The sequence below is a fragment of the Ornithodoros turicata genome, chromosome 1 (genome assembly GCF_037126465.1).
Source record: "Ornithodoros turicata isolate Travis chromosome 1, ASM3712646v1, whole genome shotgun sequence".
Classification (NCBI taxonomy): Eukaryota; Metazoa; Arthropoda; class Arachnida; order Ixodida; family Argasidae; genus Ornithodoros; species Ornithodoros turicata.
Window position 1 is genome coordinate 79,149,978 of NC_088201.1, and position 72,089 is coordinate 79,222,066.

A 72,089-nucleotide genomic window follows, 5' to 3' on the forward strand; every position below is an offset into this window, starting at 1 on the left:
GTTCGAAGTGTTGGCCGCACAGACATCTTTTGGCCACGGCACGAAGCTATTTCGTGTCCTCAAGGAATAGTTGGCCAGCCACTGTGCGCGTTAGAAAACGCTGGATAAGTATTTACCAGTGCTGCACCTGCAGTGTACCTCCTGTAAACTGACTCTAACTAAAAAAATTTTTTCTCTTGTATACGAAAAAACACCCTCGAGATTTTTGTATATGTTGTACAAGAAAGCTCGATCTATAAAACCACATTGGTTTCACACGTCCCTTCTGACCTCTTCATTGCGTATTTTACGCTTGATTGTAGCGAATTTTGCAAAATGCGCATACTTCCTCTATTTTTCCTGCATTAAATACGAAAGTTACGTGTCTTGCGATTTTTCCTGTTGAAGTATTCCATGAGACCTTTGAACAAAAAAATATTCATTAAAATTTAATTGTTTGATTTTCCACAGAAAAATCGTGAAATAGGAGGAAAATTGCGAAACTTCAGACCTGTGTACACCAGCACCTATTATAGCGTCACAACCGGGATTTGGAAACTGTGTAGACCATGGCTTCCTCTATACGCTAAAGAAAACCGCACACTTCTAGCTGCTTTCTATGAGCCGCAGCTGCCGTTCACGCGAGGCACGGTTTTCGCCATCGCCGCGACCTTCGCGTGTGTCTAGCACCCGCCACATTGAGATCTGGGAAGAAACGTTTCGTGGTATGTCGAATCGCACTATTAGGAACTGCCAAAAAAATATTCGTAAAAATCCGTTATGATTTTCTGAGGGCCGAGCAGGTCAGTTGGATCGTTTCGCGTGGAATCGCCCAAGTATATCATATATATAGTATATAATATATCAGATAACAAGTATATAATAATATAAGCATAGTAATAGTACTTAATCTTAAATACATTTTAAGATTGGGTATTTAGTACTCTACTCACTTACTTTATTCGCCCGGTACTCAGTAAGTTAATGTGAGTACTTTTTGTGAGTATATTGTACAAGCATGTATTGGTCTCCTTAAAGGGACTATCGCATCCGTCCCGGCCGATTCTGAAACTGTAGTGCTGTTTTACTCCGCGTTCATCACTGATAATAACGCCGAAAACCCGACGCGAATTGGCAGCGTTGTTCCTGTGTAGTTTGATATAAAACTTCGCAAGAGCAGACGACGCATTCCGGGATTCCCTTTCTGGAAACGTCACACGGACGAGGCCAATCACTGCGCGCCCTTTAACATGGAGAATACCAATCACGGAGCGGCTGGAGGGACCTTGGTAGCCTTGGCAACCGACCGACAGGCGGGCGGGCGAGCGAGGCGGAATGCTAGGGAACGGCGTCTTCTCTGTTACCCGCTCGCGGAATGTTGTTTCTGGTTAGTGTCGAACGTGTTCGTACAGTCAGGAGCGTAGCGTGGTGTTTCACGTAACATGGTTACGTCTGCACTCACACTGGTAAGCGAAAGTCAGCGTATTTACTGAGGGCTTTTCACTTAGTATAGTGCGATGCGAACGCCAAGCAGACGATCTCAGAGACAATTGCCTGCGCTGTGCTCCCATTCGTGTGCCTGGCTTACGTCATCATCGTGTTGGCTGCAGACCTTTAAAACTCGTTTACTTAATATGCAAGCTGTTTTCGGAAGAGAAATTTGGCAAAGTTGACTCAGAAACGGTGACGAATATTATCCTATCGATATCATACATACGTTCCCGGATGCGATAGTCCCTTTAAACGATCTGCTGCTATGATTGGACAAATCGTATGCGGAGACCAATGACAGCCTCTATTTGTCGGCCTTCTTCAGAAGAACACTGAGATGGAACCGTTAAGTGCTCTTTCGTTCATAAATCACGACCGACGCAACGGGTCGCTCCCGTTCCGTTTGTGTTGGTATCAAGGTAATGGTATCTTTCACTCCGCAAGGAAAACTTTAGTTGCCCTTCACGCGGAAGTTTAACATACACACCTTGGGCAAATGCATATTCCACGTTCCGCATTATGTGTTGCGCATTCGTTGCTGATGTTGGATAACGCACGGCAACAGAACCGCAAAGTCAGAAGTATATAATAATAATAATAATAATAATAATAATAATAATAATAATAATAATAATGGTTTTTTTTTTTCAAGAATGTGAATATATATCTTGAAAAGGAGAGAAGCAAAACGCCGTAAAAGCAGCTTGGCAACGCTCATCTCCCTCGAACAGCACAGCGTTCATGAACAGAACACTAACTAACTTACAGTTTCGAAAATACAATGACTCAGAGAAACACAAGCAACATTTAGAGGCTTAAGTAATCTGTAACATCATTTTTTACATAGTACCCATCAATATTCGCTGCTGCTGCTTTATTCAGGAGCAGAAGTAAAGTATAACCCAATAGTTGTTTGCTATATTCGGTTTGCTACCTGGGAAGAGCCCACCGAAATCCTCGACGAAAAGGATACTACTGCGCCGGTCGTGCTAGTTGATATAATTCTAAAAATGCTCTATTGTTCTGATTGCTGCACGATAAGTCACAGCTAGTGTATAGTTGTAAACTTTCCATATATTAAATATTTTATATTTTTCAAAAAGTCATTTTGTAGTGTGACAGTACTGGAGATCTTCCATTATGCGCAACATTCTTTTTCGTGCAATAAGCAGGCTTAGTAGCACAGTAATGAAATTGCGACTGTTACGTTACACACAATACACACAATACGTTACACACAATTCCAATAGTTTTCCTATTTTCTTTTTTCGTTTGAGGAAACTGGTGCCTACACCTGTGCAGTCCACCAATCCCTCTGGATACGTTAGAGTTTTCTCGTATTTGTTCAATACGATAAGACCGGCACATCGAGTGTGTAAAGTACATGCATAAGGATTTTACCATATTGCATAATTCGATTTCATTGTTACCAATTTTAATACTGGAAGTTAATACAACATATTTGTTATTCGGCTTAAACAATACCGCTCTAGTTTTACTGGCGTCGATCTTTAAATAATTTTATTCTGCCCATTGGCTTATTTTTCGAAGAATGAAGTTGGTTTTTTCTACCAAAGGATCACCTTGGGCGCCAGAGAGAAGGATATTGGTGTCGTCCGCATAGATGATAAATTCAGCATCAAATCTTAAGTTAACTATGTCATTTATATACAGACTGAATAAAAGAGGACCCAGTATACTTCCCTGGTACCCCGCACTGAATCTTCATAGGGCTAGGAATAGTAGTGCTCATTGTGACACATTGATAACGATTATTTCTCGTGTACTATAATGTGTTTTTTTTTAAAGCAAAACTATTTCTGTCGAACATTGCTTTGTAAAACCAAATTGTGAATCTGTAATAACAGCACGAAGATTAAGAAAAGATAAAAGCCGGTCGTGTATTAATTTGTCGAAACCTTTGGATAACACAGGAAGAACAGATGTGGGCAAGTAATTTGATGGATGATTTATGTCGCCGCCTTTATACAAAAGTGTCACTTCAGCTATTTGAAGTTTCCTTGGCATCGGTTAATTATGCTTGTCAAAGGGCTTACTTTATCGCGAAGAACACGCTTTACAGGAATTACCCGCATGTTAAACACATCTAAACTTCTCGTATTGTTAAGGTTAAAAGAAGACATTTCATTCTGATACACCAGAGTGAGGAACATTGTGTCACGCAGATTTTCAGGTAGAATATGGAACTGCGAATTTCTCCTTGGGTTCCCGCTACAGGCATTCACAAAATTGGTATTAAAATAATCGGAGAAGGCAGTACCATCCAATGTTTTATCTTGTACACAAATACTATCTCACAACGGGCTGTTTTTTTCTTCCCTATTAAGTACACTATTTAGACTACTCCATACTAATTTAGGGTTATCTCTCGCAAACAAATTTTTGTAGTAAACCGCCTTGGTGTTTTTCAAATTACCTGTCATTCTATTTCGTAAATTATTATAGGCTACCAAGTTGTCAGCACGTCTCGAGGTTAAGAAGGTTTTATATAGATTGTTTTTCTTTCGTACAAATGTAAGCAGATCATTCATCATTCAAGGTTTTGGACTACTGTTTGATAAGCTAAGCAATCGCATCGGAAAGTAGAGTTCATATATTTTCGAAAAATGATCAAAAATGCGTTATATGCTTCATCACAATCATCATAACTTAAAACTCCAACTTCTGTGATACTCTTCTCACTTCTCTCTCTAGCTTGCCACCTTCTGACATTACCGACGATTGATTGGTAATTATGAGGTCTAACAATGTGGACGACGATGACGTTATGTGGGTTGGAGAGCAAATCACATTTTGAAAATTATAGTCCTGTAGCATAACACCAAATTCCTTTGATACAGAAGAACCTGACAACATGTCGATGTTAAAATCCCCACATATTATGGTTGGGCGCTTATCGGCGCTAGCGAAACTCAAGTATTCTTCAAGGAAATGAAAACAATCAGCGTATTAGAACCAGGGGGTCTGCATACAACAGTGGGTGATCCCTTCTCAGCTCAGGCAAGGTCGTCCGGGCACCATCAGTAATTTTTATTGAAAAATATATATGTTGTAGCCTGGCTCAAATTGAGAAAAGAACAGCAAGTATTTTCCCTCTAGTTTCCTTAGTTCCCGGCGAAAAACATCCGGAAGAATATGGGAGGTCCTGCGCACTTTCAGGCATAGCGATTTTGGCGTTCAATATCTTTCCAACGAACGCGTTCACGGCTTTGAATTGTTTTCCACGTACTGTCAGCTATGTTGGCTTCTAGTGCGTCGTATCACTTCCGGTTGGGTTTTTGCTATTTTGCAGCTAAAAATACTCAAAGTTAGCAACGACGACGAAAATCGCTCATAGTCTTACGTTCATTGCAGCGCTTGTATACACGCCACTGAAACAAGAAAGGTAACGCCATGTAGCGGAGACTGAGCTCTATAATTTGGTACTAAATTTAGGAGTCAAGCCCACGTTTTTGTCACGGACGGAGGCGTCTACCACACGCGACAATTTAAAAAATCAGGTTTTTGAGCGCTATCTAAAAAAGCCCACCTCGAATAGTTATTCTTCAAACTTTGTAGTCACATGCTTTCGTACATGATATTTCAGTTCACAGAAAGTCAAATGCTTTTTCCATGCACAATGAAAGTTAGAGCGCGCCATAGTTTCAGTGTCCGACTGTGGTACGTGTCGTGACCATGGAAGCGCTGCGAGAAGTTAACTAGCCGATATTCACGGTTTCTCTTGTGACAGCCGCCCGTGCTGTTATTTGACAACCCAAAGAGTCGAATATTTTCCCCTGAACGTTGAAAGCGGCACGACGGCTTCGCAAGGACACTATAGAGAAATGTAGATTGAGTGCATGTGTCACTGCTTGTGCGGCACGTGCATGAAAATTCCATATTTACATCCAGCTCTCTAGACCATGCCAGTAAAGAAGAATCACTATTTATTTACATTACGACATTTTTTACATTTACATTAGCAGTTGTGGCAAAGATAACCCGATTCACGCACGCTACAATACTGTTCAGTCGCCAGAACGGTTCTCATCAACGCATCGTCGAGCGAAGATACGCGGGCCAAGTTCCTTTGAATATAGATCTTCTGTCTGTGCCCGTTCATGTAGCTCGCGCAATAGACACGGTCTTTACTTAATTGCATATTCATGGCGGCAAAGCAGCGGCGAGTCGAAACAGTGTTACAACACACAAACGAAATCACTACTGGCAACAGCTAGAAGAACCACTCACTCTCGCAGTGACTCCAAACTAACATGGGTTTTGTACCTGAAGCCGGATAAGGCTCCAGTGCGGGTGGCGCTAACCTTGTTACTCTCCTCGCTGTTCATTAGCAGCGGCGGCGGCTCCTGACACGGCAAACTACTCGCCGACGGACACAGAAATCGTTGTCTATGCTTCCATGCTAACTGAAGGACGTCTCCTTGGGTAGACTACAAGTACCACGGTCCGCTGTCTCAAGGAAAACGCGAATATTGACCAGTGAACTTCTCGCAGCACTTCCATGGTTATTACACGCACCACAGTCCTACACTGACACTTTGGCGCGCTCTACCTTTTATTGTGCATGGAAAAAGCATTTGACTTTCTGTGAACTCAAATATTATGTACGAAAGCATGTGCTTACAAAGTTTGAAGAATATTCGAGGTGGGCTTTTTTAGATATAGCGCTCAAAAACCGCATTTTTTTAATTGTCGCGTGTGGTAGACGCCTCCGTCCGTGACAGAAACGTGGCCTAGACTCGTAAATTTAGTACCAAATTATAGAGCTCAGTTTCCGCTACATGACGATACCTTACCTTTCTTGTTTCAGTGGCATGTATACAAGTGCTGCAAAATAGCAAAAACCCCACCAGAAGTGCTTCGACGCACTAGAAGCCAACATAGCTGACAGTGCGTGGAAAAAAATTCAAAGCGGTGAACGCGTTCGTTGGAAAGATATTGAACGCCAACATCGCTATGCATGAAAGTGCACTGGGCCTGCTATATTCTTGGGGGATTTTTTTTTCTCGGAAACTACGGAAACTAGAGGGAAAATACTTGCTGTTCCCTTCTCAATCTGAGCCAGGCTACAACATGTATTTTTTCAATAAAAATTACTGATGGTGCCTGGATCACCTTGCCTGAGTTGAGATTTAATCACCCCAGTATAAATATAACAGTCAGACGTGACAGTATCAACTTCATAGTCTACATTAAGCTGTGGTAACTGTGACAGAATACTACAACTCTGTTTTTTTTTACCAGAATGCTATGGTTTAAAAAATATGTTTGATATCCCTTTAAACAGAAAATAAGCTGTGCATTCTAACACCAAGTTTCTGCTGTAAACATAGCTATATACATTACAGCAATAACCCATGTCGTGGAAAAGCATTTCAATTTTTTATATAAAGAACGGAACGTGCGTTAATGTAGAGAACAGCAAGGTTCTTGTGCGTCACCAGTTTTCTAATGCATTCGGTAAAATAAATTTGTTAGTCATCGACATAATTGCCAATGTCGTAGAAATAAAAGATACACAGAAACAGCAAAATGTTCGCTTGATCTCATCAAGATCAGGAGGGGATTCTAACCGAACACCTCTATCTCCATCTTTCTTCATAACATAAGATACACCAGATTTCAGCCATACAAACTGGTATCCCATCTCTTTCGCCTTTCGTCTAATTTGGTAATGCAAGTGCTTATTCACCACAGTAAGATTTTCATTAAAGTAAATTTGTTTGTTTTCAAAGTTCATACGAAATAACTTGGCCATCCAAGTGTCTCTCGTCCTCCTATTTACAAATTTCACAAGAATTGGCACAATCTTGTCTGGCTTCGCAGCAAAAAAAAAAAAAAAAATGCAGCAACGTGGCAGTTAGCAGCTCTCACCTGCGTTAACAGGGAAGATACATGTTAGGAATTTTCCAAACGTTTGCAGCTGGCTGCCAAGATAGTCGGGGTAACAGCCGTTGCTATAGAGTCTTCATGCAGTCCTCTTATCAGCACGCTGCTGCAGGCGTGTCCGTGTAAATTCGCTGCGGTACTGTATCAAATGTACTACGTCTCGTAAAAAGTCAGAATTTCAAAGTAGGCCAGCAGTACAAGACTATTTCGAGCCTGCGTTAGCAGAGAAGATGCATCTTAGCAGTTTTCCAAATGTTTGCTGCTGACGATTTTTGTACAAATCTTCTGGAAAAACTTGTGATTTCCGTTGGAATAGTGTGCTATGGCCATTGGCTTCCGAATTCATAAAGAAATACGTTACCTTTGCTTGGCTAATTTTCGAGTTCAATTAGCAAAATTAGCTTAATTCATGTGTGACGCGAATGCAAACGGCCTGAATCTGTGGCAAAAGTGTGTGTGTGTGTATTCCAAGTAGTTTCATAATTTTCTGAAGTTAAACCTATTTTTAGAAATTTAATGACACTTCCTCACCAGACACACTGTATATCGTGTATTTATTACCTTTAAACTCAACTTTCTAGCTTTAATTACCTCTAATTACCTTCAATTACTCTCAGCTATTTAGGGGTCCACGTCTCGGCAGTAAGCGCCGTCTGCCCGACGGCAGCGCTGAGTGCCGAAACATCGACTCCTAAATGTAACTGTAAATCTACTTCTAGTACTTCCCATTTAGTGTTCTTCTTATAAACGTAAGAAAATTAACAACTGTTTCGATCCCTATACGGATTGGACTGTATTAGATTGGATACGGCTTCCTAAGTCTTTATCTTGTAGTCTATATCTTTTTCGCGTCCATCTGTACTAAGTTATCCATACATTCGTGCGTGTCGTTGAAATGCCATGATTTAATTATTTCAGTTGGCGGCGGCGTTGCTGCACTGGAGCCCGCAGTTCGAGCATGTCCTGACAGAAGGCGTATAGACGTACGTATGAGTGGATAATTCTTTTTCCCTACGTTTGAAGCACTAACATGCTATTTCCCGCGCTTTCGAGTGCGGCGGTACTGGTTGAATGGTCCCGCTTGCACAATCGTATTTTTAACACATAGTGGATCAACTCATGCTCATGTTCATTCAGTTCATGCAGCAATCCCGTGTTGCCCTTGTCGTAGTTCTTCATTGAGTATATTGCGAATGAAGTAGCTTTATCTCCTAGCTCTCTTTAGCTCGATTAGAGTGAAGTCGCGGTCCATAACCTCCGGTGGATGGGGCCAGTCTTGGTGTGTTTTAGCCGTCAAGCTCTGGACAAAACTGCTGCCTACCGCAGTCGTCGAGGCAGCCGCCGCTGTCGTTAGTACGACGGAGAAATCTGTCGCTAGCGTGGGTTCGTCTACACCCTTAACGATAGCCAATGCCGAGAGACAATTCTTTTGTCGGGGTGTATCCTTCAGTGCTCAAATTGTCCTCCAGGTCCTTGTGGCTGGGCTGAAAGGAATGACAAAACTTACGCCAACGCTTCTTTTTTAAGTTCTCGTGTTGCTTAAGCTTTCATCCGGCGGTATGCTGCAATGTCAGGAAGTTGCCCTGTTCAACGAGCCGTTCTTTCTGCTCTGCGATGTAATGACCCAAGGTGATTAATTGCTGGAGAACGACCGACGTGACCAGTTACCCTTTTAGACAGGACCACCGCGTCCTGAAAGGCGCAACGAATGGCTTGAAAGAGGGCCTCTTGGGACAGACCGGTGTGCACAGATGTTTCGAGTCTCCAGTTCGTGAAAGTGATCAGTCCAGTAGTAGGTGACAGAGACAGTGTGTCGTGCGAAACACAGGGAGTCCCAGAAAACGTGTCATTGAATTATAATAAAAAAACTACGCCACCTAGAATCATGCGGTCAAGAGCATTTGTTCTTATTAGGTTTTTGCCACCTCCTAATGTGAATGCCATGTACTGCAAGTTTAATTAGGTAAATATTTGCGAACTGAACTCAGAAATTTGCCAAGTAAAGGTCACTTTTTTACCCCACCAATATGAACAGCGTGTCAAATTCACTCAAATTCATGATAATTCACAATGATATTCACGAGCTATCCCATAGGAAAAAATAGTCGAATATCATGCTTTTCGGAGCACCGGACCATAGCGCGCGATGACTTTTTGAGCGATATCGCTCTCAGTGGGACGAAAGGAGGTTCCGAAGCCAGCCCACAGAATGATAGTAGAAAAAGTAACAGTTCCTAAAATTGGGAGAGGGAAAGCATTATCCCAGCGAAAGTCGGACGTGATAAGCCGTGCATGTTTTATCTCTTTCTGCGATGTCGGGGAGGGCTGGGTTTCCAACCTCCTTTCGTCGGACTGACAAAGATTGCGCTGAAAAATTCATCATGCGCTATTCTGTGCGACCTCCGTAGAGCATGATGTTCGGCTATTGTTTCCGATGGGATAGCTTCTGAATATCCCTGCCAATTATCATTAATTTGACTAAATTAGACACGCTCTTCACATTGGTGGGGTAAAAAAGTGACCTTTGCTAGGCAAATTTCCGACTTAAGATCGCAAAAATTTACATAATTAAACTTACGTTACACGACATTCACATGAGGAGGTGGCAAAAACCCAATAAGAACAAATGCCATTGACCGCATGACTCTAGGTGGTGTAGTTTGTTTATTATAATTCAATGACACGTTTTCTGGGACACCCTGTATATAACATGCTGCGTAATACTGCGTACGAAGCTAGTTTCCGTCATACAATCAGTTGCAAAACTATAGTGTGACCGTGTTAATAGCATACACATTTACAACTATGTTTTCCAGCTTTACTGTTCGGAGCAGATAAACAAAGCGTCGTTTCTTTTGGAACAGGATTACGAAAATATACTGAAAACACAATGAGATATCGCTATAGCCATTCATTGTTTTTGGAACTACGTCTCTTGTTGTTGTTAGCATTTACCGCCCACCTGCTTCAGATGTTTCTTGTATGGATCGTCTCAATGATTATTTGGCTTTGAACATATAGCCGTCTCAGAATGTTGTAATAAAAGGCGACTTTAACTTACCCGGGATTAATTGGAGCGCCTTATCATGTGGTGTACCGGAACGGAAAAGTTCTCAGCGTTTACTAGATCTTTGTATACTGCATGGTTTGACACAACTAGTTGATAAACCAACTAGAATATCCGATGATAAACATTCAATTCTTGATCTCATATTTGTCACCAGAGCTTTGGCTGATTCAATCTGCTCCGTCGAAAAGGGTATATCCGACCATGAGATGGTGGTACTTCAGACAACTATGAATTTTCGAGAAAGAATAATACCAGGAAAAGTGGTATCCGTGCTTAAGTTCAGTCATGCACCATATAACCAGATATTGCACTTCCTTGAAGATAACTTTGATTCATTTCAGCAGAGCTGTGTATCGTTAGAAGAATCGGCTGACAACGTGTGGCGACAATTTAAACGGCATTGTGCTCCAATGTCTTTAAAAAATTCCCAGGCATCGCAAACGAATTAACAAACGTAACCCTTGGATAAATAGAAAAAAAATATACAGTTAAAACGTAGTATTTCACGTTATCGTGAAAGGTTCGTGGAATCAACTGTACTGAACTGTTGTACTGAACTGTACAACTGTAAGTCTGAGGTCTAAATTGAGCACCCTCTGCAGGCAATTAAAAATCGAACTCAGAAATGCAAAAAGAGAGTTCTTTACCACAACTTTAACAAATTTCATGAGAAGCGAACCCTCTAAATTTTGGAGGCAGGTAATGGGAAAGAGTCGAGCAGAAATTAAGCTACGCTCAGAAAACGAAATAATTGGCGACGCAAGCAGAGTGGCTTGCATCTTCAATAGTTATTTCCATAGTGTTTTCACGAAGGAGAATCCCGGCGTCGGGAACTTGGCGCCCCCGTCGCCCGGCAGCAGCCGCAGTAGCCCCCTCCTGCACTCACGGGTGGGTCGCCGCAGGAGGCAGACCCCCACGTATAGCTGCGCGTGGCTGTCCCGTGTCTTGGGAAAGGGGGATCCTGGTGGTTGAGTGGACACAGAGGTTGTTTTGGACCCTTCGGGGCCCCTCTGGGAAAGCAATACACCACTTTGGCCCCTGCTTCCTATGGACGGGTGGTCCTGGAAGGCCCGGCCAGGACTATTCAGCTTAGTCGCCATCTCCCACGCTCATTGCTTTCTCCTTTGTCTTCTTCTCTTGCTTCTCATCCTTCCGTTTCACCTTCTTTGGCGGCGAGGGTCAACCTTGTGCGGTCTTTTCTCTCTTCTGAAACCTGCACTAGGGTATAGTGCAGAGGTACGTGTTAGCGTGCTGGACACGTTCCCATGGTTGGGCTCGGTGGTGGGCGACACCCCTACTGCACTGAATCTTGATACTCTTTTATGGAAACGTCACAATCAAATAAATCTGATCGCCCCCTGAAAAGGAGCCGCTCCGAACGACAAACACGGAATATCACTGACTTATCCCCAGGACCCTGGTTCCCAAAGTTTTTGATTGTTCAGCCAAATGATGAAAACACGTCTTTGGCAAAAGCGTCGCCATTTCTTGTAGCAAAAGCTCTTGAACAGGTAATAGGCAAATCATATCAAGCAAAGAAATTGAGCTCAGGTTCCATCCAAGTGGAAGTACATACAAAGCAGCAAAGCATATCACTTCAGTCACTGAAAGAGATAGGAGACACACCAGTAACAATCAGTGCACATCGTACACTCAATATTGTAAAGGGTGTAATATCAGAAGAGGAACTGCTTTCCCGTTCGGAATCAGAAATTGAAGAGGGCATGAAAGATCAGGGAGTTGTGACAGCAAAAAGAATAGTCATAAGGAGAGATGGCAAAGAGATCCAAACTAAACACATTGTACTCTCATTCAAGCTTCATTCACTACCCTCAAGTGTCAAAGCCGGTTATCTTAACTGTAACGTGAGACCGTACGTTCCAAACCCAATGCACTGCTTTAAATGTCAGCGCTTTGGGCACAGTTCACAAGTCTGCCGTGGGAATCTTGTTTGCCCAAAATGCGCCGGAAAAGACCATACTCCGGAAAGCTGTAGTAATGAGTTCCATTGTGCAAACTGTGAGGGAAACCATCCGGTGTACTCAAGATCATGTCCCCGTTGGAAAGACGAGAAACAGATAATTCGAATCAAGACCGAATAGAATCTCACATACAAAGCTGCAAAGGCACAACTTGACTTTGAAAGAAGGGTAGTTTTTCTGACGTGGTGCGCAGTGGGGTGGCACCACCGAGGAGGTCTGTGGAGACTCAGACCTGTTTTCAGGAAACTGAGACCCCACTCCACATCCCCCAGCAGGATGTGGGAGACACGCAAGTGCCTCCCACGTTGCCAGTGGCCAATCAAGAGACTGGCCACGACAAAGGAGCCACGACCTCGTCCAAGGTCGATGGCGCACAGCCTGTCTGGGACGGGAACTTAAAGGTCCGTTCCCAAATATCTCATAGTATGGACGTCGATGAGGATGACTGCATGTCGCAGAAGTCTTCATCGAGTGTATCCAGCTTGCCTGGAAAAGAAAAAAGAGAGAGAAGAGATAAAGGGAGAGGTAGGGGCTCTAAGCCTAACGCCCCTTCCAATGAGCAGTGAAGGCCTGTCCCCCAAAGGGTGCTGCCACCTTAAACATAAGTTATGCTTCAGGTAGTAACTCTTAAGTTGTTAGTCCCTTTAGTTACCATTCACAGTCTCATTATGGGGCAAGTATTCCTTCAGTGGAACTGTCGAGGCCTTCACACTAACATAGATGACATACATGACCTGTTTGAAAGGTACAGTGCCGTCTGCTTCTGCTTACAAGAAACATACTTACACGAAGAAAATTATAATCCTTTCCGCAGACATAATATTTTTAGGAAGGACCGTACAACTGGGGCTCGTGCATCTGGCGGAGTGGCTGTGGTCCTCCCGCAGAGTATAGCTGCAAGACAACTTCCGCGTGTCACAGACTTGGAGGCAGTTGCCGTTCAAGTCTGCCTTGACACTGTCTTGACAGTGTGTTCATTATACTTGCCACCATCATCATTAATAGAACATAGAGAACTTGAAAAGCTATGCGATCAACTTCCTCAGCCCTACATCATCTCAGGCGACTTGAACGCTCACAGTCCCTTGTGGGGCAGCTCAAAAGTAGATAGACGAGGGAAAATGTTGGAGAGAGTTCTTCTCTCAAGGCCAATATGTCTCCTAAATTCAGGGTTACCAACATACAAAAATTCTTCAACGCAAAGTTTCTCTTCTTTATACCTTTCGCTGTGCAGTCCTACACTTTTTTCACGTCTGGAGTGGACAGTTGAGCAAAACCCTCGTGGTAGTGACCATTTTCCTATCGTTATAAAATTTCGTGGTCCAACAAATTCTCTAAGGTCACGACCTCCACGATGGAAACTTTCTGAAGCAGACTGGAACTTGTTTCAGAAAGACGCCAACCTTGTGTCATTATCTTTTGAGGACACTAGCATTGAAGAAGCGAATAATGTTATCACGAATACAATAATAAATGCTGCTTTGAAATCCGTACCACAAACATCTGGCGGTCTCCCTAAGCGTCCCAAACCTTGGTGGACAAACGATTGTGGGAAAATACGCAAAGAACAGAACAGAGCTTGGGGTATCTTTCGCAGATACCCCACTTCAGAGAACCTCCTTGCATTTAAAAGAGCACGTGCGAAAGCCAAATGGACGAGAAAGCGGGCAAAGCGCTCTTCGTGGTGCAGTTTATCTCCTCCTTAACACACAACACTCCATCAAAGGTCGTTTGGGATAGACTTCGGAAAATTAAAGAAGATTATACAGGCTTTTCTATCCCCTTACTTCAAGTAAATGGGGCCCCATGTCAGAACTTGGGCGAGCAGGCTGCCCTACTCGGTCAGCATTTTCACAACATATCGAGTTCTTCTCATTATAACAAGAATTTCCTCTCCATAAAGCAACAAGGCGAAAAACAAGCCATTCCAGTCACAGGTGGAGAGAACCTTCAATATAACAAGCCCTTTACCATGGTAGAGCTCCTGAGAGCACTGTCGTCAGTAAAGGTCAGTGCCCCGGGGCCAGACCGCATTGCATATTCTATGCTCACTCACCTGTCAAGCGAATCTAAAGAATGTTTGCTCAAGTTTTTTAATAATGTCTGGGAAAAGGGCCAAATGCCATCAACATGGAAGGTAGCAACGGTCATCCCCTTCCTGAAGCCTGGGAAGGATGCTTCAAACCCAACCAGTTACCGACCGATTGCACTGACAAGCTGCCTGGGAAAAACTTTCGAGAGCATAGTTAACAACCGGCTGATGCACTATCTTGAGGTTAATAACTGTCTTAATAATAACCAGTGTGGTTTTCGAAATGCACGTTCGACAGCAGGCCACCTCATCCGATTGGAATCCACAATTCGAGAGGCTTTTGTCAGAGGAAATCACTGCGCGTCTGTTTTCTTTGACTTAGAAAAAGCGTATGATACGGCTTGGCGGTATGGTTTTGTCCGAGACGTCTACTCATTAGGAGTACGGGGCCGACTTCTCAGTTGCGTAACCACCTTTTTACAAGGTAGGACATTCAGAGTTCGACTGGGGACAGCGCTGTCGCGGCCTTTTATTCAAGAAAATGGAGTTCCACAAGGTTCAGTGCTGAGCGTAACACTGTTTATAGTTAAAATGAACTCAATAGCAAGCGTTATTCCCCCTTCTATTTCATACTCTTTGTATGTGGATGATGTACAGATTTCTTATTCGTCCGCAAATTTGAGTACTTGTGAGAGGCAGCTGCAACTCGCAATTAACAAACTGCTGAAATGGGCCGATCAAAATGGTTTCAAATTCTCTTCGGAAAAAACTGTTTGTGTCCTGTTTTCCAGGAGAAGGGGGCTGTACCCAGACCCCACACTGACTATCGATGGTCACAATCTAGCAGTACATGAGGAACACAAATTCCTTGGCGTCATCTTTGATAAAAAGCTCACTTTCGTGCCGCACATCAAGATCTTGAAAGCGAAATGCCTGAAATCTTTAAATATTCTTAAAATCATTTCACACCGTTCCTCGGGTGCGGACAGAGAGACTCTTCGCCGCATATACAGTTCTGTTGTTCGTTCTAAACTAGACTATTGATGTGTTGCATATGGATCAGCACTCTTATCAGTCCTGAAAGCTCTCGACCCAGTGCATCGCCTTGGCTTGCGGCTGGTACTTGGTGCTTTTAGAACCACACCGGTTCAAAGCTTGTATGTTGAGTAAAACGAGTGGTCCTTGGAAAGGCGACGCTTTTACCTTGCAGTGTCTTATGGGCTGAGAGTAAGGAGCTATCCACATCATCCTGCACACTCCACTGTAACGAGCACTCGTTTCCAACGGCTCTTTATTAAGAAGCCAAATGCTGTGGCTCCATTTAGTATTCGTGTCCAGCGGGATGTAGAGCGTTAAAATTTTACAAGCTATAATCTACCACCCTTGCTGTGCAGTAAGCTGGTATCTCCTTGGTATCCACCTGTACAACATGATACAACTCTTCTGAAATTTGACAAACAGAAATGCCCAGCTTTGCAAATACAACAAGAATTTGAAGCCCTCAAGCAACACTTTGGCGACCATGTGGAGATATACACTGATGCTTTGAAAACAAATACAGGAGTATCATGTGCCATGGTATCTGGTGTATACACTAAGTCACACCGTTTAAGCAATATTTTGTCAATTTTTAGTGCTGAGGTTTATGGCATAATTGTTGCGCTCAACCATATCTTGCAAACACACACATCATCATCGGTTATATACACAGACTCTCTTAGTGCAGTGCATGCCATATGTGGTCTCCACATGCACAAAAACCTGCTGGTAAGACGAGCACAGTATCTTGCGAGTCTTATACAAGGAAAGGGCCACAGTTTGTGCATTTGTTGGGTGCCCAGCCATGTAGGCTTAAAGGGAAATGAGAGCGCGGATCGTGCTGCCGCTGCTGCTCAGGATACCGACATTACGGCATTTGAGATTCCTCTCAGTGATCTCCTGAGAGACCTCAGACATCTTATCAACAAAGAATGGCAAAGCTCTTGGGACACGCAAACTCTGAACAAATTGCACACTATCAAACTACGGATAAAATAGTGTGCACAACATTTCGAAAATCGGTTAAATGAAGTTCTATTCAGCTGTCTGAGAGCTGGACACACCTTCTTAACACACGGGTATCTTCTCCGAGGCGAGGAGATACCACAGTGCGAGCGTTGCGGGACAGCCTTGTCCGTTATGCATATACTCATAGTTTGCACCCATCACGAACGCCATCGTCAACAACACTTCTCACTGTTTTACAAGTATAGGATTCCTCTTCACCCAGCGCTTTTGCTGGGGGACGAGCCTCTCATCAGTTTTAACCATGTGTACAACTTTTTAAGAGACATAGGTTACCTGAACGACCTGTGAACATGGAAATAATTTCACTGCTTTTTACCTTTCGTGTTTTGACTCTAAATGAAATCGATTATTTTTAACTAGCTTTGATTCATACCATTGTCGTGGCGCTCTATGGCCAAAGTTGCCTTTGCGCCATTAAAATCCTAATCATCATCATCAACGAAGGAGATTAATCAGAGTACTAGCACAGTTGTGTCCGTGCAGAGTTGTATCTTGGATCCTTTATTTTCGGTGAAAAGTATTTTGAACCTATTATTAAAACTCAGTATAAAAAAGAGCTATGGTCCAGATAACATACCTAACGAATTTTTGAGCCGTTATTCAGTTTGGTGTGCCAGATATCTGCAGCTAATTTTTCAAAAGTCTTTTGAAACTGGTCAAATTCCGTTTGCGTGGAAAATTAGCAAAGTAGTCCCAATTTTTAAAACTGGAGATCCATTGCTGCCTTGTAATTATCGTCCTGTAGCATTAACAAGCAATCCCCGCAGGGGGCACCGGCTTCGGCTGGTGTTTGGTGAGTGGCGCCACCACAGACCCCAGCCCCCAGTCCTAAGGTGTTATCCGTACTGTGCCGAGGGGATGAAAGGCGAAGGGTAGAAGCCTTGAACGGTGGCGGTCGGGGTCTTGGTCAAACCCCGGCCGATGGGTTTTCCTTAAAACTCCGGGACCTTCCCACATGCATGAATGCGAAGATGAATGTGAAGTATGGGTGACTAATGGGAACATTCATTTCCTTAACCTCTTATGGTAAAACATTCTTCTCCTCCCTCGATCGCGGGCGGCAAGCGCCCGCGGACCGAAGTCTTCAAACAGGTGTTTGACACCTTTCAAACTAAATACATTGTCGTTAGTAGTGTGAGCGCAGAGACTGAAAAAAAGCACTCCACTCGGGAAAATGTCGCCATTCTTCATTGAGAAGGCGGTGGCGTCTCAATCAAAGAATGTGTCTGAAATTAAGCGCCTTAGATCAGGTGACTTACTATTGAAATGCACCTCTGAAGCTGATTGTGAGCTCATACTGAACGCACAGCAGATGCTTGGAATCAAAATAACATCAAGCTTGCACAGGACTCTTAATACCTGCCGTGGTGTCGTGTCGTTAGCTGAACTCATTGATGTTCCTTCGGAAGAGATTCTTGAAAACCTAAAAAGCCAAAAGGTGACTGATGTAAGGAAAATAAAAATCAGGAAGAACAATGAGTACATAACGACACGGAACACAATTCTCACATTCGACTGCCCGACTCTACCAGAAAGACTGAAGGTAGGATATCTGACTGCAGAAGTGCGGCCATATATTCCTAACCCACTTAGATGTTTTACATGTAACCGCTTTGGCCATCCTTCCGATGCGTGCAGAGGGTCTGCATGCTGTGCTCGCTGCAGCAAGCAGGACCACAACTCCAAAGAGTGCGGAGGGCCTGATCACTGCGTTAACTGCTCAGGTGACCACCCTTCGTACTCTAGGTCTTGCCCAAAGTGGAAGTTTGAGAAAGAGGTTATGCACATCAAAGTTACACAGAAACTAAGTTATGCGGAAGCCAGGAAGAAGGCATCTCCCTTCCTGTTCCAGAAATCCTTTTCATCTGTCGTTAAAGAGAAACCAAGGTTGATTTCATGTGCAACACAGACAGAAAAGCCAACACAAAGTGAAGAAACACATACACCTCTTTCTCAAACACCACCTCCCGTAACAGTAACAAAAATTTCGCAATCCTCTTCCGTGGCGTCATTTTCACAGACGCCACCGTCATCATCGCAAACTGTGGAGGCAAGCTCCATGGAATGCGATGATGACACGAGCTCGCAAGGCTCATTCACGAGCGTGAGCTCACAATCCCAGAGGAAGCCTAAGAGAGATGTTTCACGGAGTGGCCCACTTCCTGATATATCTCCAAAAGAACTAGCGGCTGCTCGGAAGAAAACTCTGAGACAGCCAATAATGGCCCCAAAGAAAAAATAATGAAACTTACCTCAAACACTACACTCTTCTTCATAGTGCAGACATGTCTTGTACACATCTCCCTCATTTTCTCTATTATGGCGATCCTTCAGTGGAATTGTCGAGGGCTGCTCTCCAATTTTGACGATGTCAATGATCTTTCGGACAGGTATGATGCACTCTGTGTTGCATTACAAGAGACCTATCTGAATCCACAACACACACAAACATTCCGGCGATGGAACATGTTCCGAAAAGATCGAGTTCGCGCAACACGTGCATCTGGTGGTGTTGCTATCCTCACATCAAAGACCATCCCTGCAAAACACCTTCCGCTGAAAACAACACTTGAGGCAGTTGCTGTTCAGGTATGTCTTCATGGGGTCCTAACCATATGTTCCTTATATCTACCGCCGTCAGGCCTGGTAGGACAAAAACAACTCGAAAGTCTGTTGGATGAGCTCCCACCACCCTTGCTTTTATTGGGAGATTTCAATGCCCATAACTACCTGTGGGGCAGGAGAAGGGCGGATAGTCGTGGCAAAATGTTAGAACGGCTATTACTCTCAAGGCCAGTGTGTCTACTCAATACTGGTACACCAACATATGTGAACGCTGCTACACAGACATTCTCTGCAATAGCTCTCTCTCTGTGTAGCCCATCCATTTTCCAAATGCTAGACTGGGTAGTGGATGAAAATCCTCGTGGAAGTGACCACTTCCCAGTTACCTTAAAATTACACCTGCCTTCAAATACCCTTGCAACACGTCCACCTTGTTGGAAATTATCAGAGGCAGGTTGGGGCATGTTTCAGAGAGAAGCCGATCTTTCACTGTCTTCTACTCAAGGTATGGGTGTTGAACAAATGAGCAACATGATTACAGACACGATCATAAGGGCAGCCACTAATTCCATTCCGCAAACATCCGGTCGTCTCCCCAAGTGCCCAAAGACTTGGTGGACGAGTGATTGCAGGTAGCTCGTAAAGAACAAAACCGTGCATGGGGTACCTTTCGAAGATACCCTACAACAACAAATTTAATTCTATTTAAAAAAGCCAGGGCTAAAGCAAGGCGGATACGAAGAGAAGCTAAACGTGAATCGTGGAGAAATTTTGTATCCTCTTTAAGTACGAAGACTCCCTCAAAAACTGTATGGGACAGACTCAGGAAAATCAAGGGTGAATATGCCAGCTTTACTGTCCCATTGTTACAAATAAATGGCACAACGCGTCAGAACATGGATAAACAGGCCAATGCTCTTGGTGAGCATTTTCAGGGGGTTTCGAGCTCCTTGCATTATATAGCGACTTCTTAAAAATCAAACAACAGAAGGAGAAACAGAATTTTCCTAGTGGAGCTTACGACAAGTATTCTTACAATATGCCTTTTACAATGATAGAATTGTTAAGGGCAATGTCATCATCAAAAATCACAGCGCCTGGACCAGATCGAATAACTTACTCCATGCTACAGCATTTGTCAAACACTTCTCTGGAAAGTCTTCTTGATTTCTTTAATACTGTATGGCAAAGGGGACATATCCCTTCTCGCTGGAAGGTTGCAACCGTTATCCCGCTTTTAAAACCAGGAAAAGATGCATCAAATCCATCAAACTATAGGCCTGTAGCACTCACAAGTTGTCTCGGCAAGACTTTTGAGCGAATGGTGAATAACCGTCTCATACACTATCTTGAGGAAAATGAGTGCATTGACCAATATCAGTGCGGATTTCGGACGGGGTGTTCCACTACGGATCATCTTGTTCGTTTAGAAACATTCATACGCGAAGCCTTTGTACGAAAACAACATTGTGTGTCTGTTTTTTTTTTCGACCTTGAAAAGGCCTATGATACCGCATGGCGACATGGAATCTTGCTTGATTTGCATTCATGTGGAATACGTGGTCGCATGTTCCACTGCATCGCCGACTTCCTTCAAGGAAGATCGTTCAGGGTCCAACTCGGCACAACCCTTTCGCGTCCTTTTGTACAGGAGAATGGTGTTCCTCAAGGATCTGTTTTGAGCGTTACTCTATTTATTCTTAAAATGAACTCTATCGCTAAGGTTATACCCACCTCAGTCAAGTACTCGCTCTATGTTGATGATGTCCAAATATCTTATTCTTCCTGCAACCTAGCCTTGTGCGAAAGACAGCTGCAGCTCACAATTAACAGGCTAACTAAATGGTCCAGTGAAAATGGCTTTAAATTATCCCCAGAGAAGACCGTATGTGTACCATTTTCAAGAGTTCGAGGAATGTCTCCCGAGTCATCACTTAAAATGAACGGCAGTGATCTTGTTGTAGGGACAGAATGTAAATTTCTAGGTCTAGTCTTTGACAAAAAGCTTACTTTCCTTCCCCACATAAAAATATTGAAGGCTAAATGCGTGAAATCTTTGAACCTTTTAAAAGTCCTGCCTCACAGGTCTTGGGGGCAGACAGAGAAACATTGTACAAGATCTACATGTCTAGAGTTCGGTCCAGGCTGGACTACGGATGTGCAGTTTATGGATCGGCACGCCAATCTGTCCTAAAGTGCTTAGATCCTATACATCATCAGGGCTTGCGACTGGTCCTCGGAGCATCCCGAACGTCACCCGTTCAAAGCTTATACGTCGAATGCAATGAGTGGTCTCTAGGAAGGCGACGAGCTTATCTTAGTGTCATGTACGCACTGAAGATTCGTACTTATCCACAACATGCGGCGCTCTCATGCGTTACAAGGACGCCTTTTGAACAACTGTTCTTAAACAAGTCTTCAGTCGTTCCTCCTTTTAGCATGTGAGTTTTACGAGAAGTTGAATTTTATGATTTTACCCACTACAACACTCCGCTTTTGCAATCTGGTGGGAGCCTGCCTCCATGGCAACCACCACCACATTCCAACTCTTCACTGACCAAGTACAGAAAAAGCGATACTTCCACGGCTGTGCTGCAGCAGGAGTTCGAGGGTTTAAGAAAAAGCTTTGGAAAGCACGTGGCGTTTTACACGGACGGATCGAAGACTAATGCTGGTGTATCTTGCGCCATGGTAACTGGGACAGTCACAATAACTCACCGTTTACACAAAGTCATGTCGATATTCAGTGCAGAGGTTTATGCGATCATCATAACACTCAACTAATTTTTACAACATTGCATTGTGTCATCAGTCATCTATACAGATTCCCTCAGCTCTTTGCAAGCAATATGTTCAGTCCCAAAAACAAAAAAAAATTTTTGTGCAGCGAGCACGACGTCTAGCTAATGCAATAACTAACAGGGGCTATCGTTTAACCCTTTGCTGGGTGCCAAGCCACGTGGCCATAGAGGGTAACGAAAATGCGGATCGTGCAGCTGCAGCTGCACTTTCAGCTGACATAACAGTCTTTGATGTCCATGTTCAAGACCTCAGGTTATTTTTGATGAATGCTATCAACATAAAATGGCAGCAATTTTGGAGCACACAAGAGCAGAATAAGCTACACTTGGTGAAGCCTCAAACAGGAAATCGCTCACAAAGTCTTGAAAACAGGTTACACGATGTCTTAAGGTGCAGGTTAAGGGTTGGACACACATACATGACTCACGGGTTTTTGCTACGTGCGGAGGACCCACCTGAGTGCGTGCGCTGCAGAGAGCCCCTTTCTGTCCAACACATTCTAATTGCATGCCCATTACATGAAAGTTATCGTCAGCGTCATTTCACTGAATTTCATCGTTACTCTTTACCTCTTCATCCAGCTCTTTTGCTGGGTGATGAGGCTATTGTTCCTTTTACTGCAGTACATAAATTTTTAAAGAACATTGGATATCTTAACAAACTGTGAATTTTACAGTGAGCTCTTTTCTTACCCTTTCATGTGTTTTTAAGCCACCACTAGCCAAGTTGTTTTAATATGAGCATTTCAATTTTTAACTGGGTTCATCACATTACCTTGTTTTTTGGCGCATTATAGCCCTAGTAGCTTTTGCGCCAAAAAACCCAAATCATCATCATCATCATCATTAACAAGCAATGCATGTAAGATCATGGAGCACGTGCTCTGTAAACACATTATGGCACATTTAGAAAAATATGATTTACTGAGTTCACGACAGCACGGTTTCATGACAGGGATTTTGAACCGTGACTCAGCTTACAGAATTTTACCAGGATTTGGCAAAGGCAATCGATGGAGGTTTACTAATTGATGTTGTGTTCATTGATTTCACTCGTGCTTCTGATTCCATTCCTCACAAAAAATTGCTCAGTAAACTGTCTGGAGTCTTTAATAATGCAAAGCTCGTTATATGGATAGAATCATACCTTTCTTTTCGTCAACAGTTTGTGCAGGTTGGAGCCCCTAGTTCAGGATTGTTAGATAGATCAGGGGTTCCCCAGGGTTCCCTGGGTTCTGGGACCCCTGTTGTTTAAACTATATATCAACGACATCCCACATGTAACTGGTCACCGCGTAACTCTGCGTCTTTATGCTGATGACACTATCCTCCGTACAGTTGCTTGTACGGACGACCAGATTGCACTAGTCAGAGCTCTACAAAACGTTGTAGATTGGTGCGCAATATCCCAGTTAAGTCCGAATGTGAAGAAGACTGTTATTATACATATTACGAGAAAGCAAACCTCTCTAGCCTATAATTATTGCATCGACGACACTTTACTGAACAAGGTTCGTTCCTACAAGTACTTGGGTGTTTATTTTAAGTCGAACTTATCGTGGACAGCTCATGTCGATTATGTTACTCAAAAAGCAGTGGGAAGACTGTTCCAGCTTAAATGAGCATTATGGCAATCAGCGCCTGAAGTAAGACTGAACGTGTACAAATCACTTGTCCTACCAATATTGCTATACGCTTGTGCTGTTTGGGACCCATATCTTGTCAGTCACAAAAAGAAATTAGAAAGTGTTCAAAGAAGAGGGGCTCGGTTCATTTATAGGGATTTTCGCACGAGCACATCTGTTACTGGGCTGTGCCGCCGAGCAAGACTGCCTCCTGTAGAATTACAAATCAAGACATTGCGGCTTAAATTCAGCCCTGTCGCTTGCTTGGTCAAAGACTCTACGGGTTCAAGATACAAACATCGCCTTCATTTACAGGAATACTATGCCCGTAGAGATGTGTTTAAGAATTCCATTGATCCAAAAACAATTCACGAGTGGAACAGTCTTCCCGATAGTGTTGTTAGTGCAAGAGATTTTTCCGCTTTTGCACAAAAGTTGGAGTGTTTGTTATATGCCAGCTGACTCCTGTAACGACCCCCGTCGGCGGGTCAACAGTATCCTAAAAAAATAAATTGCACTCCAAACGTAGCGCAGGTGAAGTATTTCTGGCGAGATAGAATTACCTAAGCTTACACACATTGCCGAACGCGGTCTAGTTGTTCTCACACATTCCATACGTTACACTGTGGGTACATGAGGCAAGCAAAATGAATAAGTAATATTATTCGGGAGTATGTGTATGACAACATGCTTATTGATGCCATTTGCACACTTGCTTGATGGCGCTTTTTCCAGGGGAGGGGGGGAGGGCACAATGTTTGTCATTCTGGCAGTAACTTTGCGCAACTACATTGCTTGGCTCAGAAACCCTACGTTTCTGGAAGCCAGGTGAGGGGGTGCAACGGACCACCTTCCCCCCCCCCCCGTGACGGCGCCCATGAAACCGGGAGTATAGGCTACAACATTAAGTCCTAATTCCTGTGCGATCTAAGTTTTGGTGCAGTATATATGCCAACAGCATTACCTTGCATTACAGCATTACCTTGCATTACAGCATTACCGAGAGCAAACATTATGCCATTCGTTTGATCTTTTCACCTTCTGGTAGCCACTTATTGATGGCTCGACCACTGGTCGTTTATGATGGCAGTAAAAAGTAAAAATGTCGATAACATATTACTCGATTTGATGGTATTGATTACTGTTATCGATATGTTTACTTTTTATTATCCTTTTTGCAATTTGTGCTCCTTTGGAATTCCCATTCTTTGCAAGCACACACGTTCCCTTGTGTAATTATCGATGCTACCATAGACCGTTAAGATGTTCGTATTACGCGCCTCATGTTCACCTACGCCGAGACGCCGAAGTGTACACTTTCTTTTTATCCTATCTCCCTCTCACTTTATGTATTAAAGCTACATTGCTGGTTCGTGAATCTATGTGTTCGTCCCGTCCTGTGTTTTCCCTCAAACTCAAGGCAATGTTAACATCAAGTCAAGACCAGCTCGCTTGCCTGCTCCTGCTATGTTCATAATACGTTTTGTTGTCGCTGTTAGGGTTTAGTGAACACCGTGGTCACAACGAAATAACATGATAAAGAGCACTGTGCCGTACAATTTAGAATTTAATTACTGAATTTTATGAATATAAACATTCTTCCGTTTTTATTCCAACTAGTCATGGTGGTTGTGTTCCGACCACTGGATGTGTACCGGCAGGTGGTTCTGCAGGCAGCTGTACAACGGGGGGTGGCAGGTGGTAATTCCCTACGTGCCTTGCGCAGTCTAGGTGGCGTTCATCAAATTGATACAAAAATCCAATAGTTTCTCAAATCGCAGAAAGTATGCGTTTCAATCGCATCCAATTCACTTGCCGCCCAACATGGTGCTGCCCATGTCAGATATTGCGACGGATAGAGAGGATAGGCTGATTGCCCCATATTTCAAGACGTAATTGGTCAGACAGCTCAAAACGTGGGTGGAGCTTCAGGTATAGGCAGGCCCCATTAATGGTGAGATTCCCTTTCAATACACGGCTCTGGTCCACGGGATCTCAGCGGAGGGGATCTACGGAGGGTCAAGGTTTAATGAACACGTATGTTATGTATGAGTGTCGCTATGTACACGCTTTGCAAACTGCTGTATTTATATGCACTCCTGCTTGGGCCCATCGGGCTCTCAGCATTGTAAAAATACATTTTAAAAAAGGATGTTGAGCGAGCAGATAAGGCCGTAAGTGACGACAGCAAGGGTACATACATCCACTTAAACGATGTAGCATGATGAAGATAATCAATTTACAACTTTTAGAACAACGCATCTCCTGTGAGACATGCACGGCTTGTACAATCGCAAAAATTGCAACGTAAGCTTGAATACGAGGTATTAGAACAGTTGAAGAACCCCCAAAAGTGGGACAATGAGCAGTGTCAGCGAAAGGCCTCCAAATTGCGGCGTTTGGGGGGGGGGTGCAAATGTGGGAGCCCCTTCCTGATTGCAAACCTCCATTTGTGTATCCCTCGATTAATGAACGATTTTTTCGGGAACGTTAACCGTTCATAACCGAAAGTTGACTGTACACAGCGACATTTTCTCGTAGGAGCCGAGGAAACACGAGAAGTACAGTGACCTACATTAAGGGGCTGTCGCTACGTGTTATGGAAGCTAATTTTCGCGCAGGTGAAGCCAGAGGTCGTCTGGGAAGAAACAGTATGGAGCAGCCTCGATCTCGCTCCCGGGGTGTTCCGCATTCCTCTTATTACCTACACTCCTCAGGGCCATCTCCTGGCATTCAGTGAGGCTCGAAAACGTAATGCCGGAGACGATGGGCCAAAGTTCATCGCCAGTCGCAGGTCAGAAGATAGAGGTGAGCTGAACTACAATGTAGTTATGCGAAAGCTAAAAATGTGAAAAGCTGCATCACCGCATTTGCACCTTGCGCTCAAGTGCTAACACTATTGTTCTGTGGGTAATACATCACAATTTGGTGTCCCACATAACCAATATAAATGATTCATTTTGCTCGCTTATGATGGGAATACCGAGGGTCTACAGCAGAGGTCTCGCTCGGCAGTCATGTTGGTAAACTTCAACCACGTGATTTATTGAAAAACTTTACTAAACGTGTAAATCACCCGACGTTTAACATACACTAACAGCCAGAAGGAACTCTTTGCCGCGCCTTTTATTATGAAATTTCGAAGTTACGATTATTTCACACTAATTCCTGTTGGGTCTCCTACTAATGAACTAAGCCAAGACTGGTTTGTACTGGTCACGATAGAATTCTTGCTCCGAACCCCTTAAGGGTGCTTCGCGTCCAAGTTGGCGTCCAAGGAGACGATAATAAACTGGTATATGTGTTTTTAGGGATGAGCTGGAGTCCGAATGCAGTCATTGTCGACGATGGCCAAGACCCAGACGGCCTCAATTTGGGAGCTGTGGTCGTGGACGACGAGACCAAGCACATCTTCCTAATCTACACACTTTGCGCTCACTACATCAAATGTGCCGTCTCGAGCGTCATGATGATCAGTAGCACCGATGATGGCTTAACATGGAGTACACCGCGAAATCTGTCTACAGAGCTTGGCACCAAAATGTTCGCAGCAGGCCCCGGTACTGGAATTCAGGTGAGAAACACAAGGCAAGGAACTATGACGCCAACTGCTGTTTAGTTATTTTACGACAACAGTACAGCTTTCCCGTCGACGATTTCAATTGCAGTATTCAATATCGGACTATTCTTTCGTATAGTATTACCGGAGCACTTGAATCCGCCCGCTGTGACGGATGCTGCATCATCGCGACGTTACGTCTCGAAGGGAAACGCTCGCTCGGAAGCGTCCGCAGAGAGTCCCAATAGGGGTAAAACTTGGGCTGGTTGGTGATTCATAATTAAATACGATAAAACCCTCCGTGCAGGGAAAGACAAAGACGGAACACAAAAAAAGATCTGTGTCCTCATCGTTTTTGTGTGTGTGTGCCGTCCTCGTCGTTCCCTGCACTGTGGGTTTTATCGTTTTTAACTATAGTCCCAATAGGGTTCACGCGGAAATGAAGTGCAACGAGGCAGCCCTGTCCATGCGACTGCAGCCGCTGACAACAAGAGCAGGGACAAGATGTTGAGCACGACGACGGGGTTGAGCGTGTATATGTTTGGCGGGCCGAAGGTGTGAATGCGAAATTATGCTTTATTTGCTAATCGATAAATTTGAATTGGCACACCAATTCCGTAAACTAGGACCGCGCGCGCAGTACTGTGCTTTCGTAACGTTGGTATTGTGCATTCAAAATTTCGTTTGTGATGCAGGAGCAACGAGGCAAAGTAATATATCGTAAAATGAGATTTTATTCGCTGCAAGTATGACAACTTCTACTATACCAACCGTGATGCTAAGGTCTGCTATGCACAAACAATGGGCACGTTCCTTGCCACTTCTTTGATTCGCATGTTCGCGTTTGCCCCGCCCTCATCAGCGCTATGTCAGAGGCCGTCCAATGGCCATGATGCAGCCGAACACACACACACACACACAAAAAGCGACCATTGCTTTGTGCTGGCTCCATCGTGGCCGCCAACCGTCGCGCTGCGCGTGGAGAATATCGCACTCTGTTCTACATGATCGTCCATTTGCTGCTGATGACACTATTGCATGTCAGGATATGGTCAGGATATGTCACTTGTCAGGATATTGAACACCAGGTGGTCGGTATTATCTACAGTCCTACCCTGAAGCACGTGCAGCATGCAGCCACATAAGTGTAGGCGGACTCATCTTACACGCAAACCTACTTCCAATTATTATCATTTGATTGTATACAAGTTTAGTATCAATTAAAAATACTAGCCACCGTACTCTCTTTATTCCTGTTTACCCACGTGGTAGCGAAGGCATCCCGTGAGTTCGGTATTTGCGCACTGGGTCGTCATCAGCGATGCCTTCGTTATTTAAAACCACATAAAGATTTCTTTCCAAGGCGAACGTCTAATATCGAAGATATTTACGTCGTTCAGTCTCCTCTCCCAACGGCGACGGCCTTAGGAGCACTGGCTTGCAGAGAACGGTTTTTAGCGCTCACCCGGCATCGGCTCCCGTAGCCTAGTGGCTACGATGATGACATCGCACGCCGAGCCTGGGAAGGTATCGAACCCAGGCGCCGGCTGTGGGGACTGGGTGTTTTCCCTGCGTTTTCCTCACACGCACAATTTCGGCACAATTTCGTGTGAAGGTAGTCCAGGACCCACGATCGCCCCCCCCCCCCGCCACTGCGACAGTAGTGACGTTGCCCGCCTAAGCTTGGCCGACTAAAGCAAGCAGACTGCAAGGCCGACTACGCCTATTTGTGTCAGTTTGGATATATGGTAATTGACACAAAAAGGCGTACGCCTCCCTCGCTCCTCAAATCAGAAGCGGTGACCCTATCGTTCGTGACAATGGTTGGTGCAGAGCGTGCTATGCGGTACAGTTCTGTTTTTAGAGTGAGCTTTGAGGCCAAGCGAACACCATGTGGGAAAGCGCATGTAACTACTGAACAACTAATTACCTAAACTTCATGAATTTACTTTTTAATCAGATGGTTTCGGGAAAATGCGAGACAGCAGAATTGGAGGCAGTCACTATTCGAATCCACCCTCTGTACTTCGAGATATAAATCCCAAATTTTGATATGCAAATGAGGCGTTAGCCAATAGGCATTATTATGAGCATTCGCGTTGTTAAAAGAGCATTAAAGTGGTATCCAACATGGCCAAAAACTACTGTCATCTTGTAAAGCTGTGTATGAAAATCATTCCCATAAAATATTTCTGCCCAAAGTTTTTTCACTGCGACGCAATTTCATTTACAAAATCGCTGCCACGGCGACAGCTTCGAGCGCTCGAACTGTAGCCCACACCGATCTAGTGCGACGTCTGTGACTGAGAGCCAGTGTTGCCAAAGCAGCTAGCAGAAAACTCGCTAGAGAGCCCTCAAAATGTCGCCAGATGTCGCTAGGTGAATTTGTAGTGTCGCTAGAAAAAGTCGCCAGACATAAAATTGCCGTGAAACTATTTTTAACAGCAAGCTTTTCTCTTACAATCCGTCAACATTGGTTTCTTGACATCATTTCCGGTGTCTCTGCTTGGAAGAATAGCGTATACGCAAGCGAGCTGGTGGCAGAAATTCATTGTAAGAAAGCTTGAGTATCAGCAAAAAAAAAAAAAAAAAAAACAGAACAGAACCCAAAATTTGATATCTGCGTGTCGTCTCTGTTTCTTCCGCTCGAACTCGAGCTTTCTTACGATGTATTTCTGCTTGGTTTCAGCTTCCTACATCAAGTGCGGCTTCTGCGTGCGCTCCGTTTTGTTTATACAGGGTGTTTCACGAAAAATTAGGAAAAAGAAAAGGTTCTGTAAGCGGTAGCGTCATCGCCATTGCTACGCTAGACGTATGGGCATCGTCATCGTGCTGGCTTGCTGAGCTCAAGATCGCGGGTTCGATCCCGGCCGAGGGGGTAGCAATGTGGGGGAGGTAAACATTGCTTCCAGCGCCGTGTGTCGGAGATTTCCGGCGCACGTCAAAAGAACCCCAGGTGGTCCAAATTATCCGCAGTCCTACCCCGCAGCACGTGCAACATGTCGTCATACTGCGCAGACAAACCTTACGTGTAACAGCACGGTACCATTATTATTATGACGTGGGGGGCATCTATTGGGGCACCTGCACGAAACAACTGAGGCCTAGGAGATGCGCACAGCCAGAAGTCCGCAAAAATATAGTATTTTAAAATATTTTGACGATAGATGGCAGTTTTCCATAGATTTTAAAAGCTTCCAGATGCCGCGTGTTGTTTGAGCCCAGGTTACTCGATTAGTCGCCAGGCGCTAGGCACGTATATTTGGTGGCTGACCTGCTCTGAAAGTCGCTAAATCTCTCGACAAAGTCGCTAGAAGGACAACACTGCTGAGACCCCTCTCATTCGTTTGTCGAAAAAATCGCCTGCTACGAGCGGCTACGAGTTTGGCGAGCTGTCCCTCTTGACCGCTACTCGTTATGTCACATTCCTGAAGAAGAAAGCATGTATGCAACCCGACGAAATAGTATTGCGATCATTAGAGTAATTTTCGTGGCTTCTGTACAATCCTTGGTTGCACGTCTCCAATTGGGGAGCGACATACGTGCCAGTCATGTGATGCGGCGCTCAAAGCGAGAATACTTCCGAGGCGTTTGCTGTGCTGCGTCTCTCCGTCCTGTTCGCTAATTCCTAGTCACGGCAGTCTGTTTGATCTATCGTGTTCCCATATCAGCTAAGTGTGTGGCCGTGCAGCTCACCGGCGATGCAGCGCGGAGTTCGGGGTTGCGTGAATGAGACAGGCAACGCCTGACTGTCGCTTGCAGAAGGTTCCGCCGAATGACGCAAGAAGAAGCAAGACGCTCGCTTTATGCGCTTTACGCTGCATGGCAATGCAGCTGCCGCACGTGCACCTAGCAAGGAGACCCCCTTACAGTTCGACTCATATGTCGATGTCCACACCATTTGTCACGTCCCGGTTGCGTGACCGAATACCTTTCTGGTGCGCCAACTCCAGCTTCGTAGAGCCGCACACTGCCGGAAACAACTGGGGTGCCACTGTACAACGCAAGTTAGATTCGTGCCGCGCCACTCGTTCTTCCCATGGTGTCAGCGGTCCCAAAAAGAAGAGGTCGTTGGCGGCCTTCGAATCCTTCATTTCGGACATCACATAACCGAAGAACGTGTGGTGTCTCGGAAGCTGTAGCAAACGCTCCGGCCTGAGCGGTGTTGCTGACCGATGGTGGCCGACGCCACCTCCATCATGTGATCCCAGATCCAATAAGGAGCGTCCCGGCGCTCATGACGTGGCTATCGTGAAGGCGAAGGAGGGTGTTCGAACGGGAGATTAGGAGAGCTGTTGTAGGCGTGGCAAGTTCGCCACGGCTGCATTAATTGTGGGAAAACGGTTTTCTAGCGCCTAACATTCCATACTGGACAAAAACAGAAACAAAGTTGTGTGCCTCTAGACTGCTACTTTATGAGAGGACGGTGTTACGGTTAGTGTTAGGGACGGTTTCTACGGTGTAATGGACGCTGGTGGCAGGGCACGCTGCTGAACTCTGTCAGCTTCTCTTAGGAATTTGAGTACGCATCTACCTCCAACTCTGATTTAGGCAACCCGACCAGCTGTGAAAGCAGTTTTTTTTAAACTTGTGTTCGTGAACACATTTTTTCAGCCCTATTGTCCTATCTGGCAGCACCGTAATGCTGCTTAACAGTGTGTGTTTGTCCGTACTGGTGATGAGCTTGTAAAAGGGGGATAATTGTGTGCGACATTAGCTCGTAAAGGTCCTCCTATATTTCTACGGTGTAATGGACGCTGGTGGCAGGGCACGCTGCTGACCTCTGTCAGCTTCTCTTAGGAATTTGAGTACGCATCTACCTCCAACTCTGATTTAGGCAACCCGACCAGCTGTGAAAGCAGTTTTTTTTTAAACTTGTGTTCGTGAACACATTTTTTCAGCCCTATTGTCCTATCTGGCAGCACCGTAATGCTGCTTAACAGTGTGTGTTTGTCCGTACTGGTGATGAGCGTGTAAAAGGGGGATAATTGTGTGCGACATTAGCTCGTAAAGGTCCTCCTATATTTCTACGGCGTAATGGACGCCGGTGGCAGGGCACGCTGTTGACCTCTGTCAGCTTCTCTTAGGAATTTGAGTACGCATCTACCTCCAACTCTGATTTAGGCAACCCGACCAGCTGTGAAAGCAGTTTTTTTTTAACTTGTGTTCGTGAACACATTTTTCAGCCCTATTGTCCTATCTGGCAGCACCGTAATGCTGCTTAACAGTGTGTGTTTGTCCGTACTGGTGATGAGCTTGTAAAAGGGGGATAATTGTGTGCGACATTAGCTCGTAAAGGTCCTCCTATATTTCTACGGTGTAATGGACGCTGGTGGCACGGCACGCTGCTGACCTCTGTCAGCTTCTCTTAGGAATTTGAGTACGCATCTACCTCCAACTCTGATTTAGGCAACCCGACCAGCTGTGAAAGCAGTTTTTTTTAAACTTGTGTTCGTGAACACATTTTTTCAGCCCTATTGTCCTATCTGGCAGCACCGTAATGCTGCTTAACAGCGTGTGTTTGTCCGTACTGGTGATGAGCTTGTAAAAGGGGGATAATTGTGTGCGACATTAGCTCGTAAAGGTCCTCCTATATTTCTACGGTGTAATGGACGCTGGTGGCAGGGCACGCTGCTGACCTCTGTCAGCTTCTCTTAGGAATTTGAGTACGCATCTACCTCCAACTCTGATTTAGGCAACCCGACCAGCTGTGAAAGCAGTTTTTTTTAAACTTATGTTCGTGAACACATTTTTTCAGCCCTATTGTCCTATCTGGCAGCACCGTAATGCTGCTTAACAGTGTGTGTTTGTCCGTACTGGTGATCAGCTTGTAAAAGGGGGATAATTGTGTGCGACATTAGCTCGTAAAGGTCCTCCTATATTTCTACGGTGTAATGGACGCTGGTGGCACGGCACGCTGCTGACCTCTGTCAGCTTCTCTTAGGAATTTGAGTACGCATCTACCTCCAACTCTGATTTAGGCAACCCGACCAGCTGTGAAAGCAGTTTTTTTTCTAAACTTGTGTTCGTGAACACATTTTTTCAGCCCTATTGTCCTATCTGGCAGCACCGTAATGCTGCTTAACAGTGTGTGTTTGTCCGTACTGGTGATGAGCTTGTAAAAGGGGGATAATTGTGTGCGACATTAGCTCGTAAAGGTCCTCCTATATTTCTACGGTGTAATGGACGCTGGTGGCACGGCACGCTGCTGACCTCTGTCAGCTTCTCTTAGGAATTTGAGTACGCATCTACCTCCAACTCTGATTTAGGCAACCCGACCAGCTGTGAAATCAGTTTTTTTTTTAAACTTGTGTTCATGAACACATTTTTTCAGCCCTATTGTCCTATCTGGCAGCACCGTAATGCTGCTTAACAGTGTGTGTTTGTCCGTACTGGTGATGAGCTTGTAAAAGGGGGATAATTGTGTGCGACACTAGCTCGTAAAGGTCCGCCTATATTTCTACGGTGTAATGGACGCTGGTGGCAGGGCACGCTGCTGACCTCTGTCAGCTTCTCTTAGGAATTTGAGTACGCATCTATACCTTCAACTCTGATTTAGGCAACCCGACCAGCTGTGAAAGCAGCTTTTTTTAAACTTGTGTTCGTGAACACATTTTGAACACATGTATGTCGGTCACAAGTTGGCATTGACATGCAAATTTCTTGAAATACGTTTTCATGGAAATCTGATCACCGACATCAAGCCGATACTGCCAACTTGCATGAGATATCGGTCACAAGTTGGCAGTTTCGGGGATATGTTCGCATACTTTGCCGACATGGTACCAACTTTGAGCCGATGTGCCTATACCGTGATATTTATTTTGATGACTTGTTAGTGAATGCAACCATTTGGTATGATAAAGTGAGGGTACTGATGTGCAAATTTCATTAAATGTAATCGTTTTCGTTTAAATTTGTTTACCCGACACCAGGCCGATACTGCCAACTTGCATGAGATATCGGTCACGAGTTGGCAGTGTCGGGCATATGTTCACACACACTGCCGACACGGCACCAACTCTGAGCCAACATGTCTGTACAGGTACATTAACTTGCATTACACAACTTATTAGCCCATGCAGCAGTTATATATCATCAAGTAAGGACATCGATATGCAAATTTCTTGTATTGTAAGTTTTTTTGTCAAAATTTGTTTAACCGACATCAAGCCGACACTGCCAACTTGCCTGGGGACATCGGTCACAAGTTGGCAGTGTCGGGGTTATGTTGGACCGACATGCCCAACTTGGTACCGACATCGGTCCAATGTCATGTGCTGCTTGGGCTGTAAGGAATGAGAATCACCCAATACCCGCTTACGCATTGTTAGTACAAATAAAGCGCGAACAAACGGAACAAAACAGGCTACAACACCGCACATAAGAAAACGCTCTGTAGCAGACGAGAAGGTTTGCACTTTCTTATTCTTTTTAGGAGCCGGTGGTGTCGCGTCAGTGCGACTGGTTCAGACATAACTTTGTTTACACCTCTCGTGTACTTAAGAATACGTGCAGCACGAGTGCAGCACTTTCCTTTTAAAAAGAATGCACCTGGTACATCTGGCCATCTGATCAGCGCATACTCGGACCAGATCCATCGCTAAAAAAACACGTGGCTCGCCGACACGAAAGTCCGTCGTTCCTCTTGCGCTCGAGAAGACACTTTGAGTTGCCTTTCGGTTTCAGCTCATTTGCTTTGCAAAATTTACCGATTTGTATCTCAAGGTACGTGCTCGTTTCAGTGCTCATTTAAAAAGGATAGTTGATTTAAATAATGACTAAATTAAATAATTCTCCCATCTCGCATTCCCAAAAAACATCTAATTAAAAAGTTAATTCGTCAATTTTTAAGTAATTACGAAATTTAGTTAATCGTCTTGTAGTTTCATACGCTTTCCGACAGGATGTTCGTCTGGCTGAAGAACTCACCTGCAAAAACAGCATCTGTGCAGATTTCATAGCCCTTTTAATAAAAGAACCTGTAACGGATAAAAATGAACACATTTGTATTGCAGTAAAATTGCGCAGTTATTTCGTTATTTAGGTTCGTATTTGCTCTGGGCCCCGATCTTGACCTTTCACACAGGGATCGTTATCGTTATAATTATAGTTCGCGTCCTCCAAAGCGGTTTGGTAGGCTAGTGCAGGAGCTCGTGGCGAATCACGGGCCGAAGTGATGCAGGTAACGCGCGTTATGGGACAACGACAAGGTGAAAATCGGGCTCCTGGTTGCCGTGCAAGGGCTGACACGCAGGGCTCGTGACTAGTACTAGTTGCTTTTTACTGTCGTCTCCCTTACGATGAACGGTGGCTATTTTTTTAATGAAAAATGTTACGCTTTACGGAATGCGAGATCATGAGTATCTGTCGTCAACCAGGCCAGATCACGTTATCGATATCGATAATGTATCAGCTTTTAACAACGTGCCATGAAGTAAGATATCCGCTCATTAAAATACATAGCTAAGAGAGAGGGGTTCTGTCATTGCTTTGGGTGATATCCATCCCATGAGTATATTTTGTACGTGCAGAAAAAGTTTGACCCACACAAGGGGCGTCTCATCGTGTGCGGTCACGGGACTATGAAAAAAAATGGCGTCTTCTGCATTTTGAGTGACGACCATGGAAATACCTGGAGAAACGGAGGCAACTTGAACGGAACTCCATATGGAAAGCCGAAAAAGGAGGGGGACTTTGTACCAGATGAGTGCCAGGTAAGACGGCATAGCAGTAAAAATCTAGCATCCCATTTCTCACATTTCCTGTCTGCGACACTGCCTTCTTCGTCGCGTCACTGGAGTGAAAGAATCGACGCCTGTGGTTATTCTAAAGAGACTGTAACATGAGTGGTAAACCTATTGAAACAGTATGTTTTTCTGAAACCTTGTAACTTGGATGCTTCAGATATGTTATAGCTCTGCTGCGTATTGGACATTGCTTTCCAAAGATTGCTGCGCCAAGTGAAATTTGCGGACTCCTAGACGAACCCCGAGGTGAACCGCGTGTCATCTATTAAGAAGGCAAGAAACTAGGAATGCCTGCTTGCAGGTGATGGCCAGCTATGCGCTTCGTCGTCGAAAGCGGTGTTCGCTCTCTTGTCTTCCACTCACGCCGGGAAAATGGGTAATGACAGACGTGCAGACGACGCGGAGAGAGAGAGAGAAAGGCCAACAATGGCGTACGTCACGTAGATGCGCAAGTTACGACAGGCTACACCAAACTGCTCAAGGGTTGTTGTTATTCTTCAAAACAGGTCTAATAGTAACTAGTAACCTGCCTCAATGCGTTGCACAGCAATTTCATATCACGTGGTACCTGTCCGCTAGTCAATCAATGAATCAATAATTCAGTGCAAAATCATCAAGCTTCGGAAAGCATTAATGTGAAAAATATGAAGAACTGAGACATAATGGTTCGCGTATGTCCTCAGAAAGCAAAGTTTTACCTGGTGCTTCATAAAAACATAGTGACATTTCACTTTACAGTCCTTTTAAATACAAATAAAGTTGTTGTTGTTTTAAAGGAGCACTGAATTAATGTTTTAAGAACACTGTTCTAAAGGAGCACTAAAGGATTGTGACGGCCGTCCGAGTCTGCTCTCTCCGACTGTTTTAAATGCGATAGCATTGATGAGCGAAACCCTCGAGCTTTCCTGAGGCGTAGTATGTCGCAGCGTAAGCCCTGCACTCATTTGCTGCTGCTTGGGGATCACGTGTTCAAGCGCGGCAACAAAACCGCCGTGAGAGCTCCCATAGCCAGCTCCCGTGGCTGCTAGTGGCTACAATGATGGCATTCCACGCCAAGAGAGGTGACCCGGGTTCGAATCCGGGCGGCGGCTGTGCTGTCGGGTAGATCGGCCCCCCGAAACATTATGTTAACCATCATTTTTCCCCCTCTCCCGTTTCCAGTTACGCGCTTCGACAAGAAACCGCCCAACCCTCCCAAAGTGATGGTCTGAATCCGCCCATGCTTGTGGTGCGTTTCCCATGCGAAGAGAGAAGACAACCAAAGTGCCGGTGCCGCCACCTACTCGAGAAATGATGAAACTATCCTAGCGATAAGATAGCCGTTCTCAAAGCAGCCAAAGTAGAACACGCCATAGCCGCTGCAGACGAGTGTGCGACGTATGCGTCATAGAGATAGCGGGAATGATGATTGGGGAAGGTACTGTCAACCTGCTTCGGGGTGGCGGCCCGGTGCACCCAGAGGAGGATGGAGAGGGAAGGGTGAAAGAAAGAGGGGGGATATGATGGTGGTACAGAAGAGGAAGTGGTGTGTAGTCCCTCTTGCTCTGCGAATCGGGTAGTCACGGAGAGCTACCCACCACTGAAAACACACAAGCATCGCTCAGTAGCTTTCATCAGGATGCTCTCTGTACCACGCTAACTGCCAGGATGATTCGCGAAGTTACCCTACCTATGCGTCGTAAAAGTGGACTATAAGGATGCCCAGCCCTCATCGTGCTGGTAGACATTACAGCGGGATCCTCTAAAGGCAAGATGAAGGTTGTGTTCTTTTGGTTGGCTCGAGCAACTCGATAGACGAGAGAGTCCACTCGTAGCGGGCGTAAATGCAGCGGCGTAGCCATCATCGCAGTGGCAGTGACTCCCGTTCTAAAATTCGAGGATTCAACGCTACAGGTGCTCGCGAGTGGGCTCCCAGCGACTCTGTTCTCGACGCGGGTCGCCAGAGTCGATGACCTACGATGACTCTCATAGTCACGACTCCGACTCCCGGGTCGCGCGAGTTGAATAAACGAATTTAACCCAAGAGATTCCTTCTGGCCAAACTCTTCAATAACTCTGCAAGCATCACCTTCGTACAAAACTTGAAGGAACACAACATGCCCATGATGGTCATGAGAGACTTCACTACGGACACACAGAAGCCCCAGAACATTTGGTTCGCGGAGTTCACGAAGGAATTCTACGATTTACATCTAGCCAATGACATATAAAATTCCCACAACTCGTGCGGGAAGTGTTATAAGTGCTATGTGTCTTCGTCAGGGGCATAGGCAAGGTAGTGGCTGCCAAGTACGTCTCTACCTCAGTTTCCACAGGCATCTACTGTCCATCGTCGGAGAATGCCCACAATGATCTGATAAATGCTATAGCATTTCAATGATCATCTACACAGCGATTTCTGCCGCAGTCTTTTTTTCTAAATTTGGTTACGCAGTGACAATACATGGCGCAGCGGAAATATTTTGCATGGTCACTCCTGATGGACAGCTTGACCTATAAGACAGGGTTTCGACCCATGTTAAATGTCACGACATTTCTCCTTTAAAAGAGCACAAATGTGAATCGTACGATTTCTCGAAACCTGGTTGAATTAATTAAGTGGCCTAAAAGGAGCGACAGTACACTCTTAAAAATGAACTTCACCACATAGCACGCTCCTAGCCAACCACCATCCCGAATGACACGTTCTCGCCTCTGATTTGTTGAAAACGGGAGGAGGAGCCTATTTTGTGCCGTGCATAATGACAAAAAATAGGCTCCTCCTCCCGTTTTCAACAAATCTAGGGCGAGAACGTTGTCATTCGGGGTGATGGTTGGCTAGGAGCGTGCTATGTGGTGAAGTTCATTTTTAAGAGTGTACGAAATATTTTCTCTGGAATGATGTCTCCGCTAGCGGCGTAGCTAACAGCCATGAGGGAGTCACCAAGTCGGCGTCCCCATCAAGTGCCGCTGTGTCACGGTGTGATTTCAGCCTCACTACTTCTCTTACAGACTCTATAGAGGATTTGTGAGGTTGCTAGAGAGAGTGCTGTTCAAAAGCCCTCTGACCGGATAGCGCTCCTTGGACATTACAGATTTTGCATGAACTCCGCCACAGAGACACGACGCGACTGTGGGACGTCGAAACCATCGAACCGAATCGGCGCCATAATGACGCATGTGGAATGTCCGCTCTGGCATCGAGTGGACGTAGGCAAACGCGAATTATCTGCCAAGATCGCTGCAACTACTCTTCCTTTTGTTTTTTGTGTGTTTCAGAACGTCAGCGCAATGCTAGCTACACGCTTTGCAGAAGCAGAACTTCACAGCATGCCACGCTTCTGTTTATACAGGCAAGCTATGACCTGCGACTGCGTTGCAGCAACCGTAGCGTCCGCGTTCTTCTAGGAGATGCTGCGCCATCGCAAAGAAACGCCTCGCCCTCCCGATCTACCGATTAAAGAGTTCTCTTCCGATTGCCCGAAAGGGCGACGTAGCAGTCTTATGCACGATGTGCGTATGAAAGTGCGCACCGCATTTGTTGCAAGGTAGGCAAAGATGTATGTAATCTAGCAACGCGTAGTGCTATTCACACAATGGAACTTTGTTGGCGCGCAACCACGTTGCCCAGCTATGCTGCCCCGTGTGAACGGGTAGCGCAACCGGATTGCCGCAGCTGCAGCGCGGATCACCCTACGAACGATACTGCTCGCAACCTTGAGGCGCAACGTGTCCATCACTTGGCTCTTCCTCCGAAGACTACCGCAATAGCTGGCTGCCGTGGTGTCACTTCTCAGACGTAAATTCGGCGGCTAAGCCGGCGCGAGTTACGAAGGCTGCGCTTACAGCATGAAGTCTTACCCGGCCCTTCTGTAAAATAACGTGTCCTTGAATACGTCCTTGCAAACCGTCAACCGTCTTTTCAGTTCTCGCTCTCGTGTGATTGGACGAAGGTGATGGCGGCGACATTTCCTGACGCCATCTCACGAGTTCGTTCAACACTACGATGCTGACCACGTGAAACATTGGCATATTTGTTACCGCGAGAACTTATTTGCACTGTGAAACGAATTCCTAGCTCTTAAACCCCCATGTCTCACATTTGCAAATATATTAGTAGCATTATACTCATAGCGTATCGAAAAAAAAAACGGACATGAATTTTAATGGGTAAGTTGTAGCGACCGATGGTCAACGGCGAAGTAACCTCGCTACGTCACCACGCGCATAAGCTCAGGAGCGGCTCCTATTTTATCGATGCAGTTCGGAGGTAAAGTCACGTTTTGAGAATCTCCCCAAGCACATCTGGCTTTCAGGTGGGTCAGGACTGGTGTGGAGCGACACTCTCTCCGGCTTCTACATTGGTACCCGGACACAGTATCGTGAACACTTCGGCCTTTCTACCGTCGACGCTCCCGATGGCGCACCACCTTCGATAGCATGCTGCCGAGCATCGAGTTCTGGAAGCCATAAGACGCCTTGTTTCATCGATGAATAACAAGACGACGGCACCCTACGATGCGACGAACCGACAGTCCACTACGACAATTCTCCTTCGAGAACACTTAGAGTTCTTCTCTCCCGCACCGGTATCGCTACCGTCGCTGTGCCAGTCTGTTAGTTCAACTAGCTTCAGAGGCACTACGATCCTCATCCTGGTGACCCTTTTCGAAGGCTTCACGCAATCCACCGAGGCTCGAGCGACTTCACGGCTCCATGAATGTCGTAGCACATGGACCAACCTTGTCCCTCTCGTGCCGGCTGCGACATCGCGCCTCACGCTCGCATATCTGTTACGGAACGTCGCGGCGCGATTTCCTACTGCTTGCCTGCGCTTCCACTTATGTTTACCTGTTCGTGTGGCATGAAATTGGCACCGGACTGGATGCGCATGCACGGAAGCGGTAGTCATGGTTTTCATTTTGAGATGCGACCTGTATTGTTGCGCCCCTGTCGCGTTCATGTAAATGCAGCCACAGACGTGTTTTATCCACTAGGAGAGGTGTTAGACTTTCCCTTGTTGGCATACACATCTACCTCTTGATCTCCAAAAACGATACACACAGACGCATATAGTACACTTCGTGAGAAGCGGCACCCTTCCCCTCCTAACGCTTTCCTCTCGATTCTCTTTCAGCCGTACGAGCTTCCCAATGGGACTGTGGTGATTAATGTACGGAATGAGCTCCGCCATCAGTGCCGCTGCCGGATTATCGTTCATTCAGACGATGGCTGTGAATCTATTCCCAAGGAAAACGTTCGCTTCGAAAGACGTTTGCCAGACCCGTCTGTGGCGGCTGGGGTTTTATACGACAACGGAATCACTTATTTTACCAACCCAGCCAGTCAATATCAGAGTAAGTGCTGTTTGATCTATTGATGTATATATACCAGCGACATGTTAGCTGCTTCAATGTTTCCCACTTGCCCCGCGTCCTCCTAATCGTGAACGTTCTCTCTGGAAACCCGCCCTCGTCACAAGCAGGCCGGCAACAAAGGAAGCTCTGTGTCTCGCGCAACGTAATCTTTCATAAAATGCACAGCTTGAGGGAACAGCCTTAGCAACCCTACTGGGGTTTCATAATTAACTTATTTAATTAATAAAAAATGTGTGGTTGGGGGGGGGGATATGTTTATTAGACAAAAAGGGAAAAAAAACGGGGAAAGGTCAGCCAAACGGGACGTCAGCTTGCTATTCCAGAAATAAGAAATAATAATAAATAAATAAAAAGAAAAGAGAATAATTAAAGAAAGAAAGAAAGAAAGAAGTAAGAAAAAGAAATAAATAAATAAAGAAAATTAAGAAAAAAGAAATAAAGAAAAGGAAAAAAAAGTAAGAAAAAGAAATAAATAAATAAATAAATAAAATTACGAAATAAGAAATAAAGAAAAAGAAAAAGAAGTAAGAAAAAACGAAAAACTACCAGATGATGAAAGAAGGATGAGGTAGATTAAAGACAAAGATGACAAAAAAGATGACTAACAAACGGTGAAGGAATGATGAGATGAATCACAGAAGATGACTTTAAAAAGAAAGCATGAGGTTAATGCGTTGAAGGTGAGAGTGGGGCACAGAAGAAGAATGAGATTTCACGACTGAGTTCACAGGCTGTTCATCAGACCTGAGTCTCTCAAGAAAGTCAGCACTGCTTTGGTCACAGACTGCTGTGTGTGATCTCGTACTGGGCCGAGCAGAGTGGCCAGAGAAAAGTCCGTGCACCGCAGCTCGAGTAGGCGTCGTCTCAGCGTGGCTCGAGAGGTGTCGAATCTGTGACAGTCGAGGAGAAGGTGTGGCACATCAGCTTCAACAGCGCAAGTGGGGCATTTGGGCGACTGGAGAAGACCCATTTTACAGAGGAGTAGAGGTGTCCTGGCGACATTAAGGCGTAGTCGGTGTAGAATGGACGCTTCTTGACGCGAGCAGTGGTGTGTGGCAACGAAATCCATCGACGGGTCGATAGATCGGAGATGGTCGTTCAGTCGGACAGCGTCCTCTTGAAACTGCCGAGTGCCGTTATAACGGAGTCGCTGTGTCTGTAACCGACACGATGAGGCTGAAAGTGGTAGAAGACAGTTACTGGAGGTGCCGTCCCCATGTGCCCGACGTGCTAAGGCGTCTGCGCGGGTGTTTCCGTGCAGGCCGGTGTGACTGGGTACCCATTGGAAACACAGGCTATGACCAAAGGATAGAAGTCGGTTGTATATTGCGACTATCATGGTATCTAGGCCGCCGATTGTTCTGGAACAATAATTTGCTAGAACTTCTAGCGCCACCTTACTGTCCGTGAACACAACCCAAGCGCCAGGCGGTGATACCGCTATGTGGTTCAACGCTGTCAGTATGGCGCTGTCTGTGTGGTTGGGTTAAATGAGAAAGTTGCAGAGTAGAGCCCCGTGATCTCTCGCTCGCAAAAAATGGAAACCGCAACCAGCTTATATGGGGCGCTACGACTGATGGAAAAATGGAAAATATCCGCACGTCCGGCGAAGTTTTGTTTTAGGCACAGCCGCTATATCTCCTCAGCGCCGTGTTCAATCCCCGTCAATGCATTCCCTCTGTTCGGGGATGCGTGATGTACCCCCCTGTGTAATGCAATGAATCAAAAGTAAACCTTCTCTTCGTTGTCGTTCCCAGAACTTCCAATGTATAAAGTAGAGCAGGGGTGCTAGACTCGTCAAAGCAGAACTAAGTTCAAAAGACGACGTCACGCGGGGAGGAGTTTTGAACTTCCGAAGTTCAAGTAAAGTGTTTCCATTTCCCGGGATGTGAAGTTGGGTCTACGTCAGTGCCTGATCCATATCAGTGTGTGCGCGACCCACCCACTGGCACGAGCGTGATAGAATGAACAACGAGAAAGCGCACCGGGCTTGTGTCCGCTCCGGTGAACAGTGAAATGCAGAGCAATCCTTGAAAGACTTAAGGTCAAATCATACATTGTCAAATATGTTTGGGCTGTGCGAACATTAGAATGATCTCGAGGCCATAACTGTTCCGAATCGAATACGGAATTATATGTTCAATTTTGATTCGAATGAATATTTCTTCCAAACTGAATACATGCAGCAACAGCATGAGGAACAGTAACAGAACTCGAAGCGTGATCCTATGGTATCACAAAACACCCGCGCTACTAGGTAATAAGGAAACGGAAAACTGATGTACGATTCACGGAAATTGGCGGCCGTGCAGTCGTCGCCAAGTTATGCAAATGCAAAAAGAAAAAAAGTCGGAAAGACGAAGCACCCGGTGACACGGCTTTTCTTGTAACCTCCTCACTGTTGCTTCAGATAGCTGCGTCGTTTCAACCTTGATGCCGCTATTAGCAGAAGCATGGAAGAGGGAACTGAAGGGGAGACTCATCGTTTCTTTCGACAGTATTCTACATTACGTGACGGAATTATTAACGCGGTCGAGATTTTGCGCACAGAAAATTTTCACCAGCTATGTTTATTGTAGTAAGGTAATGTGTTTTGTGTCGAAAGTGGTTCAGAAAATGAAATACCCTTTCTGTTCCGGACAAGAAAATACACCGAGAAAGACAACAAGAAACAAACGAAAAAAAAAGTTGCGCTGACTTGGCACATTTCAGAGATCTATTCAGAATATTTCTCGCGACTGAAAATCGATCAAGTGCGCGCAAGTCACACCAAAAGTCCACGCCAGCGACTCCAGCTCGTGCGCTCCAACAGGAACACGGCAAACAGAGCTCCCATCACACTGAGACGCAAGCGAATGTCAATCTTGAGATGCTCGTGCCATTGATCATTCTTGCTCTGCGCTCAATCTTGAAAGCGATACCTGGAGCATCTAAACTTCCGGAGGTGCAAGCTCTGCTCTCTCTGGAGCCGATGCTGAACAAGCGTACCACACTGACCAGTAATGACCGATAGGTACAAACATACTACTGTATTCCAGTGGAATATCAATGGCATGCGAACTAAATTAGGCGACTTTCGCAATTTTGTGTATAGGCACAATTTCCCTGTGTTGGCTATCAGCGAGCATCGAATGGATCCTTCTTTCCGGCTTTCAAACAACGTTACGTACGTCTCTGCCTCGACGACGGGGTCCAGCCGGGCTATGTTGTGTGTTAGAAAGGACATTCCTAGCAGCCTTTTGTGCACCTGTAGCGATGGGGACTTCGAGTTTGTTGTCTGCAGTGTTCTCCTCCGCACACGAAGGATTGCTGTGGCTAGTGTATACATCGCCCCTTCTGTTCGCATCCCGGAAGATGCTATGAGGGAGTTCTTCCAGCGACTTCCTTCCTGTTTTATCATATGTGGCGACTTCAACGCCCATGGCAACAGCTGGGGAAGTCAACATGCCGATTCAAGGGGGCGACTGATTCAACAATGTATTGAAGACTGCAGCGCTGTGGTGTTAAATGACGGCTCACCGACATATTTCCGGGGCCCCTCTTATTCAAGCTGCCTGGATATTACAGTCTGCTCTCCCGATCTAGTTTCTCGCATGCACTGGAGGACGAATTTAGATACACTAGGAAGCGATCACATACCTATACTCATCTCTTACTCCCCAATGGTTGCCGGATCACGACAAGAAAGAGTCACAGACTGGAACGTATTCGAACGCAGGACAGAGGAACTTCTACAGAATGTCACCACTTTTGACGAATTCAACGAGGCGCTGTCATCTAGTATTGCAGCTGCAACAAAAAAGATATCGTGCCCGATCAAATATCGCAGCGTAGATGCCGAGTTCGAAAGGTTGCGGACAATGCGTCGTCGGGCGGAAAGAAGACTGCGAAGATCGGGTTGCATTGCGGATTATCACGAGCTTTGCAGGCTACGATCACTAATTCGCACTCATCTTCAACGTCTAGCCAAGCAGAGATGGAGAGCACTCTGTTCTACATTATCTCCATACACACCTACGGGACATGTCTGGCGGATCATCAAGGGCCTAAGCTCCCCGGTTGAACAAGTTAAGCCGTTTGGAGCACTAGCCGTTCATCAGGGCACGACCGAAAAATCTGTTGGGGAAGACTTTTGTAGGCTTTTATTAGGCCCTCAGATGCGTCATGCACAGCATCCCACAGGGACTCCGCACAAGCCGCGTATAGGGCGGTTGATTTTACACAGCCAGCTGAAGACCCATATATGGACAGTGACATCACTATACAGGAATTGGAGGCTGCCATCCACCTGTCCACGAAGCGGTCAGCTCCAGGGCCCCATGGGGTCTCATACAAAGCTATAGCCTCCTTGGGACCGACGTCGCGCACTTTACTTTTGAATTTGATCAACGACTCTTGGAGACGCGGCTTTGTCCCTCGTCACGGAAGACGTCGCAAGTTGTGCCAGTCCTGAAGCCTGGAAAATCACCTAAGAGAGTTGACGTCATTTCGGCCCATCAGTCTTACAAGCTGCTTGTGTAAGACCATGGAAAGGATTATCCTACGCCGAATAGAGTGGTTCTTAGAGTTCCGGCGTCTGCTACCTCCCGAAATGGCATGTTTCAGAAAGGCTCGGACCTCGATAGACTGCATCACAAACTTGGCCACTCACATTGAAGAAGCTAGATTTCGGGGTGAGCTTACAGCAGCTGTTTTCTTGGACATAAAGAGAGCATATGATACGACGAGCTACAACCATGTCCTTTGCGACCTATACAATTTCAACGTCACTGGCCGGGCTCTTCGCTGGATTGCTCCTTTTCTTAATGGTCGGTCTGTTTTCGTGAGAACAGCAAAAGACGACACGAGTTTACATACATTGTCAGCAGGGGTACCACAGGGGAGCGTACTCAGTCCTTTACTTTTCAATGCTGTCATGGCTGCCCTGCCTCGTCTCTTGCCCAAAGGGGTATTTGTTAGTCTCTACGCAGATGACATCTGCATATGGTCATCGGAAAAGCAGTGGCCTGCTTTACAGCGTCGCCTTCAGACTTCACTTGATCGCGTAGTGCACTTCCTCCTGGAGAGAGGCATGGACCTGTCTTCAGAAAAGACTGTAATGCTGCCTTTTACGCGTCGCCATCTTAAAAGATTTCAGCTACAAATTGGTCATCACCAGGTACGTCGTGTACCACATCACCGGTTTCTCGGCGTTACTCTCGACCGGAGTTTGTCATGGGTAGCGGAGGTGCGCTGTCTAAAAGCAACAGCTGAGAGTCGTCTTAATGTTCTTCGTTACTTATGCGGTTCCCGGTGGGGCACATCTCCTCGGGCAATGCTCAGCGTTCACCGATCTCTTATAAGTCAGATGGTTGCGCATCACATTCCCTTGCTACACAACCTCCCTGTTACCACAGAGAAGATGTTAGAGTCTATCCTAGCAAAGGGCGTCTGGCCTTCCTCGAGCAACGTCAAACGTTTTAGCCATGGCAGAAGCACGCGAACCACCTGTATCAGCTCTCAGGATGCAAGAAACGTTCCGCCACTACACTCTTAGAAATGAGCTTCACCACATAGCACGCTCCTAGCCAACCATCACCCCGAATGACAACGTCCTCGCCCCAGATTTGCTGAAAACGGGAGGAGGAGCCTATTTTGTGCCATTATGCACGGCACAAAATAGGCTCCTCCTCCCGTTTTCAACAAATCTAAGGCGAGAACGTTGTCATTCGGGGTGATGGTTGGCTAGGAGCGTGCTATGTGGTGAAGTTCATTTTTAAGAGTGTACGTGCGGTTGGCAACGCGTCACCATCGCCATCCTCAGCTTCGAGCCATTATGAGTCGTCACCACTCTTCTTTTACCCAAGCTATCCAGACACAACGTGGTCTTATTCCGAAACACAAGCCACACGCATTACCAGATATCCCAACATGGGTCCTGCAGCCTCCTGACGTAAGAATTAGTGTGCCTGGACTCCCGGGAAAGAAGGATATACCAACGCATGTTCTTCGTCAGTTCAGTCTTGAGCTACTAAACAGCTCCGCAGGCAGGATGCAGATTTTCACGGATGCCTCTACGACATCATCCGGCTCCTCGTGTGCATTTGTTATCCCGGAGGCGAATATCGAGAGAGCGGTGCGGCTGTCTCACGTCACCTCTGCAACGGCCGCTGAACTTTATGGAGTCCTCTTGGCAATAAGTTTCATCAACTCACAATCTTCAGTTGCTCGCTGGACCATCTATAGCGACTCAAAATGTGCGTTGCAGACCCTGGCTACCATGTTTACTACGGGATCTCTGGCGACAGCAGCGCAAGATGTCTTACACGCACACCATGCAGCAGTTTTAAAAGGTCATGACATCCAAATGCAGTGGATCCCTAGCCACTGTGGCATTGCAGGTAACGAGGCTGTGGACGCTGCTGCACGCCTGCTCTTCAACTAAGGCGCGCCCAGGTGATGCCCATTTATTTCACCAGGGGTGACGCGGGGCGAATGCTGAACGAGTTCAAACAACGAATGTGCAACACCTCCTGGTTAACAGGATCGGCTCGGGATTCGCTTCTGTACAAGGTCGACCCAGGGTTACGCTTTCGAGTACCACCTTCCTTTACGCGACAAACGACAACTGTCCTGCATAGGCTACGGCTCAGTGTACCGTACAGCGCACGTCTCCTCTTCAAAATCGGAAAGCGAGACTCTCCGAACTGTAGTGAGTGTGGCGTTGTAGAGGATGTAGAACACATCCTTCTCAGGTGTCAGAAATACGTCGATGCCCGAAGGACATTAGAGACAAGCCTCTCTCGTGTGGACTCCCGAGCCTTCGACATCACGAAACTGTTAGGTCCTCCTTCGTCCGACAAGGCGCTAAGCGCACTTGAAGGCTTTTTGCATGCAACCGGGCTTATGGACATCCTATGACACGGTGAATGTGTGATGTGTCCTGTGTGCCCCCGGCGATTCCGCCACTTTACTCTCACTTGGGCCCAGCTCTTGAACTTGTGACCTACATGTTGAACTCCATTATCATCTCTGTTCGTCTCTGGACATCATCCCTTTGTGTTTTTATCATCTCATCATCGGTTTGAACTTTCTGTATTAAGTGTACTGGGGTAGCCAGTTTGACTTCGTCGAAACTAACATCCCCATTTTTTTCTTTATTCACATCACATCACACCAAAAGTTTGTCGATGGCAAGCGCCAGTGACACCCCGAAGTAGAATTTTAAGCCTCTGTTTTGTGCCATATTGCATGACACACCCGCTGTATCGGCATGTGTGTTATACGTGTATTCGGGATCAGTGAACACAACAACGCTTCGGTTGAAAACTATTTGTTTCCTATTTTCTTTTTCTATGTATCTGCTGGCTTCTTTTTCAAAATGACCCTGTTTAAATTTGAGCACATAAAAACAGACTAGTGCCCTCACTGCGATGACGCAACCACTTCATGGTAAATGCGACGGAAAAGTCGCGTGTCCGAAAAGCCCTGGGTCCGTGCGCTTGCAAGCGCTGATTTCGAGATGCTGCTCCACTGCATAGAAGAGCACCGACGCTTTCCAACGCCCTCCACATGCAGTGTTCATGCCTCTGTTGTGTGCATTTTATATTTAGGATGCATCTCTCAATCAGAAGGAAAGCTGTTGTCCTCCTCCGCTTCTCAATGGAAAATCTCATTTTTGTACAACAAGAAAACCACGTGAAAACAAGAGGACATCACGGAAGCTGCGGCCATGGGAGGTTCAGTGTCATACGTGGAGAACACAACAATCTTGTGCGCAGTGATATCATTATCCGTGATGAGAAGCGCATCTTGCGTGAATCCTAGAATCTCCTAATCCTCCGTGAATCCTAGAATCTCAGAACAGAACTTCACCGCATAGCACGTTATCCGCAAACCATTGACACGAATGATACACTCTTAGAAATGAACTTCACCACATAGCACGCTCCTAGCCAACCATTATCTCGAATGATATCGTTATCTGCCCTGATTTGTTGAAAACGGGGGGCGTACGCCTTTTTTGTGACAATTATGAACAGCATAAGTGTCACAGAAAAGGCGTACGCCTCCCGTTTTCAACAAATCAGGGCAGATAACGATATCATTCGAGATGATGGTTGGCTAGCAGCGTGCTATGCGGTGAAGTTCATTTTTAAGAGTGTAGGATTACCCCTTCTGATTCGAAGAGCGAGGGGGCGTATAGCAATTTGGATATATAATAATTGCTATAAAAAAGCCTATGTCCCCTTCCTCTTCAAATCGGAAGCGATAAGCATATCATTCGTGTCTGTAGTCGGCGCACAACATGCTATGCAGTGAAGCTCTGTTCTGAGAGTGAAGGCTCTGCGCAGATGGTCACACAGCGAACGAACAGCGTTCTTCGATAGTCGGTAACACTGGCAAAAATCCTCGTTTGGCATTTCCAACGACACCCATGATAAGTGAGTAGTCAGAGGCGCACTAGTAAAGGCGCAGAAATAAAAGCGTCCGCAACTCTTTCTAACAAACTTCGAAGTTCGCCACTATCTTTCCTTGAACTTTTCTCGGTGGAAAAAAATGTTGCGCAACGTCATTTTGACGTCACGGAACTTCTGCCAAATGCTGCATTTTCTCTTTCCCTGAACTTTGGTTTGATTGACAGCACGAGCCGTCACGTGGGCCAGGCAAACTGTCTAACGCCTGTCTTTCCTCGTATCTCCCGAATTGTTTACATTGGTGAAATCTGCAAAGACACCATCCCCCCGGGCAACCAAAAAGTCATTTTGACGTCATGAAAATATTTCAAAGTGCGCGCGTCCTTGACCTGAGGTTTGATTGACAGTCAGGAGCGCTCACGTGGGCCATAGAAAGCATCCAATGATTGCTCTCCCTCCCATTTCTTGAACTTTCTTCGTGTTTCAAGATACGACGAGTCTAGCACCCCAAGACAACGAATAGAAAGAAGCGCTATAGCGACATCTTTGTTGGCAGCTCAAAGTGGGGGTGCACCACACCAGTTGAGGAACGGCCAGCCATCAAGCTGAGAATGTGGGATATGTGGAGGGAGAGAAGAAAAAGCGGCCGCGTGTAGAAGTGAACTCCTCTGGACGTACGCAGTTTTTTGTGGTTTTGTTCGGTGCGGTTACTATCCTTGCGTATTGAAATAACCGATCAATTTCAATAATTAAGGAATTTAGTTACTTAATTGTGAAACTACATTAACGGTTGCACCAACTCGTCAAACAATACTACGTTTAAGTAGGACAAGTTTTTAAGAAAAATTATCCATGAAAATTTTGGCCCACTTCTTTTGGCACACCCTCTATAAAATTCGGCGATGGATATTTCAACGCGCGTGCGCATGTCCGGATTTAAGAAAAATGGAATAGCTTTCAACGAGAATTGTCTCCAATTCTGTTAGTTAACCAATTCGATGTAATCAGCATGTATTTACACGCTCTCATCGAGAGGGTGTCTGCAAGGCCGTATACACTTTTGTAGGAAAATACATCTATGCTGCTCTCATAGCTTCTTTATAAACAACCTGTACAGAATGAAAAAAAAAAAGAACACCCGGTATATTCATATCATTGCTACTGTGCCATCCTATTCATAGTTGTCCGCACAAAAGATTGAAAGACGCGGTTCAATTGCACATAAATAATTTAGACAGAACAAAATTTATTTGAGAAGCATGGTATTAATAATAGCATGATGTTGACCAATATTTGTCCGCAACACCGAGGTTGTAAATCGAACGTGGTTCAACTCTATTCATAGAATTATACCCCTGTCACACGGGCAGTCTTCAATGATAATTGAAACCAATCGTCATTGAAAATGCGTGTAGCGCCACCTTGCGTGTAACGTGTCAACCTGTCGAGGAACATTGAATCCAATACTCTTTGGGAAGTTGACACGTCACATGCTTGGTGTCACTACACGCATTTTCAATGGTCATTGCTTTCAATGATCATTGAAGACTGCCCGTGTGACAGGGGTATTAGTCGTGTTGGGTTTTACCACTATGTTAATGTATGTTTCACATGTTCTACATTATGTGCTTCGCCGCCCCTGTTTATATGTTTACTGCCCTTAGCCATTACTCGTACTTTTCACTTCTAGGGCTCAACCTAACTTTGCGTTGGACTTCTGGACCCTCATGGGGGAGGAACAAACTCCAGATCTGGCCAAAGTCCAGCGGTTATTCGTGTTTGACAACTATTCCTCATGACCAAGATGACCTCTATATGATCTACGAGAAGGGAACAAAAATTTATACAGAGGAAATTTCCTTTGTGAAAATAAGACTGCATAAGTCAGATGGCTGCCGTTCTTAGAAGAACTATACTGCTGATTATTGGAATATTTATCTCCAACAGCTCCTGGTTTTCATGTTACGGAGCAGTTGTGCATCAAGCAAGAATGATATTCTGCCACGAGTATTTTACATTCCTTTGACTATTTTAATAAGATGATTCACCAGATGCGTCGTTTGTAGTGTTGAAGAGAGTGAAGGTCCTGATCCACTATGGCTTCATGGGTCGAGAGCTGTAAAAATTCGCCAACAATATCCTAACTGTGGCATACCTTTCTGTGTTAGCCGGGAGGAGCCTGAAATAAACTGTACCTTCATTAAAGTGGTTACGAGTGTTATTCAGTAGATGCATACAATGATTATTTCATGAAAATAGTAACTTTTGAATGGTTATTCCAATGCGACATCCTGTATAACAAAGCAAAACATTTGCAGCAGTCTATGAAACATGTTGCCTGTTCGTTGCATCTAGCTCGGTTTCCCTCCTATAAGGAAGGGGGTATCTATCTCCACTTCTTTTGGCAGCAAACATTTAATGAAATTCATTTCAATAATGAAATTAAAATTTAATAGATATGCAAAACTTTAATTAGCCACATTCAGAAGTATGTCTTTTACATATAGCATGTTGGAAAGGGAGGGGGAAAGGGCAACAGAAGGAGGGTACTATTACAATGTGGAACCGTGGTTATTGCTGCCGCTTCCACGAGGACACGGGCTTGATCATCGAAAATTCTGAATAGGCACTGAGTATCTTGACCACATAGAATGCAATTATCATACGTCCAATCATACAATATATGTTTGTATATGATTGGACGACTCAGAGGTCACTGATATATTTTGGAGTTAGAATGTTCGCGTAACCTTTCATTAATATATTTTCCATTTTTCCAATATAAACTACACGACACGATAGACGAATGCAAAATACGTAATTGAAACCACATTTCACAAATTGTTTTTTATGCCACACCCACCCACGCAGGGGGGCTGAGATCATTGCTCAAGTGTGTGGGTTGACTGAACTTATTCTTTATTGTGTAGGCAACCTTAAAAACAAGGGTCCGAAACAATCTTACCTAGTGCATGAGAAAATTATAGAAAGGTATTACTACCAACGTTTGCTCTCACGAATGAAGGTAACATTCGTATTCATGTCTAGATACTGTGGGAGTCTGCCTCCAAGATCCCACGCGGGTGCAGAGCGCGACTCGTCTTTTGCTGCAACCGCCACGCCAAAGAACACAGACACAAGTTAAAGGGACTGTCGCATCCCGTAACGTATGTATGAGACCGATACGGTTATGTTCGTCACCGCTTCACAGTCAACTTGGCTAAGTTTCCCAACTGAAAAGACTTCGCATATTAAATAAACGAGTTGTAAAGATTCGCACTCCCTCTGCCCCTTACAAAAATCGTTTTTGAGTTTCTTGTGTGTCCCTGATGTGTTTATAATGAGTCATAAGGAACACATCAGAAACTCAATGTATAATATGTTTTTGCATCACATTCCTATTAGGAATTCCACTGACTTTTGACACTAACATTTCTAATGAGAAATTGGCATTGATATTGTGTTGAGCTTTTAATGTAAAAAATCATTAAGATGTGCCCTAGCTCTGAATAGAAATGAAAGTGGTTTCAGGATGTGGCCAAGCAATCAGTTACTTTATAACTCTTCACTGTTGCTATGTGAAGAGTAGCACACGTATTCATTAGGTTAAGCAAGAGTTGCACAGTTTGTCCATGCACATGGTCGCACACAGACAAACATAACCTGAGTAATGTCAGTGTTAAAGAAGGTTGGACAAGATGCTACTGTAAGTTCCATCCTGCTACAGATCAATTTAATTATTTTCACAAAAATGCCGAGACTGGGTTTATTTCAGTGCACATGTTCTGCTTGCAATCACTCGCTTGGTTGCAGCACGGTCCTTTGCAGCAATTTCATCATGAGCATCCATGCCCAGAGCAAAAGAAAAAACTGGGTGATATATTACGGGAGTTGCCTCAGGACTTCTGTCAGGCTTCTGTCCTGAGGCAACTCCCTTCCTACATTTCTACCGGTTCGCTGGATTTCTACCATGGAGGAAGGAAACACAAGGAGCGGCCCCTCCGACAGTTTTCTATCGGGACGAGCGTAGCGGGCCTCGCATTGCATTCTGGGATGCTCCTGTCTACCACGTGACCGCTCACGTGACCCTCCAGACAGCATGGCTCCAGCAAAGCAGACGACGCGAGCTGTAGTTGTGTCGCGGTTCAGATGGCAATAGTACGTTGAACGCGTGCTTGCACTTCATTTCTGTGTGTTCGAATGTTTACTGTTCTATTAGAAGACCAGTCACAGTGTGCAGAACGCAAAAGGAGTACGCGGTACCGGAAACATCACGTGTGGCAACGGTTACTTCCAACGTATGTACTTTTCTTGACTAAGTGGTAAAGAATGCCGTTCCATTAATCAGATTTGTACAACAACAGAAGATATGAAATGAATCTGCGGCAGAGTTTGAGGTCCCAAATGAACAATTCAAGATGACTCGAAAACACACGGGCGACTAAAGCAAGTTACCGTGTACTTAAGAACAAAACGCGTTCCTGTGACAGAGCTGATTTCAGTTCAACGAGAGCCTCAGCCGGGACAGGAACACATTACCATACGTCGTTTCTACGACGGTGCTCACATTTTTATAAATATACTTATATAATATACTTAAATACTAAATATACTTATATAATAAATTACTTTCAAAAACCAAAATCATACGGAGAGCAGTGCGAGAAATAAAGCCTTGCAAAACCGAAACCTTAGAGGGGATCACGTGGTGGACAGGAAGCAATGGCGATTTTGACTCGAGCGACCGCTAGAGGGTGGCTACGCTTGTCTGGAGGGAAGAGCCGCTCCTTGCGTTTCCTTCCTCCATGATTTCTACCCATCTGGGTGATATATTGCTGTTCAGTTAGTACACCTTGAGGGTATAGTGGAAATTCCTTTTTTTTTTAATTGCTATGAAGGGGTGAAACATGTCAGTGTAGCTTTATCTCCGTGTTCAATATCCTTCAGCAGGAAGGCATCTACACAAAAATGTAAGAAATATGCTCAGGGCTGTCTGAGATAAAGAAGCTTCAAAGCTCCAAAGCAAATTGAAGCTTATTTCGTTACGTAGCGCTATGATACGCTCTCCTGGTAGCATCACTGTAGTCCCAGAAAGAAAGGAAGTCATCCGCCAATGAGTTGGGTACCCCTTAGGAAAAAACAAATCGCCAAATTGGAGCTTATTTCGCCATGTGGAGCAATGATACGATTTGCCGGTACCATCACTATAGTCTCAAAAAGAAAGAAGGTCATCCGCCAATGAGTTGGGTCCCTTTCGAAAAAACAAATTGGCAAACTGGAGCTTATTTCGTCATGTGGAGCAATGACACGATTTGCTGGTAGCATCACTGTAGTCCCGAAAAGAAAGAAGGTCATCCGCTAATGAGTTGAGTACCCCTTACGAAAAAAAAAATCGCCAAATTGGAGCTTATTTCGCCATGTAGAGCAATGATACGATTTGCCGTTACCATCACTATAGTCTCAAAAAGAAAGAAGGTCATCCTGCAATGAGTTGGGTCCCTTTCGAAAAAACAAATTGGGAAATTGGAGCTAATTTCGTCATGTGGAGCAATGACACGATTTGCAGGTAGCATCACTGTAGTCTCAAAAAGAAAGAAAGTCATCCTGCAATGAGTTGGGTCCCTTTCGAAAAAAAAAAAAAATTGGCAAATTGGAGCTTATTTCGCCATGTGGAGCAATGATACGATTTGCCGGTACCATCACTATAGTCTCAAAAAGAAAAAAGGTCATCCGCCAATGAGTTGGGTCCCTTTCGAAAAAACAAATTGGCAAATTGGAGCTTATTTCGTCATGTGGAGCAATGACACGATTTGCCGCTGGCATCACTTCAGGGGTCATCTTCCTAAGTTGCTGATCGACCTGCGACATGTAGCTGCCAATGTTGTACGCGGAACGTTTCTTGTGGCTGAACCACAGAAATGTAGTTGCCCGTGCAAACCCATTGCAGACCGCATGCATGTAGTCCACAACGAATGAGCTGCAGAAGTTGAAAAAAGTCATAAAGAAAAGGACACTTGGACCTTTCACTCCAAGGCGATGCACACTCCTCTCCTGTGCCTGTTTCGGATGCTGCACAGAACGTTCATGTGTCCTGAGCCTTGCTGCAGGTCTTTGCATGGCATATACACGGGTGTGCCCTCTGCCCTTGTCCACTACTTCTCCACTGTGCTCGCACCATGCGCAGCCATGAGCACCGTTAAATTGGTTCATATTCATCACCATACACCGAGCAACAGTGTCCACGGTACACGGCCCCGGGTAAACACGGCATGTCTTGTTTTGTCCAATGTGTGTCGTCCAAGCAATACCTTCCGAGGGCAGGCGATTCATAGTTTGAGCAAATGGCTTCAAGAAGCTATTCATATTGGGTTTCTTTGCACCAAACCATAACCCAAAAAGCAACAACTGCTGTACCCTGTCCTTGTAAGGAAGCTCGTTTACTTGCAGCAGCAACGGCCATACACTGTGTCCCGAAGACTCAAATAAAGGAACACCATCAGTGTTCCATGTCACTGATATATCATCACTTGTTATGGCTAACCTGCTATATGCTGCACTTTGACTTATATCGCCAACATCATAGAAACGACAAAGACGGCTTTGTAACAGCTTCCCACTTGTTAGCTACTGCTTTATCTGCGTGTCGATGTCCAGGGTGAACAAGGAGGAGCCTGACTGCAAGAGGCTCGTCACACTGTGTGTTGAATTGCACTGGGGGCACTGCACACTCGAAGTTGTAGAGGGTGCTGCTGTCAGGTACTCCAAGCATTCGGGACAGTATGTGTGTGCTGTCCGTCTACATTCCGACAGTGATGAAAAGTTCTTGAAAAATAAAAACTTCGTGTTTGGATAGCTTGTTCCTTGAGGTAGGTGTGCATCAAGCACTTTCAGTAAGCTTTCTGTCGCTTCCTTTGACGCATGATGTCTCAGACTGTGTGCCATCACCATAACCAAACTTTGAGATCGTGACAGCTTTGATCCTGCGTAGAGTGGCTCGTCCTGGAAAATTTTAAGTCGAGAGCTTAGATAAGGATTTTTGCTGAAAATATAAAGCGAACCCGGGGCTGCACAAAACACACAAAGTTTACCAGATCACTATTTCTGCCCAACATCTCATCGAGTTTCCACGTTCTGATGTTCCCGTCGCTCGAAGATGAGTCTTGCGAACTGTCATCACTTAATCCTGTGTCCTCGCTCTCGAAATTCGAATAGAGATCACCTCTGTCCGGGTCCTGGGAAGTGGTAGAAGAAGTGAGTTCGTTTGTTTGTGTTTCGTCTTCTTGGAAGGTCTGAAGCGTTGCGTACTACTGCAAGGGTCAGAGGGATTACTCGCTGCCTCCGTTACACCACCACTCGAGGCTTCATATGCTTTCAGCCTGCATTTCGTACTAACTGGAACATTACATGAGACATCGTAAAGATAACTCTTGCATCTCTTTGACTTGGGCATTTTTGAGCCCAACTAGCAAAAAAAACACTGTTGATTAAACTGATTTCGGGAAGGACGTCCAAAGTAAAACAAAAATCACAAGCCAAGGCATAGCGTAAAGCGCGTAAAGCTGTCGCTTTGGCTTGGATTGACTCGCTTGCTCGAGCTGGCTTTAAGTAGGATACAAAGAAAGACCGCCTTGATAGCACACTTTTACGGCGAATCTGGCGAGATTCAGTGTAGTGTTAATTCATAAAAAACAGAGAATATAATTTATTTGTAAATAAGAAAATGTGACTTTTTCAAGGATTTTACCAACCGTACCTGTTGCCGCAAGATAGCCGTCTCAAGCCGGCTCCTGCATGTTGTGACAGGTTGTGGTTCCGCCATAGCATTTCATCTCGTGGTGCATTTCTTCCTCGTCACTGTCACTATGTACGTCCTAGTGAAATGGCCATCTGAAGAATCCTGGGACGTTTACAACGTGCGTGCGCTTAGAGATGTTGGAACTCTTCCGATTAATGTACGAAGAAAACGCACTTGAGAATTTGCGTGGGACACTCGTTAGTATTCAGTGGAAGGCTGGCGAAGAACCGGCAATGGCGGAACTACTTGATTGTGGTAAGTGAACTACTAAGTACTTTTAAATAACAGTTGGGTCTCCCGGTGTACTCATGAATTGACTGTGTCTGGTATCGTACCGCAGGTTCAGAGAAGTCGATGGAACGGAAGCGGACAAAGTTTGCAAAACGTGCTGCTGGTGACAGTGGCGGCGAAAAGGAGGCAACTCTGGAACCCCCCTTGAAGTCACAGAGGGTAAGTTTTTGCACTCTATCAGGACTTCACACGTAGGGACGCTCCTTATTAGCAATATTTTTATTAACGTTAACGTTTCCTTCAGCTGTATGTGTGCTTTAATGTTTAGGCCGCACCGGCCCATAGTGAAAGAAAAGACGACTCGTGGCACCTAGTAACTGTAGACTACTATAGAGCATGTGTTTCTAGCTTTTGGAGAATTTTAAAAACACTGCATATGTGTTACTGTAAGAAACTAATAACATAACATGTCTGGTGCAGGTATCATGTAACAAGAAGACATCTTCCCAGTGCAATTGCAGCTGCAAGCAGAAGTTGGAGGACCTTCAGAAATATGTCAAAACATTGGAGGAGGGCTTGAAAGTTGCAGGGAACAATTATGGTAGGCTACCCTTCGTGTTGCAAATCAGCAGGACAGGATGCTAGATTATAGACTTTCTCACCACTGTTATATTCCTCAGTGCATAACTTGTTGCCACCTTTTGTCTCCTTTAAGCACTGCGAGATTGACGTAATTTTTGCACTTCATGAAGTTGGCATAGGTTATTTTTACCTAAGTTGGTCTTTGCATTGCCAGATCATGCTGTGATTTATTCGGGTTACCATTTGGGGAATGTGTCAGCCTCAACTTTGCATATTCCTGCGAAAGGTGTTTTTGCATGTTAATGCCAAAGATTTATTCAAGTTGGGTGAGGCTGGTACTTGTAGACTCCGGTTAGATTGACTTGCCTTTTACATGTTCATGGCGAAACATTCCAAACGATAAGCAAAGCTGTTCACCATGAACAGTTCTAATGACTGCATGTCTTGCATAGAGACACCTCTGATTAGAATTTACTGTGTATCGGGCCAGAAGTTTGACTTCAGGCACAGTGTATACCCTCCGATTAGAGCAGTGCAATCTTCGGCTAACATCTTTAACCCTATACTACATCCTCCTTCCTGAAGCATTCGTGAACATCTGCAATTTTTGAGTGAAAAAAGAGTGCGGAAATTCACAGCAGTGCTGCTCAGGGTTGGCTTTTTTGGTTAGCAAACCTCGACTTTTATGTTTAGGAATGCGTCTTCTGGATCACTCTTGTTTCATCAGACAATCTCAAATATAGTTCACAACCGTAAGTCCATTTGTTAATAGCTACGTTCATAACGTGTAGCTTTTTTAGTTTGGATTCTCACAAATTTGGCCAACGTATAATGTCCATTATTGACACCCCAAGCAAGGTATATCTAAACAGGTAGCGCAACTCCCATAGGCCCCTGTGTATTGAGAATGACGCCATGATAGAGACGGTCAGCGCCATCCATCCGTTGAGGGGACTACTACGGTTGTCAATAAATGACGTCAGGGATGACGTCAGCACTATGAATAATAAATAGTGCATAATTAGCCACGGCACGTTTGCATTCGCGCACTTTGTTTGAGTTGTATACCCTTTCCCTCACCCAAGCAACAACACCAGACGAGAATACAGAAAAATAAATCACATCAGGTTTATTTAAACATATCAATTCGAAATACATAGCGTTATCACAGATTTATACAATTCCAGACTGAAGGGCATTATGATGACCACACAGAAATTAGGAAGATTCACTTAAGTTCCATTTCTCTCCTAGACCTACACGTACACGTAGTGATTAGACGTTTGCATTTATTCAGTGAGTGGCTATTATAGGTAAATTGCAACGACACATGGCATCGTTGGTGCCCAGCTGATTCCTGCTAACACTCACGCTATGATGGCCGCTCGTCCCATGACGAAATTTTTTTTCGCGGGGCCAGCAACAGGCAATGCATTGTATTTATCTCTTCACACAAGTGGTTCTTGGTCTACATCTCCGAGATATGAACGTCGTTTCCTGTTTAACCCAAAACGTGCACCAACTCAGTATTACAATGCACGGACACAATGCACGGACACAATGCACGTATACAGAGATGCACGGATAAACACGCCCATTGTGACACATGCCCAAAAGGAGCAGGACACGGAAATGTACTCAGGTGGTAGATGATTTCTTATATGTGCACGAGCAGTGCAACAGAAAGTTTTGTCTACATTGAAATTATGAATAACCTATTAGTACACACACAAGCCACGCCCATGTTGTAAAGTTTTTGTGTTTACGACCGTACCTCTACTGTCAACACCCAGGATCGCTCGCGCCTCTTGCTGGTGGGTAATACAATTGGTATTTTCGCTTGTTTACGCTACCAGTTTAGATATACCTTGCCCCAAGCTTCCAGACAACTTCTAGCCCGATCAGCCGCACAATGTATTGTTTTGACACCTGAGCTTGCATATTTTATGTTTCCTCCATGCCTCCCCAGACTCCTATCGAATGGTGCGCCAATTGCGGAAAATAAGCCGCTGTCTTGAGCCATCAAAACAGGGCGCAACAGCTGAAGCGGAACAGGTTTTATGTCGTCCGTGTTGGAAGGTAGTTCGTGCGATTTCGTATGTTTGTGAATATTCCCTGTTAGGTAGAAGTGCCATGGTTGCTCTGTTTTGTCGTTCCTAGTGAAACTATCAATTTTATAGCCCATTATGATATTCCATCGTACATTACTGGAAGCGTTTGTTCCAACCGTCAGCAAGCTAGTTAGTCTGCTTTGAAACGAGGAAGCGCATGGACGCAGCTACGCATCTCAAGTAAATACCGCCTGGCATTCAGGATTTTCGTCGCATTTGAGGTATGTAGCATGTGTGCGTGTCGTACAACAACAACAACAACTTTATTTTGGCTTTGGAGAGTGGGGAGCTTCATCGCCACAGGCGATACGATTGCTGGTGGGAAAGTGGGGAATAAAATAACGAGCCCCTTCACAATAACGGTCGAAGTCCGATGGTGTCCAGAAATGTAAGAAGAGCTTTGAGCGCAGAGCGTTGCTGGGCTGGATTAGGTCAGGGACCAAGCAATTTCGATAGGGAGAAGGGGCGAGAGTCCAGCTGACGAAGAGACTCGGAGAGTGTGGTTCGGGAAGGTTGGTAGTGGGAGCAATGAAGAAGAATATGCTCCAGATCCTCAAGAACACCACAGTGGCAGCAGGTTGGAGAGTCAAGTTGTCTCAAGCGGTAACCCCACTGAGCTGTAAAGGCCACATCGAGGCGCATTCGGTGGATTAATGCAGCATCTTGACTAGAGGTGTTTCGTGGCATGCGGAAAGCGAGCGTTGGATCAACTCTGCTCAATATAGAGGGGGGAAGAATGTCGGTTGTCCATTGGCGGGAAGCCAGGGGTGTCACTAGGCGTCGGAGAATTGAACGGCGGTCTCCTCTCAGCAGAACAATGCTGGTCCCTTTCCGATGCGAGAGTGCTGCTTCTGCGGCGCTGTCGGCCTGCTCGTTCCCCACGACACCACACTGGGCTGGAATCCACTGGAGAACTAGCCTGTGGCCTGCTGCGTAGATAGTGCGGTAAGCCATTAACACATCTGTGACTAGGGGTGCGGATGGACCACGCAATCCCAAAATTCGCGGTCACCCCCCCGCCGGTGCACTCCGTCACTATACTCAGCCGCTATGCAGGAAGCGACCTTAGAGAGTTACGACCTTAAAGGGACTCTGACCAGAAGTTCGACAAATATTTCGTTTGCATCTATTACGAAGGTATAATATGCCTCCAAGCCACACGCGAAATATTTTGGCTGTGCGCGGAGGCAAAGTTTGCCAAACAGGGAACTGAAAACCGGCTTCGCTTTTCCCCCTCAACTCGCGCAATCGGGGCCGAAATCTAGCCTCTTTGCAGTGGACATCCGCCAATTTCCGTGTGTGTGACGAAGTCACGAGGGCCACGTTTCATTGGGCGCCCGGACCGGAAGTTCTGTTGTTAGTGAGTTTGTGAGAGCGCCGGCATCCGTCCGGAAAGCGATCTTCAATATGGACGTCGAAGGCAGAAATGCGGAGACTTCGAGCCCGGAACTTCTTTCTGACCTTTCTGCGATCGAGACATCGAGAAGATAATTCTGCGTGCTGAACAGCTCGGTAGGCTTTCGAAACGTCGCCGATGCCGCGAATGCGAGACGAAGTTAGAGCTCTACGAACATCAGTTACAGATGAAGCAAACAGCATGAGTCGACTGTCTTCAGGTAAGCGATGAGCTTTTTAACGCACACTGTGATCGAACATGTAAACGTTCTCAGAAATTTCGTGTTCTGATATCTAATGCGCACTTGCTGTTCATGGTGCCGGTGTGGCTGGTGTGTCATAATGCCGAAGGAGATCGAATGCTTGTGCTGCAAGGAGCTCGAAAATACTGCCGAATGACTGCAGTATGAGTGCATTACAACCCACAAAGATTTCCAACTTCTATTCTTCAATATGACTGTCCTGAAGGTCGCATATTGAACTCCGTGGGGAGCGCGAACCTATGAGCGACTGTATTCACAAGTAAGTCACATGTGTCCTTGTCGAACGATGTTAAAATTTGGGCGCCCAAAACTGGTTTGGTCCTGCAATAGAGTCGTTAAAAACTCCAGTACAGGGCGCAGCACATAAAAAGGCTATACAGTACACGACTCTGAACTGGAGAAAACCAATATAGGCAGTTTTGTAATTGTCAGTGTGCTGTGTCCTGAGTCACGTTTTTATGTATTGCCCTGTGCATAAGGTTTTAGCGTAGGTTTTTAGCGATATTGAGTGTTCTTGATTGTCGGTTCAGTGAAAAGCAAAACCATTTTGGGTTCTAAAAGAACACAGCATGTGTAGTAATGTACAAGGTGTGGGCAGGTAAACTGCAGTTACTCTCAGGTACATGTAGAAATGACAATGCACACACACTGTACTGTAACCGGTTACCTATTTGCCTAAACTATATTTTATGTACATCTGTGTAGACGATGCAGATACACTGCGTATCGCCAGTTTGCAAGGTGAGTATGGCACAAGCTTGGAAAAAACAAGATCATGGTCATCCCAGCCTGTGCAGTGAAGAGGGTCTGGCATGCCTTTCCCACAGAAAATGCCACAGGCTTCAAGTACCCAAGATCCTAACTGGGGGTACCTCTTCGCACAGCTCGTCTATCACATTTAAAATAATTCAGCATCTGTATTTAGGATCATCTATAGCTCTCAGGATGATGCATGGTTCATGAGTTCAACATGTTGTGTTGAAAAACAACACTAGTCCTTTTTAATGAGTCTTGCGGAACGATAGATGAGCACTCCTTTCGTGACATTGTGTACCATTGCTACAGTGAACAATTTCTTGAGCAAGACTGATGAACGAACAAAAAATAGAGTCTTGTCTTCCAAATATGTATGTTCCTTGTAACTTCCGTATTTGTTAAGTGACCCATGTTGATGTCCCCCTCATGTAATGCCTGCAATGGCCTTTGAGACATATTCATAAATAAATAAATATCAAAACCGGAAAAAGATGTAACACGTATCCTCTCTTTGTGTGAATGATACATAGACATTCTCAGAAGATTTGTACATAGTCACACTTTGCCTCATTTTGCATAAAGCCTAGTTCCACCTCTTACATCATCTCCACAATCTCCAAAGCAGTACAAGGCTAAAGTAATCAGCTACTACATAAAAAGGAGGGGAGGAAAACAAATGCTGGCACATCTAAAATTCGAAGAAACCCTGGTACTTTCACGGGGCTACTCACGGCTCAGTGCTGGATCAGATCCCGATGGAAAACAGCTTTTCTGAGCCTCAGTTATTGATTCCCTTGATTGCACTGACTGTGAGGCACATCTCATTGGCTTGGTGGCAAGTGGGCTTGCGTCTGATAGTAAGATTTGGAAGAAAGGGAGCAAGGAACATCTCTCTACGGTCTTAAGAAGGATATCAACGTTACCTGTCAAGGTACAGCATTTCATGTTGCTTTCAGTAAGTACAACACTCCTCATAGCAGTTACCATTCGTGTTGGGAAAGCATGCTGAAGTTAGCTCAGGCAGAGCATCCAGAACTGTGAATCGGGTTCATAGAGAGCACCTGGTGAGAGGGACAGCAACAGTGTCCAGTAAAGACTCTCCAGGAATTTTGTGTAGGTTTGGGGGTCACACATTTTAATAGTGTTGATGGAAAGCAGGGTGTTTGAAACACTGACTTCTGGTAGATGAATTCTTGTTATTTATAACCAGGTACCCATGTTCTAGTAATCTAGAAAAAGCCTTGGCTCTCTTAAAGGAAATTGGTAATGAATCTGAGTGTCTTTTGTGGAAACCGGTTGTAACTGCCTTTCTATCCACCCTTCTTAGTTGCCCTAGCAAAAGCAAATATGTAATGCTGTACACCATATCTGATGCTAGCACACTAATTGCTTTGAGTGTTCTCAGGCTTCTGAAATGGAACTACCTCGTACATACGCTGTGCCATGTCGGCAAGAACATAAATCAGACTGCCTTTACTTTTTAAATTGGCCCTTCAGTGCTTCATGTGACTGCTAGAATGGCACCCCCAAAACAATAGGCAACAAGAATGATTTCTGCAATGTAATGAGCTTTGTAAAACGACAACTTTATTTGAAAATATATTTCAAAAGCCGGGTGACACCCTCATAATGTAGCGTCCTTTACTGCAAACACCGCTCAACACAACGAATAAAAACAGAGCGTAAACGTTTTGTCGCCTATCCGGGTGGCATCATCAGTACAACAGAGGCCAAAGATGAGCACATCAGCCTATCTAAGAGGGAATCTTACACATCCGATAGGGGGCCACGGTATGTATTACAGGCTGAAGCATCACGCCTGATAAAGCAGGATTCTAAGAACTTTCTAAGGTCCCATCGCTAGTCATGAGCAAAGGTTACTGCACCATCAAAATATATGTCCCTTAGGACAGCAGTGGTAGACTGATTCGGTCCTGTTTAGTTAAGCTAAGCATTAGTAGCCCTGGCAACTGGCTCTTTTAGTCTTGTCCCACGTCTTTTGTCTATCTCGCCAATGTAGGTTGCATCAGATTCTATGCACTCAACTTGATATGCACAGTCAAAATGCCTGATGGGCACAGTGCCCTCCAAATAGCGTATGAAATACATTGGATGAAAGGAATGCGGACCACCGATTTGACTCCTTTGATGTTGTTTTTGATTGTTCTCTGTTGGAGGGATGATGCCACCTGGATAGGCAATGAAACGTTTACTCTCTTTATTCTTAATTGTTGTGTTAAGCCAGTATTCTGAGTAAAGCATTTTACATAATGAACTTTGTTTGAATGATGATTAGTGGCGAGCTTCATACCCTGGGCCACTACTCTAACAATTGCTTGTGGTAGTGTGGCGATATGGAATAACGAGCCTTGTAGACAATTTACTTGGCAATATATTTATTTCTCTCTCATAGGTTGAAGAACCCAGTGTGGTGTTACATAACGGAGGGGCACGTAATTATACAAGACCGATCACCAAAAGGCCTTGCTTTTGACTCTATTAAAATGTGAAGCGATTGTAATATAACAAATGCTGCATCGTGGCGATATGATAGGTTCTCCTCACGAGTTGTCGCCACAGTTACGGTTAGTTGAGAAACTACATATCCAGGTAGCAGGATCAAATTTTAATTAGGCTACTTTGGCCAACACGCGAGCGCAGAGCACAGTGTCAAAAGCCCTTACAAAATAAAAAGAATACTACATCTACATGGACCGAGAAATCAAGACAGTTTGAAATGCTGTGAACGAATTCCACTACGTTAGTTTTGCCTGAACACCCTTTTCTAAAGCCATGCTGGAATTTAAAAAAAAAAAAGAAATTGACAGAGTCAACTTAGTTGACAACGTGGTAGTACATGATGTGCTCCATTAGTTTACAGGGAACCCTAAAAAGTGGAGCTGGTTAATAGATAGAAGGAGCATAGTTGTCACCTCTTCTGAAGACAGGAATAAGCTTGAGACCTATGTCCTCGACTCGCACACATACTAAGAACCTTTGACACAGATTAACGTATCTTCATTCCAGCTCTTTCACTTTCAGACGTTCATCTCTGTCGAGTGGTCTGTCATTCTTGTAATACAGATTGGAATTGAAATGCAGGTGCATAAGGGATGCTCTGAAAGAAAAGTGTTTGGTTTTAGTCCTCTTAATGTTTCTGAAAACGAAAACAAACTTCACGGTGACTATTCTTCTGAAATGAGCAATTCCAGGATGACAGCAAAAAAATATATCTTGCCATATCATTATATCCACCTGGCACTTCAATTGAATAATGGCAGTTGAAGATGACGATGATTCAATTTAATGACGCATAAGCAACTCGGGCTATAGTGTGCCAAAACCATGGTAAAACTGTGACTTGTTAAATATCAGACGATTATACTAAAATAATATACTTTGTTGGTTGGTAAATTGAGATATAGACAAAAACATGATATGATAAAAATAAGCAATTGAAGAAAAGGCAATTGTTGGCTTTGTGTGACTGACGTCGAGTTTGCCACACTACGTGTTGAATAATAATGTACGCTGATACGCTGTAGCATATAAAGTACAATCATACACACGCTCAATATGTGGTGGATATGTGAAACCAATATACACATACTTACATTTCAAACTTTCTTGAAAAAGGCAGTCCAAGTCTGTCGGATTTGCCAGACTCTACACAAAGCCAGTAAGCACAGTGTGGAATGACTGATTCATCTTTCGAAGGCAGAGGTGCAGCTACCACGACGCTTCGTCATCTCAATGCTTCGGAGCGGCATAGCCTAGAAAGAAGCCATCAAAAGGATCTCATAACGATAACTTGGTCGAAAAAGTGGAGGGTTCTGTGGGATATGTAAGAAAGCATACGCGTTACACAACAGCTACGAGAATGATCGACTGCACCTGCATGGTTTTCAGTACGTAGACTTGGAACTGAAAAATAAATGTGCTAACCTTGTTGATACTACTTTTCCGTCAGGACCACACGAGAGCACATTTGGTTTCTTTAGTTGAAGGTATCATCAGGTCCCCATGCTCCTTTGAGATGCAGCAGACAGAAGTTCGCTGAGGCGAGTGACTGCCGTTGCGGTTCGTCGCTTCGCAGCAGATCAAGAACAGTACACCGCAACGATAGGTGAAACGTTCAGAATATGGTGACCAACTCCAACACCAACCCAATGACCCGAACAAAGAGGATGAACCGGGAGTCACACAAGTTCGCAGTTCGCAAGCTCGGCATACGGCATCCATTACAGCTGACCGGATACGGAAGCATATATCTAACGCCGTGTACAGATTGAAAAGAAAATCTTAGAAACTGTTGCAGGTGATAAATGCACGGTATATTTTTCTTTTTGAGGCTCTGTAACAAACACATATTAACGTAGAAATGCCATTTCATGAAGGAAATTGACAGATATTGCGTGACCACGTGACGCGTTTGAGCCAATTGTGGGTGTTGCGAGTGGCCCCCGTGTTGACGTCATCTTGATGGTGGACCGGGGTGGATATTCTATATAAACGTATGTTTTCTCGGTTTGACGCTAGGCGTGCTGCACTCGGATGAAGTCGAATGTTTAAAATTCGAGTTTAGAGAAACCGTGGGGTTTTAGTGCGTGAATTTTCGCATGGAGAGTCCTTGTTGGGTGCTTTATCGACTACAGGTACGAAAGAGCTCCCACAGTTTCTGGTCAGAGTCCCTTTAAGGAAGCGACCTTATAATATTATTTTTATATCACATGATATTAAGCGCCGAAGTTGACGAAATTCGCTACTTGGCCATTTCGAGTGCCGTTTTGGAAGCTATTTTGTCAAACGCGACCTCTCAGGGTGCAACAGCGGAACCCGATACGGGGTTCAAACCCCGTGATCTTACTTTCGCATATGCATACTACAAAATCAGCTTAGGATATCTTTAATATTATTCTTATATCCAATGATATTAAGCCCCGCAGGTGATGAAATTGGCCACTTGGCCATTTTGATGCCGTTTTGGAAGCGATTTTGTCAAGCGCGACCTCTCAGGATGCAACAGGGGAACAAGGTACGGGGTTCAAACCCTGTGATCTTACTTTCATATATACATATTACAAAATTAACTTAGGACATATTTAATATTATTGTTATATCAAATTATATTAAGCCCCGAAGTTGATGAAATAGGCCATTTGGCCATTTCGAGTGCCATTTTGGAAGCGATTTTGTAAAACGCGCCCTCTCAGGGTGCAACAGGGGAACAAGACACGGGGTTCAAACCCCGTGATCTTTCACATATACATACAACAAAAACAGCTTAGGACGCTTTTTTGCTTAGCGAGTGTCGTTTTGGAAGCAGTTTCTTCAAACGCTACCTCTCCATGTACTCCCTGGCACCAGGATTAAAGGGGCTTCGCACGTTTTAAAGGGCTCGATCTGCTGCCGAACGTTGCGGTAGCCTCTGTTACAATCCCAGTACAAGCCGCTCATAGTATCTTTTCGGCACCATGATACATATCATTTGAGTCATTGTAAAGGGCCCTGCTGCCGCCTTTTCCAAATTTTGCGGTAGTCTCTGTTACAATCCCAGAAGGGCATAGCACAAGCCATTGATGACATGTCATCGGCAGCATGATACAAGGAGTCTCGCCCGTTCTGAAGGGCTATGCTGCATCCTTTTCCGACATTTGCGGTCGCCTGTGTTATAATCTCGGCAGAATGACATAGTATAAGTTGATAATATGTCTTTGGCAGCATGACACAAGGGGTTTTGCTCATTTAAGGGGGCTCTGCTGCTACGTTTTCCGAATTTGGCGATCGGCTGTGTTATAAGTCCATCAGAATAGCATTCCACAAGCCACTGATAACTTTATTTCTTTCCCTCCATGATACAGGGAGTATCGCCCGTTTTAAAAGGCCTTGCTGCCGCCGTATCCAAATTTTGCTGTCCCCTCTTGCGAAATTCCGGTAGAAAGGCATAGCGTAAGCTTTCATGAATATGCCTTTGGTACCGTGATACAAGGGGTTTCGTACGTTTTAAAGGACTCTGCTGCTGCCTTTTCCGAATTTTGTGGTCGCTTCTGTTGCGATCCCTGTAGAAGAGCATCATAAGCCGTTGATAATATCTCTTTGGAACCATGATTAAAGAGGTTTCGCCCGTTCTAAAGGGCTCTGCTGCGGTCTTTTACGGATTTTGCGGTCTCCTCCGTTACAATCCCAGTGGGAAGGGCAATAGCATAAGCCGTCTCGAATACGCCTTTGGCACCATGATACAAAGGGTCTTGCCCGTTTTAGAGGGCTCTGGCGGCGCCTTTTCCAAATTTCGCGGTCACCGCTGTTAAAATCCCACTACAAGGGCCTAGTATAAGTCGTTGATAATGGCTTCGCTATGCACAATACACCAGTGACTCTTTGTGGTGTATTACTTGGTTGGCCTTGCCATCATCAGAGTTGCAGAAAGGTTAATTTTCACTTTTCTCAAAGAAGTTGGCAAGTGATGCAATGTTTCAGAAGGATGCTGTGGGTCATTTCTTGCAGGTCGACGTGTAAGCGAATCATGGACTTTATGCGTGCTGCACTTCGAGAAAAATTGGTTGATTACCATGAACAGTGAAATTCAAACGGCTTCGTAACGGATATGTATTTTCATCTATGATGTCTTTTCCTCAGACTTTAGCACCAGCACTCGTAGGTGTCTGTTGCCGTGTGAATGTTCGGACTGCCGGCGATTTGCCGTGCAAGTTCACTTTTGTGCCCCGTATCTTGGCAAGTTTTTTCTCCTTGCCATATCGTCGCGGCTCTCTCATGCTGAATTCAAACGGAAGGTATCAGCTTTTAGTCCGTTGCGCAACTCGTATCAGCAGCGAAGAGGAACGACACTTTCTTCTTTGTCATTGTTTTTGCGGCAGGCACTATCATCAATGCGCATAGAAGCCAAGATGCGGTACCCGGCGTGATAAGATGTCTGCGTGATTTCGAGTGGAGCGAACCATGGTGGTCAGAGGTGGGGAAATTACTTTTATTTTGTAATGAATTACCATTACTCATTACTTGTATAAAAACTAATGCATTACATTACTCATTACTTTTTGGATATTAGTAATGCATTAGTAATGCCATTATTTTAACGAAGTAATGGCATTACTCTGGCATTACATTTACGTTTTAGGGCATAAGCCTCAAAGGTGCTATGCATAAGTTTTTTCCTTGCTTTTTTTGCTATAGGCAATAGCCACACGAGTATCCCCAAATCGGTGCCACTAAATCCCCACAGGAGCGAGTCTGACATGCAAAAACTATACATAAGATTTAGTGCAGATGATGCCTTTTCTAGCATTATGAAGCCGGCGGATGAAGGTCAGCCTACAGTTCTGTCCTAGCAGAAAAATTACCTCTGACAGCACAAGAGAAACTAACACGGTACCATACCAAAACAGTGAATCCCTACAGCAATTGTTACGTGTTACCCTCACAGAGACTATGTTTCTATTTCATTGATTTTCCTTTAGTCCAAATGCGCACAGGAGAAAATCGGTGATATCATCATGTAGACACTTGTGACACGCACCGCAAACTGCTGTTGAACTCTTGCAGAATTCCCCAAGGCTGCGCCTTTCTCTTTCCTTGTTGCCCTGTGCTCATTGTTAAAGGCGGGTTGAAGAAAATTTGGATGTTCCCAATCTTCACGTGGCGCAATGAACATTCGACAAAAGTAATGAGTAATGCCACCCTGCATTACTCAGTCGAAATGTAATGCATTACCATTACTCATTACTTGCTGGCAAAATGTAATTCATTACCATTACTCATTACTCAAAAGTAATGCATTACCGGTAATGCCTTACTTTGTAATGCATTACTCCCCACCTCTGATGGTGGTACATATTTATGGGTATATGCATTGGTGGCAAAACTGTATCGGGAAATCTCATGAATTACATGGGAGTGGTTGGAAAAATTCAGGGGGAGTGTATACTTCCCTGGGGGTGGGGTAATGACCCTGAAAAGGACCGCAATTATAGCAAAGTATTTTAGCTTAAACAGCTGAGCGGTATAGTTATTAGGCATTCGCATATACAATTCGTCAATGAAAAACTTCACTTGACACACCAACAGAAACAAATGAGCTTCTATTGCAAATGAGACACTGAAAATTTGAAAGGCGTTTGAAGTTCTTCGTACATAGTTCTTCACGAACGATCATCCCAACCTTCAGGAGTACTGAAATTGTCGGTTCACACACTGTATTGTTGATTTTGCTTGCATTTTCAAAGTGAAAAAGACAAAAAATCAGGGAAAGAGAAATAATTACAAATTTTCACACAATGACCCTCGTACGTAACTACTCAATCTCTGTTTTTTTTTTGTTTGTTTTTTTTCTCTGCTCCTCTCTGTGCTCCGTATAGTTTTTCGCGCATGATATCCGGAGAGGCTGCTGCTATGCTACAAGCCCATAAACTTAGTGTAATAATTAAGATGATGCCATTCTCTGCACTTGTCTCCACTATATTTCTCAATTATCATATTACTTACAGTGTAGTTTATCAAAATGCACGTTCAGACCAGATCGCTATAACGTCTTGTTGAGGTTCATCAGTCACGAGAACTGCTCGAATGTGAATGTACTTCCTAACGTCGACAGGTGCAGCACTACATCGAGCAAGGGTAGAAACAATGCCTGAAAACCTGGTTTCATTCCGAATTCTTCCTTATTGGTGTGTGTGTGTGGGGGGGGGGGGGGGGGGGCATCTTTATTCTATTTAGTGGTCAAGAGCCCTCGGGACAGAGAATAGCTGACTGCAAGCCATGCACATGCGGCCCGCGTATGTGAGAGCCCTGATTGCCCTGATCTAAGCATTGCTTCATCTTAAGCGAGAAATAAATCATGTACTCGAGGGCGCGTGGCACTTGTTTAGCGTTATCTCCAAATCTGGTATTTACTTCTGCTTCAAAATCTTTGGTCCAAAGAAGTCGCGTTTGATCAAATCATTGCCACTCGCATCGCCACAGCACTCGCAGACGCCAAATTGTCCATATCTTCCATTTCATTTAGTAATAACTCTGGATATAAACGTGATATTGAAGATGTCATCACTTAATTACGTAGTCTGTATATCCATGCTTAATAGCTATGAGTCCGCGGCCCATACCTGGTTCCCTTGCTAGAGCCTGCGAAGTAGCGTTTGGTCAAATCATTCATTTTCAAGCGACCAAAGAACAAACAGGAAACAAGATCACGCACAAGTCGCTCTGTTATGTTGTTTCGTGTTTGTTCTTTGGTCGCTTGTGGATTTACATCAACCAGCCCAATCTATATACTTCAGACATTTTGCCAACTCGTCGCCCAAGTGGCACTCACTGGCGCCAATTTGTCAGTTTCCTCTATTTTAGCTCGTAATAACTCTT

At 44.9% G+C, this 72,089-nt stretch overlaps 1 protein-coding gene and 1 long non-coding RNA gene across 2 annotated transcripts; one reads left to right on the plus strand and one right to left on the minus strand.

The window, feature by feature from the left end:
• Positions 1-1,421: 1,421 nt before the first annotated feature.
• Positions 1,422-44,201, plus strand: LOC135377503 (sialidase-1-like). Its single transcript, XM_064609968.1, has 8 exons — positions 1,422-1,445; positions 12,708-12,905; positions 14,336-14,440; positions 26,144-26,330; positions 26,834-27,096; positions 35,616-35,798; positions 40,948-41,167; positions 44,104-44,201. Exons 1-8 carry the CDS (start codon positions 1,422-1,424, stop codon positions 44,199-44,201), a joined length of 1,278 nt encoding a protein of 425 aa, XP_064466038.1.
• A 21,546-nt stretch (positions 44,202-65,747) lies between these two features.
• On the minus strand, positions 65,748-66,951 carry LOC135401365 (uncharacterized). The gene is made up of 3 exons (XR_010424803.1): positions 66,663-66,951; positions 66,332-66,490; positions 65,748-65,835 (listed from the first exon to the last, which is right to left on the minus strand). It is a non-coding gene; the product is annotated as an uncharacterized LOC135401365 (long non-coding RNA).
• Between the last annotated feature and the right edge of the window lie 5,138 nt (positions 66,952-72,089).

Bases quoted from the DNA above. Each gene is read 5' to 3' on its own strand.
- LOC135377503 (XM_064609968.1), top strand. From the start codon at position 1,422: ATGGTTACGTCTGCACTCACACTG. The intron at 12,906-14,335 runs GTATCCAGCTTG...CTCTCCATAAAG, and splicing joins CGCAGAAGTCTTCATCGAGT to CAACAAGGCGAAAAACAAGC. The intron at 14,441-26,143 runs GTCAGTGCCCCG...ATTTTCGCGCAG, and splicing joins GAGCACTGTCGTCAGTAAAG to GTGAAGCCAGAGGTCGTCTG.